The sequence below is a fragment of the Hevea brasiliensis genome, chromosome 17 (genome assembly GCF_030052815.1).
Source record: "Hevea brasiliensis isolate MT/VB/25A 57/8 chromosome 17, ASM3005281v1, whole genome shotgun sequence".
NCBI lineage: Eukaryota > Viridiplantae > Streptophyta > Magnoliopsida > Malpighiales > Euphorbiaceae > Hevea > Hevea brasiliensis.
The window spans coordinates 3,474,205-3,546,293 of record NC_079509.1 but is presented as its reverse complement, the minus strand read 5'-3'; the positions used below and the strand labels follow the sequence as shown (position 1 = coordinate 3,546,293).

The 72,089-nt window shown below is 37.2% G+C and overlaps 1 protein-coding gene and 1 long non-coding RNA gene across 2 annotated transcripts; one reads left to right on the top strand and one right to left on the bottom strand.

Annotated features, from left to right (window-relative positions):
- The first annotated feature begins 35,719 nt into the window (after positions 1–35,719).
- Positions 35,720–37,880, top strand: LOC131175548 (uncharacterized). Its single transcript, XR_009145735.1, has 3 exons — positions 35,720–36,273; positions 37,017–37,073; positions 37,651–37,880. It is a non-coding gene; the product is annotated as an uncharacterized LOC131175548 (long non-coding RNA).
- A 32,162-nt stretch (positions 37,881–70,042) lies between these two features.
- On the bottom strand, positions 70,043–71,116 carry LOC110644086 (hevamine-A-like). Its single transcript, XM_021796709.2, has one exon. It carries the CDS (start codon positions 71,063–71,065, stop codon positions 70,175–70,177), a length of 891 nt encoding a protein of 296 aa, XP_021652401.1. The 5' UTR covers positions 71,066–71,116; the 3' UTR covers positions 70,043–70,174.
- Between the last annotated feature and the right edge of the window lie 973 nt (positions 71,117–72,089).

The following is a 72,089-nucleotide window of genomic DNA, read 5'->3' as shown; positions in this document are numbered from 1 at the left end:
CCGATCATGTCCTTCAAATCTTGACCCTCCATCTCCTCAAAATAAATCCCGACCCTTCATGGGGAGCACCGATTCCTATAAATACCGCATGAAAACTGCTCAAGGGACGGCAAAAAGAGAGGTAGTTATTATAGCGGAAGAACTCTGAAACTCGATTCAGTTTGTTACTCTGCTACTTTGAAGTTTTGATTAGAAAGACTTTTGAAACTAGTTTTCTGAAGTGTTTTCTTGAAAAGGATTTTGAATACTGAAACTCTACATTTTCAGTTTGTTCATTATCCGGTCACACTCTCACTTTCAGCCTTTTATTATCTCTGTCTTCGTCCCCATTATCCAAGCTCAATTTCGTTTCACTCGGTTTTTATCTTAATCTGATTGCATTTTAGCTAAGCAACCTTGATTCTAGCGAATGTCACCCTCAAGCTAATCGATCATTGTCTTATTACTATTTGTCACCCCGTAGTCATTTCAATAGATTTAGCTCCTTACAGGTAAGAGCTCATATTGCCGTTTTGTTAAGTGTTTACGTTTACTTTTCGCATTTTCTTTGCCTTTTTATGCATGTGATTTTCTCCAAGTTCATTTAGTGCCAAAGAACCTTAAAGAATGTTACTCTCGAGTTTATTTCTTTAGTGATCAGTCTATCGTTTTATTAACCTTCGTCGTTTCTGAATGCAAATTTTCTAGTTCCTAGTAGCGTGTAAGTGGTTGGGTAAAATGTAGATAACTGCAACTTACGGGTCTCTTTTAAGAGAGAGAGCCTGAATAACACTTCAGGAAAATAGCCACAATATTAGGCTGACGTAAACGGCAATTCGGCAAGATGCCATAAAGTGGGATAAAACCAAAGTAAACGAAACAGAATAGATCGGACATTAATAGATACTGGTAAAGTGACCTTAGGGGAGGCCAGCAAAATTTAGTCCAGCTTTTTTATTTAGTCACAAAATATCAATTAGAAGCCTTACCCCCCCCCCCAACACCTTAGAACGTCAGAATCTTTAGCTTTAGGACCTTATGACATGTAGCTGAAATTAAAATTTGGGAGATCGGAAAGATCCCATTAAGGTTCCTGTTAATTTAAAAAGAGATCGGAAGAGGGTTCTTATCCGATTCTCAACTCAAAACTTTAATTAAATAGAGATCGGAGGAGAGTTCTTATCCGGTCTCAAATCAAAATTTTAAATAAATACTTAATAGAGATCGGAGGAGAGTTCTTATCCGGTCTCAAATCAAAATTTTAATAAATATTTAATAAAGATCGGAAGAGAGTCCTTATCCGGTCTCAACTCAAAATTTTAATAAGCATTAAATAGAGATCGGAGGAGAGTTCTTATCCGGTCTCAACTCAAAATTTTTAATGATTTAATAGAGATCGGAGGAGAGTTCTTATCCGATCTCAACTCAAAATTTTAATAAATATTAAAGAGTTCGGAGAAGAGTTCTTATACAACTCTTAAATTAAATTTTAATAAAATATTTCTTTTAGATAAGATTAACCTGCAACAGTAATTCACTAAGGTCGTCTCATTTACTTATGTATCTGGGTAATCCAAATTTAGTGAAAGATCAAATATTCCTTTTGTCAAAAGGATTAACATTTCCATTCAAGCCCTTCCTAACTAATTTATAAAGAGTGCGAAGTTAAATCTACTTACCCTAATTAAGGGACGAGGTGGGGTGCCTAACACCTTCCCCACTCGTTTACGGACCCCGAACCTAGAATCGCTGTCTTGAAGTGGTTTCATTTCAACCTATTTTCACAAATGGTTTTCTTTAGTTTCCCTCAAAACTAAGGTGGCGACTCCTCACTCTTTCCCACTTCGGTGAGGGTTCGTTCAGGCGACCGCAAAATCCCTTGCGACAGCATTCTCCGTCTATGAAGAAAAAATAAAAATCCCCCTATATTGGGAAGAGGTAAAGGTGTCCCTTCACACACTGAACACTCACGTAATGTCCTCACACACTTCAGCTGTCACACCTTACTCCTCCGTAAGGCATAGCATGCTCCCGTAGAATACTTAATGAACTACCGAACTTCACCTACCGATAACTCATTAAGTACCCTACAAGGGATTTTAAAACAATTTTCTTACATTTTGGAAGTGGTGAGCATTTTGGTAAGAATTAAAAACCATTTATTCAAAGTTTAAATACTAGTAAAAATTTTTGTCCATTCAAATTTTGTCACAAATTTTATAAAAATTTTGACAGAGTTCCCTCTGTATTTTGAGAAACCAGTTCTTCAAATACCTATAAAAAGCACTTCCAAAACTATTTTACAACTCCCAACCTCCAATAATTCACAATTCAACTCAAGTCAATCCATTTCAAAACAGTTTCACAATCCAAGTCAAATTTCTCAACTCAATAGGTTCAATAATTCCATTCACAAAACATAAGGCAGAAAATCCATATGTACAAATATCAAATTTACAGGAGAAAATCTAAAATAATATTATTATAGTTTATTTACAACTGCTCAATTTACATTGATACTTATGACATTACAGTATTTACATCAAAATAACCATAAGGGTATAAAACAATACCCGTACAAAAAGGGATCAAAAAGATCTTGTCAATCCCGCAGCTCACTCTGCTTTCTCCTTGCTTTTATCTCATGACAAGAAATTAAACTATCACGAGTATAAACATACTCAGTGGTGCACAATAAAGATTTAAAATGCGATACATAAATCATTTATTGATGAAACATAATTTGAATACTTCACAATCACATTTCGCAAATATCAAAGCTCATAACAACTCATTTTGTCAAATAATATATTAAACAACAGTTTAGTCAAACAATTGCATAAACACAGTGTTGCCAAAGTCGTACACAACTTAAGCCATGACACAAAATTTCTGATTAATGTCGTGTTGTACACCACGACAAAGCAATCTCAACCCCATTAATCGAAACCAATGAGGGAGGTGGCTAGCTAGCTAATGAGTACTCATCCAATCTACAACCTCAACTGGCAAGCCAGAGAGGGAGGAAAATAAACGATCTCAACCCCATAAATGGAGGAGGAATAATAAGTAACTGTCATGCTAAGTGTGAATAAAAAATTCATTTCAAAAATTTCATTCAAATATTGCATACAAAAATCAATCCATTTCCAAAGTTACAATTTGATCACAAGGTGGCAACACAAAAGTTCATAAATTCATAATGCGTAATAAATCAATTTTTCAAGGATAAAATGCTTAAATAGGGTTTATTGTGCACAAACCTCAAGCGAGTCGTCCCTTAGCCTCGACTCGTTTCCTCGGGTTCCTTCTCGATATTCTTTTCAACTGAAACACAAAATTTTACAATGTTTCAGTACTAGAACTTAACATAAATCCCAAAATAAATTTTAACTTCGCATTTACCTATTTCTAACGTGTTAAATTCGACGTTTTCGAAATTTTGTGTTTCGGGTTACTATTCACTGCACTATTTAAGTTAAATAATTGACTTTCTAAGGATTAATAGGTATGGGAACTCCAACTTCACCCACATACCACATTTTGTTCATTAAACTTGTTGGTTTTGGTCACTTTTTCAAAGCATAGGTCATTTTGGCAAAATTGCCAATTTTCGGTTTTGTGCTCCGAAGTTGCACTATTCTATTGGTCGATCTACTGTCGGAATTTGATAAAACTTCCTTCATAGAAAATGTTCCTTATTGTCTTAAGTGTATTCTCATTTTTGGATCACCTCAATCGGAGTTTTGTAGCTCAAGTTATGGCTAAAATAAGTTTACTGTTCACGTGTACTGTTCATATTGAGATTTTGGTGCTGGCAGATTTTTGGTCCAACTTTGGTTAATAATTTGATCAAGTTAAGTTCATAATTTGGTCTCACTTTCTTCATGTGAAATATTTTACTATGTCTTACGTTTCCATCGGTTCAAGAATCGCCTAAATCCGAGTTTTCTAGAGGGAGTTATAGCTATCCAAACATTGCTGCTCAACTGAAAATCTGCAGAGTTGCAGTACAGTAATTTAATTTTGCTCAATGATTTTGAAAGAGTTAATGGCCTAATTTGGGTTGGTGTTCTTCATGAAAGTTTTAGGTATATATCATATCTAATTGATGGTAAAATTTCAGGTCAATTTGACCTACCTAGCTCGAGTTATGACTAACTGTTCATTTGGTCAGTTTGGTGCAGGGCAGCCTACTATCAATTCACTTTGGTCAATTGTTTCACCAAGTTTTGGTCAGTTTTTGGTCATGGTTCCTTAATGAAAATTGTGCTCTTTTATGTCTATTTTCATCTCCAATTGGTGGCATATCAATTGGACTTGTAAAATTTGAGTTTTGGTCCTTCAAAGTGGGTTTGGTCATGCTGCCAGCAGCATGACCATTGACCTACGAATTTAGCTAAATTTTCCACCATTCCCACACAACTTATTTGGTCATAATTGACCATTATTTCATTTCACAATAGGTTAAACATGCCATTTATGTATTTCTCCAATTTTTGGTTCATAAACCCTAGCATTGAAAACCCTAACTCATCATTTTCATGCCTTTAACTAGTTCTAATGGTTTAAATGTTAATCATTTAACTATGTAAAGTTTCTAAACTCATTCAATTGCATCATATTCATGCAAACCATACTCCTCCCAACCAGGCCAAATTTCAGCAATGGTCATTCTCCCATGTTTGTTTCATTTAATCAAGTTCTAAGCTCACTTTCAACCATCACATGTGCATTTGAATGGATAAATGAAGAGTTTAGCATACTAACCTTTGTGTAGCAATTTTCTTCCTCCTTTCCTTCAAATTTTCCTTCTTTCTTTCTTGCTCAATCCTCTTCTCAAGTTGCCTAGATAAGCTTTAACTATGGTGGCTAATTTTTCTATGGTGGAATTAGGGATTTGATCAAGCTCAAAATGAGCTTTAATGGAGGTTTTGGGTGAGGGAGAGGGTGAGGGAGAGAGAATCACGTTTTTGATGAAGAAAATGACTTTATTATATTTTTTTTTCTTTTCTTTTCTTTTATGTCTTAGGAAGACCAAAATTCCCAAATTAATAAAATAAATCAATTAAGCCTTTATGACATCATGCATGATGTCATCACTTTGACTTTTCCAACCTCTTTCCTTTTCTTTTTTTTTTCTATTTATTTTTCTATTAGTTCTTTAATTCTATTGTCGATTCCGAAATTTTCTTTTCTCCGATTTTATTTGTGATTATGTCGAGTCACTCTCGGGTCAATTGACCAAATTGCCCTCGCTGTTCATCCCGTTTGCAAATAATCCAATATTTCTTCCGCTCCCGACCTAATTATTTGACCGACTTAACAGCTTCTTTTCGTGATTTTCTCTTTCCATTGTGTTCATAAGGGTCCTAAGGACCGCAGGCTCACTTTTTACGGTTCGAAATTTGAGTTTAAAACGACTTCGCAGCTGCTTCAGGAGGTCACTCATCGCCGTGACTCTACTGCTTAACCTCTTATGTTCTGTTTTTCTTATTTATAGTTAACTAATTAAACATTACTAATTATTTGTGTTTATGGCTTCTCAAATTGTCTTAGGTGTGGCTCTAATCCCAATAATTGTCCGGACTGACACCGGTCACCGGAACAGTGAAATATACCAGGCTATGCAAACGGGGGTGTTACATCAGCCCTATACCTGGGCTTTCTTACCCTTTTAGGAAAGTAGGAGGGGGTCATGTAGCGGTACCCGTGGGTTTTACCCCGTTAGTATCCGTGAAGGCTTCTGCTCAAATTGAAACTCGTTCTATTCACTATGATACCCGTGGAACTTTCCCGACAGTATCATGGGGGATAAAATGGGGCTCTACTGTTTACAGTAGGGGCAATTTGAGAACCTATGGCTTTTAGACGATTAGACCTTGAGCTAAACTGTCACGATAGCTGGAAGCCGTAGCAAGCTACCTTATAAGATAGAACTATCCAATTAGGTAGCACCCAGCCGGTACTAGGGCTCTCCTTATTTTAGGACAAAAGGGGCATACTTACTCTTACCCTATTCTGCTTGTGTTTTATTTTGTTCTTATTTTTTAGGGTAATCTTGAATCATACTGTAAAGAAAACCTACACACTTTCCTACTTTGATAAGTGTGTAGGTGTCATTCTGCCAACAGTATAATTCAAAACTACCTGGATTTATCCTGCTAACAAGTCTTTCCTGCAGGCATCACTAAAATAAGGTCTATAAAAGGATAAGCATCATTTTTAACATGGCATTCTCGAGTCAGTCGGCAGGAGAAGTTCTTAAATCAGAATAGACTGCTAAACCATGGCCCGAACCGCCTCATAGTTCAGTGCCCCCACAAAGTGATACTAGCTCATTACCTCCATTGAACTTGAGCAAAATTGAGGTCAGAATGAACAGTCTCGAGGGTCTGGCCAATGGTTGGAAGTCATTTCCCGATCAGGTCAAAGCACAATTTGAGAAGAGATATGGGAGGATTGCAACCTTGATACGAGTTAAAGTTCAAGTCCCGGCATTAAAGGCCATGCTGTCAGTTTGGAATCCTAAGTATGGGGTGTTCTCTTTTAATGATATCGATACTTCTCCCACTATGGAAGAATATCAGGCATTGCTAGAAATTCCTTATGCGGCGCAGAATTGGATTTACTTACACCTCGAGCATAGGCAGACCTGGAAATGATTCGCACATATGCTGGGGATTCCACCAAAAGAAGCAAAGGCGAGGGAAACTGTCAAAGGGAACATGCATGGATGGTATTGGACTTATCGCAAGAAGTGGTTGGATCAATACATCCAAGGTGAGTAGTGGGATCAAGCTTCATTGACGCTGGCTTTAGGGATCTACGGCTTGATCTTGTTCCTTGGACCTTCAAGAATTATAACCTGCAATGTTACAGAGATGTTTTGAGCAGTAGAAAAACAGAAGGTCAATCCAGTACCGGTAATTCTTGCCGAGACTTTCTTAACCCTTACCTACTGCAGACAACAAGGCAAGGGATCCATTAAATGCTGTTCTAAATTATTGCACCTCTGGATCATCAGTCATATATGTCCTGTGGAGACGAGGGGGTTAACTTGGTACCTTGACCAGCCTCTCATCAAGAAGATGACCAGATTAGTAATCAGCCCAAAGGATGAGCCGCAGTGGCAAAAACGGATTTTGAGCTTCAATAGCCATGACTATTGTTGGAGGAAATTGTGGACGTCGGGTCAATCCATTTTGGTCAGTACAGGGGGTAATCAATCAGTATCCCTAATCGGAGTGACTGGATACACAAGTTACACTCCGGCATTAGTAATGAGACAGTTTGGCTCAACACAGTTCAGAATCAACATTGAAGAATACCACCAAGGTCATTTCTACCATGAGCTCAAGGAGGAGGAAGGATTGAAAATAGCTCGCAGGTCCTGGGAAAACATCACTATGATGGAAAGGTCGCCTAAAGGTCCGAGTGCCACGGGCGATTATCTTAAATGGAGGGCTGGCAGGGATCAAGGACACTTAACTGCAGATCCAACCAAATTTGAAGGCAGCAACCCTCATCAAAACGTCCTTTCAGAAGAAGCTAGTGATCATCTGGCCGATTCCCTACAAAAGGCAAACACCGAAAACTCACAACTGCAAGAACAAATAAAACAGTCGGAGGACCAACAGTAGATCCTCAAAAGGAAAGTAAGAAGGCTCAAGGAAGAGGCAAGGACCGAAAAGATGGGGTTCGAAGAGCAAGAGACACGGTGGGAAAAGAAAAAAAGCTCTCTCCAAGCTGTAATAAAAGAAGTAGAAGTACAGAATAGCAAGCTTCAGGAGAAAATAAAATACCAGGAGATATTCATGGAAGAGTATAAACAAGAAAGCAAAAAGAAGAAGCTTGAGCTGAAGGAACAGACACTGCTTCTCAACGTTATTATGAAGGAATGTGCTAAAGAAAGAAAGGAAAAAGAAAGACAAGCCGCTCTCTATCAGGAGCTAAAAGAGAATATTAACCAGCTGGAGAGAATGATAGCACAGGGGAAACAAGAACTCTTACCTAAATCCGAGTATGCTCTGAAGGTGTTCAAACCTGCTAGACAAGAAGAAAGGCTATATGAGTATCTCAGAAAATGTCATTACATTATAAAGAACCTCCCTGAGCCTAGGCCGATGTAAAGAATGCTGTGTATGAATTATTCAGTTAGTGGAATAACTTTTGGGCTATTGTTTAGCAAGTTGTGAATGAATAATATAACTCCCGTAGGAACCCCCTCGCTAGGGTTATGCGAAAAATTGGATGTGCCATATGGACAGGTATCATAGATGCGCATTCAATCCAGTCATTCACAGTCAGACTATCGAACGATGCCATGATAAAATTGATGCAATCATTCTTCCACAGATTTTATTTTGGCTCCAAAATGCCACTGTATCCTTTGTCCGAACCAGGTCCTTTAATTTTTTCTACGAAATCCAAAATTCATTAAAACTTTTTTTGCTCCCTATAGAAAATCAACATTGCTTCAAACAAAGCAAGCTTGACCAGACACGCAGTTCAACCTAAACGAGTATACTTAACAAGATTACGAACAAAGAAGATAATGGAAGACCAGGAACAAGTCCAGAACCTACAAGGATAGGTTTCTAAATTGAAAGACTAAGTCTCGGAGCTCATGAGACTAATGAGGGAAATGTCCCATAATAAGCCTGCCTCAGACCCTAACTTACCACTACCTCCCCCACCTCCTACAACGGTTGATTCTCACCATGCTTCAACCTTTTTCACTTTCCAGCCATCAATCCTGGATCCGAAAATCACTGTTAATCCGGCCCCACTAAATAATGAACCACCTTTCTCCTATTATCTGGCTATCTCAAATGCCGAACCATCCCCTTCAGTCCTGATCCCTCCAGTTCATTCTGCCCCTCATTTCCCAACTGGGGGAGTACCTCTTGCAGTGGGAGGAGAAAATAAAATGAGAGAAAATGAGAAGCTAACCACTCTAGAAGAGAGATTGAGAGCTATAGAGGGGCTGAACATGTATGGTTCAGTCGATGTGGCGTCACTTAGATTGGTTCCTGATGTGGTGGTGCCGCCCAAGTTCAAAATCCCAGACTTCGATAAGTACACCGGGAACTCAGACCCCAGCATTCACTTGACTACCTACATTGCTAAAATGTCCGCCCTGATAAAAAACGACAAACGTCTAGTCCACTTCTTCCATGAGAGCCTCTCCGGGGCAGTCCTGAGATAGTGCATTCAGTTGGACAGGAGCAAACTGCGCTTCTGGAAAGATTTGGCAGATGCTTTCCTAAAGCAGTATAAATTTAACTGCGATGTGGCCCCCATAAGGAGAGACCTCCAAAACCTAGTACAGAGAGACAGGGAAAGCTTCAAGGAATATGCCCAAAGATGGAGGGAGAAGGCTGCAGAAGTTTATCCTCCAGTGACCGACAATGAACTATGTTCCTTATTCATTGAGACGTTGAAGGCTCCATACTTCAACCTGATGATTGGAAACACTTCCAATAGCTTCTCAGATATTATCCAAGCTGGTGAGAGGATAGAAGCTAATTTAAGGATGGGACGACTGCAGGAGTTGACTGAGAATCCTGCGAAGAAAACTGCCAGTTTTGGCAAGAAGAAAGAGGGTGATGTGCATTCCATCACCCGTCAGAACACCCAATCTTCATTACCTCCAAATAACTACCGGCCATATCCTCCCCCTCATGGCCAAACCATTGCAAACATTCCACCCCCTTTCCTAAATTATCCTCACCCACGGCCACAGTATCCACCACCTATAAATTACCAACCCAGACCGCCTCATCCACCTACTCAACCCAAACCACCTCAAAATAACCGGAGACCACCAAGAAACCCTGATCCACCTCTCCCCCTCCCACTCAGCGAAATATATCGATACCTTGTCGGTATAAACCAAATAGTCCCAATTCCCCTTGACCCAATCCAGCCGCTATACCCTAGGTGGTATGATGCCACTGCCCGGTGTGAGTATCACGGAGGGGCACAAAGGCATTCAACCGATAACTGTGGGGCACTCAGGGGAAGGGTGCACGCCCTAATCAGGAATGGGTGGTTGAAGATTGAAGGGAATGGTTCTCTCCCTAATGTTACCTCGAACCCATTGCCTAATCATGGTACGGGTAATAGTGCAAATATGATAGAATTGGAAGGAGAAGGGTCGACCTTGGAGGTGGATCAACTAATTCCTCACTTTGGGGAAATTTTCACAATGGCAGTAAGGGAAGGTTACCTCCACCCTCAAATAACAGAACCTAAAGATAGGACGGGATGCCCCTATCATGGTAAGGCAGCTAACCACGAGCTGCAAGATTGTGAAGAGTTTAAGCAAGAGGTTTAGAACTTACTGTCCCACAAAGTTCTGAGATGCCAGGCAAAGTCAAAGATGGAGGGCGGAGTAAATACAGCCCGACTCAGCCAAAACGCCTCTACCCCTAATCACAGAATCACTTTCTCACCCCCAGTATCATCCCCACCAGTAACAATCATCCGAACCCCGCCTCAGCTCCCTGTCACAAACACCCATGCCATACCTTGGAACTATAACTTTCAAGTTTTCACCCAAGGAGCGTCAAGCAGTACATCGGCTCCTAATCTTGCTTCACCTTCAGCTCCTCCAAAACCGTGCTTCACTCTTTATGAGCATTTCAAAATGACTTATGCCAGACCTACCAGTAGTACTACTCGCCAAGCTAATCCTCAGCCCGATGCTGCCACAAAATCTTCCCCGCTTGAGCCAGATGTTGAGTTTATAACCAGAAGTGGGAGATGTTACGGGAGCGAAGAGAAAGAAAAGAAGAAAGGGAAAGTAAAAATGGGAGAGTCACAGAAGAGCATGGAAGAGGAGGCTGAGAAAACGGACAAAGTAAAACCTACCGGACCAAGAGAGGAAGAGGAGCTGCTGCTTCAAATAATGAAGCAAAGTGAGTATGATGTGGTGGAACAGTTGAGAAAGACACCTGCTCGAATTTCACTGTTATCGCTAATTCTGAGCTCTGAGGTGCACCGTCAAGCCCTGCAGAAAATTCTGGATCAGGCCTTTGTGAACCCCGACATCACACCGGGGCAGTTTGAGAAGATAGTGGGACAAATCCAGGCATCCAGTTTTGTCACTTTCTCAGAAGAAGAGATAGACCCTGCAGGCTTAATGCACACTAAGGCCCTACATGTGACAATTAAGTGTAAAGGTTGCATAGTGGCCAAAGTGCTTAATGTACTGCCGAATGCCACTTTGGCTAGGCTACCGGTTGATCGTTCAAATATACGTCAGAGTGCTATGGTGGTAAGAGCCTTTGACGGTACAAGAAGAGAAGTGCTGGGAGACATTGACTTGCCCCTCCAAATTGGCGCATGCACCTTCAACGTCACATTCCAAGTGATGAACATTGAACCTGCCTACACTATGTTGCTGGGGAGGCCTTGGATCCATTCAGCGAATGCCATTCCTTCAACTTTGCACCAGAAGATAAAGTACATTATAGACGGCAAAATCATCACTGTGAGAGGGGAAGAAGTCATATTGGTCACCAAGCCATAATCACTTCCTTATGTGGAAGCTGCTGAGGAGTCATTGGAAAACTCCTTCCAGGCCCTCAAATTACAAGAAACCGTCTCAAGGAATGAAGGGGCTATGGCTATGGTAGCCAAGGTGATGTCGAGGAATGGGTATGAAGAGGGCAAAGGGTTAGGCGCCGCATTGCAAGGGATTATCGAACCTATACCGGCTATTCAGAAGGTAGGCCGTTGCGGTTTGGGTTATGAGGAGGACGCCCTCATGGATGGGCGATTCTGGATGAGGAATAGACTTCGGGATCAAAGATTTGATCAGAAAACTGGAAAAATGAAGGTAGTCCCGAAAATCACGGAGGTCTTCACCAAACCGGTCATTGAAAATCCGGCAGAGATTGAAGAGTCACCCAATGAACCATCCATCGATGTCATCCATCTTGATTCCTTATATGAGGCTCTAGCCTCGCCGATAGCTGAAGGGCAAGAACTGGACAACTGGACAGCAGAGGACATCCCTGTACTTAATTTCGAGTAAAGTACTTTTGGTTATCTACACTTGATCATTTTGTCCATGGTGGCAAGTGTAATATTGTAAATGGACCCTTTTCTTATGTCATAAATGTTAATGAATTAATAGCACATTTTATATCCAATTCTCTTTTTCTTTTCTTTTGAAATCCATCCTTATAATATATTCCATTTTCGTTTATCCAGGACCATTCATCAATTAACACCTAATAATTCAATAGACTCAGAAATTCCTCTGGTTAATTTTGAAATCCCCATAACTGCCATTACTTCAAGTGATTCTGAGGTGGAACTCACAGAAGAAAGAGATGAAAGAGATGAACCTTCCCTAGTGCCTTGTGGGGACGAAACGCACACCGTAAATTTGGGCACGGAAGAAGTAAAAAGGGAACTTAAGGTTGTGGAGAGTGAAGAATTAGAAGATATGGTTAGTTTGCTCAAAGAATTCCTGGACGTATTTTCTTGGAGCTATGATGTTATGATTGGTTTGGACCCTCAAATAGTGACGCATAAAATCCCCCTAATTCCGGGGACAATCCCGGTAAAGCAGAAATTAAGAAGAATGAATCCTGACACACTACTCAAAGTTAGGGATGAGGTCAAGAAACAGTATGATGCTGGGTTTCTGGAAGTGGTCAAATATCCCTAAAGGATAGCTAACGTTGTCCTAGTAATGAAGAAGGACGGGAGAGTCAGGGTGTGCGTCGATTACAGGGACCTTAATAAAGCGAGCTTGAAAGATGATTTCCCTCTCCCTCACATTGATGTGTTAGTAGACAATGCTGCGGGATTGGGCAGGTGTTCGTGTATCGATGGGGCATCGGGGTACAATCAAATCCCAATGGATGAGGAAGACAAGGAAAAAACTGCCTTTATCACTCAATGGGGAGTATTTTGCTATCGGGTCATGCCTTTCGGGTTAAAGAATGCTGGCGCCACTTACCAACGCGCTATGGTCACATTATTCCACAATATGATGCATAAAGAAGTGGAGGTGTACGTGGATGATATGATCATCAAATCCAGGGGAGAAGAGAGCCATGTGCAGGTGATGAGGAAAGTATTCAAGAGACTCAAGAAATATCAATGGCGAACCACCAAATGCATATTCGGAGCTAGATCTGGGAAATTGTTGGGATTCATAGTGAGTGAGAAGGGAATAGAAGTTGATCCAGACAAAGTCCGAGCCATTCAAGAGATGCCATCCCCAAAAACAGAAAGAGAGGTGCGCAGTTTCCTGGGGAAATTGAACTACATATCAAGGTTTATTTCCAATCTCACCGCTAAGGCTGAGCCTATTTTTAGACTACTCCGAAAGAATAACACCACCCAATGGGATTCAGTTTGTTAAGAGGCTTTTGAGAAAATCAAGCAGTACCTGTCAAACCCACCAGTATTGGTTCCGCCGGTTGCGGGAAGGCCTCTGATTTTGTATATGGCAGTCCAACAAAGCTCAATGGGATGTGTTTTGGGGCAACATGATGATACCGGCCGAAAGGAAAGGGCTATTTATTACCTGAGCAAAAAGTTCAATGATTGTGAGTCAAGGTACTCTTTCCTAGAGAAAACTTGCTGCGCATTAGTCTGGACAGCGAATCGCCTCAAACACTACATGTTGAATCATAAGACATGGCTCATTTCCAGGATGGATCCTATTAAGTATGTATTTGAAAGCCCATTCGTGCCAGGAAGGATAGCCAAATGGCAGGTCATACTCTCCCAATATGACATTGTCTATATGACCCGGAAAGCAGTCAAAGGTAGCGTGATCGCTGATCTCCTAGCAGAAAACCCTATCCAGGATTATGAAGCTCTGGATTTTGAGTTCCCTGATGAGCATATTAACGAAGTAGACTGCGGAGAAGAAGAGCCAGCTGATGTATGGGAAATGTATTTCGACGGAGCTGTCAATTTGTCCGGTAATGGAATCGGAGCTGTATTGGTATCCCCGGATGGGAAACACTTCCCGATAGCTATTAAGTTGAGATTTGACTGCACCAACAACGTCACAGAATACGAAGCTTGTGTGATGTGTTTACAGGCTGCCATTGAAATGAAAGTCAGGAAGTTTGAGGTATATGGAGACTCAGCCCTGATTATTTATCAAGTCAAGGGGGAATGGCAAACTAAGGATCCAAAGCTAATCCCATATCAGAAGTATTTACTGGAGCTGATTAAGAAATTCGAGGAAATCTCTTTCACTCACCTTAGTTGAGACAAGAATCAATTTGCAGATGCCTTAGCCACCCTGGCTGTTATGGTCAAATGGAAGAAGGGCAGACAACTCAGATATTAAAGATTAAAGCAAGGAGTGAGCCGGCTTACTGCTTCATGATCGAAGAAGAACCTGATGGTAAACCTTGGTATCATGACATCTTGCTTTACATCAGAACCAGAGAATTCCCTTCAGGGGTAAGCAAAAACGAAAAGAGGATGATTCAGAGATTAGCATTGGGATACTTCCCCAGTGGAGAAATTCTATACAAAAGGAGCTCCAACGGCGAATTGTTGAGATGTGTGGATGCAAAAGAGGCGAAGAGAATCCTTTTCGAGACTCATGAGGGAAACTGTGCAGCCCATGCCAATGGGCATATGATGGCTAAGCAAATCATGAGACGGGGATATTTTTGGACTACCATGGAAAATGATTGCGTCGAGTATTTTCGAAAGTGCCATAAGTGTCAAATCTACGCGGATCCGATAAATGTTCCGCCTCACCAATTGTTCAACCTCGTTTCACCATGGCCTTTCGCAATGTGGGGCATCGATGTGATGGGTCCCATCAACCCTAAGGCATCCAATGGGCATAGATTTATCCTGGTGGCTATCGATTATTTTTCTAAATGGGTCGAAGCGACATCATATGCTCACATTACACATAACACATTTCTCAAATTCCTCAAAAATAATATCATCTGCTGGCATGGCCTCTCCAATGAAATTGTCACTGACAACACTAAGAATTTGAATGGTCCAAAGATTCAGAAATTATGTGATCAATACAAAATCCGACATCTCAATTCCTCACCATACCGTCCCCAGATGAATGGAGCAGTGGAAACTGCAAACAAAAATCTCAAGAGAATAATCCAGAAAATGACAGTCACCTATAAGGATTGGCATGATATGCTTTCCTACGCCCTTCACGCATACCGAACTTCTGTAAGGACATCAACTGGGGCAACACCATACTCACTGGTTTACAGGATGGAAGCTGTACTACCTATTGAGGTAGAAATTCCTTCTCTAACAATTCTGAAAGAATCAGGGATTGATGAGTTGGAATGGATCCAGTCAAGGTTGGACCAATTAAATTTGCTAGATGAGAAGAGACTAGCGGCTGCATGTCACGGGTAGTTATAGCAAAGAAGAATGGCCAGGGCATTTAACAAAGGTGTTCGCCCACGTGAATTTCAACCAGGGGACCTAGTCCTGAAGAAAGTGCTTCCGAATCAAAATGATCCCCGGGGTAAATGGTCACCAACTTACGAGGGACCCTATGTGGTTAAAAAAGCATTTTCTGGGGGGGCATTGATCTTGACCCACATGGACGGTGAAGAATTTCCAAGACCTGTGAATGCTGACACCGTTAAGAGATACTATGCCTAAAAACAAAAAGGGGGGGGGGGGGGGTAGGGGTGAAAACCCGAAAGGGCGCTCCTAGCAAAATGTGCGAAAGAAGGCAAAAACCCGGGAAGGGCGCTTTCTGAAAAATGAGTGAGGGACGAAAACCCGAAAGGGCGTCCTGAAAGAGCAATCTAAAAAAAAAAATCTAGGGATGAAAACCCGAAAGGGCATCCCAAGAACCAAAAGGGAGAAATAAGGAATGAGGCATGAAACCGAGGATGGAAAGAAACCGTCATGGCATGAGGCTTTAGAGTACTTGAAATAATGGCAGTTAAGAGACTTCAAAGCTAACTACAAGGAATATGTGAGATCTATCCTTGTACCCCTTTTCTTTAAAACTGTACCTTTGTTTCTTAAAACCATAATAAAGTCATACTTTATTCACTTTGCTTTTATCTTTCCCGTATACTCACTCTTTGATATTGTCCTTCTTCAATCCCTTTATCTAATGCGCTATTAATCAGTTAAAATTTTGCCATAAGATTAGGATTTGGAAATTGATAACCTCACGTACTTTGCTATGAGATTTGCAGGAAATGCCCAAAAAAAAAAAAAACTAGAGGTGAAAACCTGGAAAGGCGCTTCTAGTCAAATGGCAAAAGGAAAGTGAAAACCCGCAAGGGCGCTTTTCGCAAAATAAGAAGAAAGTCAAGAACAGAAAAGGGGCATCCGAAGAAATGAGGTCGTAGGTCATGTCTTGTAAATCGTCCTCCATTAATCATTGGCCTTCGGGATCCTGTTAAGTACACTTCATCGAGAAAGAACTTCTCGTGTCGAGATTAGACTTGCTTTGTAAGTTGATTTTAATTTTCTTGCATTTTAAATTTCCTGTTAATCAACCTCTGGTTCCTTGATCCAAGTTGATTTTAATTTTCCTGCATTTTAAATTTCCTGTTAATCAACCTCTGGTTCCTTGATCCAAGTTGATTTTAATTTTCCTGCATTTTAAATTTCCTGTTAATCAACCTCTGGTTCCTTGATCCAAGTTGATTTTAATTTTCCTGCATTTTAAATTTCCTGTTAATCAACCTCTGGTTCCTTGATCCAAGTTGATTTTAATTTTTTAGCATTTTAAATTTCCTGTTAATCAACCTCTGGTTCCTTGATCCAAGTTGATTTTAATTTTCCTGCATTTTAAATTTCCTGTTAATCAACCTCTGGTTCCTTGATCCAAGTTGATTTTAATTTTTCTACATTTTAAATTTCCTGTTAATCAACCTCTGGTTCCTTGATCTAAGTTGATTTTAATTTTCCTGCATTTAAATTTCCTGTGAATCAACCTCTGGTTCCTTGATCTAAGTTGATTTTAATTTTTTCTGCATTTAAATTTCCTGTCAATCAACCCCTGGTTCCTTGATCTAAGTTGATTTTAATTTTCCTGCATTTAAATTTCCTGTCAATCAACCTCTGGTTCCTTGATCTAAGTTGATTTTAATTTTCCTGCATTTTAAATTTCTTGTTAATCAACCTCTGGTTCCTTGATCTAAGTTTATTTTAATTTTTCTGCATTTTAAATTTCCTGTCAATCAACCTCTATTTCCTTGATCTAAGTTGATTTTAATTTTCATGCATTTTAAATTACTTGTTAATCAACCTCTGGTTCCTTAACCCAAGTTGACTTTAATTTTTCAGCATTTAAATTCCTGTTACCGACCTCAACATTTCAATGCCCAATCGTCCAAAATATGGGTCTGAATCTTTACATAATCCCTACACGGAAAATTCCTTCTAGTAGGAATTATGTAAAGAGGGGCAGCTGTCGACACCATATTTTGGCCGATCCCCGAAATCAATAAACTTTGAAGCCGAGCCCCAACATAGTCTCCCTTTGCCAACTAACCACATTTCCGATCTCTCCTCAAAAGGAATCTAATCAATACTAAGTCCCCATATCATTTAAAGCCTCACCGATCTCTCAAACCAATTGTCAAGTCCACTGATCAGTCAATTATATTTCCGAACTTTCTTGTCAAATGAGATTGAACCAACATTAGGCCTTCGTGCCACCAGTCTTATTGCCGATCTCTCATTTAAAAGTTTGGGAATAATAAAGTTAAGGTTCCGATCCGGTTTAATGATGATTCCAATCTTAAGTGTTCAAGTCAAATTTCCAATTTTCATCAAGTCCCGTTTAGCGTTGGTTCCCAGCCGATCTCATGCTTATTGTGTTTTCCGACCTCTTACACTTAGATTAATAATCACTTTTAGTTGTTGTTCTAATATGCTCAGACAATCAAGTGCGTAGGCAATTCAGATACGTTCTGATCCCATCCATTCATTGAACAAAAGGGGAACTTTCATTTCATTTCAAGTTTATACAAGTCATTCGGCTGGAGGATCACCCCCAGCCTGATCTACATTTTGTTCGCTTCCTCTCTCACCCTTAGCCTCCTCCTCACTATCCTCACCTTCGTCCTGGGGAGCCAGATCTACCATCCAAGAGAAGTCCTCCTCGAGATATCGCTTCCTGAGCTCGGCTAAGAGATCCCTATGAGCGTTCATATAAGCGCCGGCCTCCCTTGTCACCGCCTCTTCTTCTTTTGCTTTGAGCTCCTCAGTGAGGTGAGCAACTTCACTGGCTCAGAGCGCCGGAACTTCTTCAAGAACATGAGCTTGCTCGGCCAGCTTATCCTCGTAGAACTTCATTCGCCCCTCAATTTCAGATATGTAGTTCTGAGCGGATGAAAGTTGGGATCGGAGGGAAGCCACTTCGTGACCCATCTTCTCGACCTCCTTACTCAGACGGTGAGCCTTCTCCCGGACAATGTGCTGGTTCACCAAACTCTCCATGCTCAGGCTCATTGTCCGGGTCAGGATGTCATCAAGATTGTTCGGGGATAATCTATCCCGATCCTCTTGAAGGCAGATCGAGGCCCCCAAGACCTTGGCCAAGCCCGGATTTTCCTGAACAGTCTGGTTCTTCTCCAGCGAGTGGATCAGAACTTGAGCGCCGCGAGAAAGGGTCCTCACAGGAGGTTGGGAAGGGCCCACTTCCGCACTCGAAGCAACTGGAGGAGGTGGAGGTGGCTCTTCTTGGCGAGGAGGAGACCGGACCACTTCTATGTCGGGGATCGGCTGCCCCGAGGGTTGAGACGAGCCCCCTTGTATTTCCCGATCATGCAGGCGTGCAGCGGCTGGGCGCTTCATCTCCCGCACTTTCCGGGAGACCTCCCTCTTCCGCTTTCGACTCTCCTTGGAAGCCTCACCGCTCGTCATACCTGCACAAAGAAAAGGTCAGTGAGATCGCTAAGGCCCAAAGATTAGAGATATAGAAAATACCAAGGCCGAGGTCAGAGAGCTGAAGCCCGCGATCTTCGCCAGTGATCAACTCCATTGTCGATGTCTGATTCGGTATCACTGCATCCAAACAAGAGAACTTCTCTCTGGCCGCCTGATCTTTCAGTTCCATCACCATCAGGCCTTCTTCCCTATTCAAGGTGATGCGCTTCGGAAGTAAGGGGCCCTGGTGCAGCCAGCTGCAAGGGAAACCCTCAAAGCCGTTCGGAATTTTGTTCCTCAAAATAAAGAAGCGATTCTTCCAATTCTTCAGGGAGGAGGGCAGATCGGTAAAAAGCCCACAATGTGGCTTCGCCTGAAAGAACCAATACTCATCGTCCTTTCGACGAGTTAGCCTATGTTGTTCGGCGAACACCTTAGCTGTAGGACGGAGTCCTTTGGCTCGGCAAAGGGCTTTGAAGGCTACTAGGATCCGCCATGAGTTCGGGTAAACTTGGACTATGCACACTTGGTGAAATTTTAGAACCTCTTTGAAGAAATCATCGAGGGGGAACCGCAGCCCGGCCTTTAATTACTCTTCGTATACCATGATCATGTCGTTCTCCTCGAAGAAGTGATCGGCACGAAGATCGCCGTGACACTTAATCAGCTCGTATGAATCAGGTCGGATGTTGTACTCCTGGCTGAACGACTGCAGGTCGATTTCTTGCAGGATTGATGGCAGCTCGTCCATGGGAAGATTTTCTCTCCCTGAAGAATGTACATGCCTTGATGGTGTTGCTTGCCCCCGAGCTGGAATAGAGACCCTAGGAGGTTCAGGTCGCACACTTGGTCCGACCACTTCCACTTCATCAGACGACCACCAGATCTGAACGGAAGGGGGGCTTGCCACTCTCTGACCCTCGGTGCCGCTCATTTTCAAAGGAAATAGAGAATTTAAACTAAAAGAAGGATCAAAACCCTTACCGGAGCTTGATCGGTGTCGGAAGAACTTGAAAAATCGAGAGAATTTTGGAATCACTCGCGGGATGCTGAAAATGACATAAGAGAGCAATTGGCTGACCCATCCCCTATTTATACCCGTCTAAGCATTTAATGCTCACAGTGTTCCAGGCGGTGCATCGGTTAGCGAGATTCGCCAGCTTTTTCTGACACGTCTCACGAATATTCCAGAAATTCCATAATAAAAGAGATCGGCTAGTTACAGATCGGTGAATTAAGGCGGATCGGTTAAGGGTTGTTCAGTTAGGAATCAGATCGGATAAATACATTAGAGATCGAAAAATAGTCAATGCAATAATAATAAAAATGATAGTTGTCAAAATAAAATTTTATTTCCGAAAAGGTCGGATTACATCATTTGGGCGATCTCTAGAGATCGGATTACATTAAAAGTCGAATTACATCATTTGGGCGATCTCTAGAGATCGGATTACATTGAAGGTCTGATTACATCATAGGGGCAATCTCTAGAGATCGGCAGTACATCCCATCTAAAAAAGACCTATGTCAAAGCCTAGTCTCGTGGCTAAATCAAAAGATGTGGACAGACGTACAGCTCAGATGGGGGGATTATGACTCTCATGAAGATGAGAGAGGTCGTCATCAATGTTATCACTCAGAACCGAGCCGCTGTCGGGACACCCAATGTGGTAAGAAGCCAAATGAACTTCAAGGGGCAGTCACCAATCTTAAGGGGAATATTAGCAGTCTTCTCGCCCGAAATCAGTTCGCCGATTATATCGGTCGAACGATTCGAGATCGACACGATCAAAGTCCTCGATCCAGGTCGGCATGTTAGTAGTATGCCCTATAGCATATCATTTAGTACGTATCTTGTACATATTTTTAATAATAAAAGGCATTTCCACTTTTCCGTTTACATAATATATTTATGTGTAATAGAAAAGGTCCATTGATATTTTGTTAGAAATATTATTCTTAAGTTGTTAAGAATATGAGTGACAATATTTCTAGCACAAAGTATCATAAATAGGTTCACAATCGAGGATACTTCATAATAAGGACATGACTTATCCAGAAAGATTGTATTCATGTTTGTTCCCAAGTTATTTTTATGAGATATAAATAAGATGGAATGGTGAGTCTCATGCCATATAACAAACATGATAGGCACTTATAAATGATAAGTAGGCCGAACCAGTGACACTTATGACAAGCACATGGAGTTTACTCTTGTCAATATTTTGTCATAAATCATATCAGTGCATATAATCTTTAGACCTGAGATAGCACAGTTATCTTTTATATAGGTAGTTTGAGTTTGATACTGCTTTTCATACTTATACTATGTATGGGTATATGGGTATCTGTTGGCTCCTACTAGTTATATATGGAGGTAGGTGTTGATCAAGATGGAATCTGTTCCTCTAAGTAAATAGAGATAAAATCCTATGTTCATTTAATTGTTCTTGATGTTTCAAGTTCCTGGTCAGGACAGATAGATTTATTCAGAAAAAAGAGTTTCTGATGAGAAAATCTTTTAATCAAGAATTGGAATTAAAAGAGAACATAATATTCATAGCAAATGGAGTTTGACATAAACCATGACTTCAGCTTGAGTTAGGATTTTGTAACAGAGAGATTCTAGTGCATGGTAACATATGATTATAGGTTTATTTAAGGTTAACCTTATTGCTAATTGGGTGGCCATGGCATGCTATGCTAGGTGTTAACCATGATCTATGAGGTGCATAAAATGATTTAGAGAAATCATTTATGATAAGAAAGAGTTCTGATGATATTAAGAGTTGATATCATGTCTCATTGTCAATTAGTGATGAGCCTAGTTGTGATAAGTAGAGATGCCACATTTCTTGAACAACAGTTTGTACAAGAAGGAGGCAAAGGAAGGCAAATAGAGTTAGAATTGGAGAATTCTGACCAACCAACAGATCAGATGGATATAGATCCATCTAGTCAACCTATACCCGTTAATGAAACATCTACAGCTGTTCCTCGTAGAACAACCAGGGTATCTCACCCACAGTGAGATATGGTTTTCTTCATGAAGAAGAACAAGAGTTGTCTACTCATAAAGAAGTAGATCATGGAGATGATCCACTTACTTATGAAGAAGCTATATCAGATATAGACTCTTCAAAATGGATTGATGCTATGAAATCTGAGATTCATTCCATGTATAAGAATCAAGTTTGGGATCTTGTTGACCCACCTGAAGGTATTGTACCTATAGGGAACAAATGGGTTTTCAAGAAGAAAATTGGTTTTGATGGAAAGGTAGAGACCTATAAGGCAAGGCTAGTAGCGAAAGGGTTTCGCCAAAGGCAAAGAATCGACTATGAGGAGACTTTCTCGCCTGTTGCCATGCTTAAATCAATTAGGATTTTATTAGCAATAGCTGCATACTATGATTATGAAATTTGGCAGATGGATGTCAAAACAGCTTTTCTCAATGGATACATTGAAGAAAACATTTTCATGGAACAACCTAGGGGTTTTGAATCCCAAGATGGTTCCAAGGTATGCAAGTTAAAGCGATCCATTTATGGGTTGAAACAAGCTTCGAGGAGTTGGAACATTCGTTTTGATGAAGCCATTAAATCCTTTGGTTTTATCAAAAATGAGGATGAGCCATGTGTATATAAGAAGGTTAGTGACAGTGCTATCACTTTCCTTGTCTTATATGTGGATGACATACTGTTGATGGGTAATGACACAGGTATGTTGACGACTATAAAGGTATGGTTGTCAAATACATTCTCCATGAAAGACTTAGGGGAGGCAACCTATATTCTTGGGATTCGCATCTATAGAGATAGAGCGAAAAGAATAATTGATTTATCCCAAAGTCTATACTTTGAAAAGGTGTTAAAGAGGTTTAACATGCTTGATTCCAAGAGAGGATTGTTACCAGTGAGACATGGTATCCACCTTTCTAAAGAGATGTCTCCAAAGACACCTGAAGCAAGAGATAAGATGGCCAGGATTCCATATGCTTCGGCTATTGGAAGTTTAATGTATACAATATTGTGTACTGGGCCGGATATCACATATGTTGTTAGTTTGACTAGCAGGTATCAATCCAATCCAGGTTTGGAACACTGGATAGCTGTCAAGAATATCCTTAAGTACTTGAGAAGAACTAAGGATTTATTCTTGATTTATGGAGGTGGAGACTTGCAATTGGATGGTTATACTGATTCTGATTTCCAATCAGATATCGATGATAGAAAGTCTACCTCTGGATATGTGTTCTTTTGTAATGGAGGTGCGATCGGTTGGAAGAGTTCCAAAGCGAGCACGATTGCAGATTCCACTACAAAGGTTGAGTATATTCTTTGCATCGAGATCTTTGCAAAGGAAGCTGTTTGGATAAAGAAGTTCGTGACAGAACTTACAGTAGTTCCTTCCATTGAGTCAGCAGTTCCACTACACTGTGACAACAATAGAGCAGTCATACAGGCTAAGGAACTAAGGTCTCACCCAAAATCCAAACACATAGAAAGGCACTACCACATTATCAGAGATATAGTTGGGCAAGGCGATATAGCTATGCAGAAAATAGCATCAGCTGAAAATCCAGCTGATCCATTCACTAAGCCTATGTCGCAGACTCAGTTAGACCGACATCTTGAGAAGATAGGTCTAAGATATTGTAATGAATGGCTCTAGTGCTAGTGGGAGATTGTTAGTAGTATGCCCTAGAGCATATCATTTAGTATGTATCTTGTACATATTTTTATTAATAAAAGGCATTTTCACTTTTTCGTTTACATAATATATTTATGTGTAATAGAAAAGGTCCATTGATATTTTGTTAGAAATATTATTCTTAAGTTGTTAAGAATATGAGTGACAACATTTCTAGCACAAAGTATCATAAATAGGTTCACAATCGAGGATACTTCATAATAAGGACATGACTTATCCAGAAAGATTGTATTCATGTTTGTTCTCAAGTTATTTATATGAGATATAAATAAGATGGAATGGTGAGTCTCATGCCATATAACAAACATGATAGGCACTTATAAATGATAAGTAGGCCGAACCAGTGACACTTATGATAAGCACATGGAGTTTACTCTTGTCAATGTTTTGTCATAAATCATATCAGTGCATATAATCTTTAGACCTGAGATAGCACAGTTATCTTGTATATAGGTAGTTTGAGTTTGATACTGCTTTCATACTTGTACTATGTATGGGTATATGGGCATCTGTTGGCTCCTACTAGTTATATATGGAGGTAGGTGTTGATCAAGATGGAATCTGTTCCTCTAAGTAAATAGAGATAAAATCCTATGTTCATTTAATTGTTCTTGATTTTTCAAGTTCCTGGCCAGGACAGATAGATTTATTCAAAAAAAAGAGTTTCTGATGAGAAAATCTTTTAATCAAGAACTGGAATTAAAAGAGAACATAATATTCATAGCAAATGGAGTTTGACATAAACCGTGACTTCAGCTTGAGTTAGGATTTTGTAACAGAGAGATTCTAGTGCATGGTAACATATGATTATAGGTTCATTTAAGGTAAACCTTATTGCTAATTTGGTGGCCATGGCATGCTATGCTAGGTGTTAACCATGGTCTATGAGGTGCATAAAATGATTTAGAGAAATCATTTATGGTAAGAAAGAGTTCTGATGATATTAAGAGTTGATATCATGTCTCATTGTCAATTAGTGATGAGCCTAGTAAGTCACACACATACACAAGTTATCACCTATTTAAATATGATTTAATTAATTAATTAAAGAGTTTAATTGATTAATTAAATAGGTTTGGTTTGTAATTAAATTGCAAAGTCCCTAGCATGACTTGAAACCAAATCTAGATTATTGGATGTGTAGTATAAATTAAATTTATATTTAAAGTGTTTAAATATGAATTTAATTAATGAGAAATTAATTAATAGAGATTAATTAATTAATTTATATTTGATATAAATTAATTAGAAGAAGAAAAATAATTATTTTAGGTTAAGAACTCAAAATTAAGACACATGGGAATTTTGGTCATTTCACAGTGTGACACGTGGCACCATGAGATGGTGAAATATGGGATTACACATAAGCTTGCCAAATATTTTTTAATCATGTAAGATGATTAAAATCAAGATTAAGTATAGGTTTGACACTTGGCACAATGTGATTGGGTCACTTAAACCTAAAGCTAATCAAAGGGTGACATGTGGCAAGGGTTTAATGTGTTAACCTAGCTATTTAAGTGTGGTTATGAAAAGAAAAATAACCAGCAGCCACTCCTCTCCTTTGTCACGCCACCTTGAGGCTTTTCATCTATTCTTCTTCATCTCTCATCAATTCAAAGAGATTAGCCATCAATCTCTTGAATTAAGAACACTAGAAATTGTTTCTAGTGTCCTGTTTACATCTCTAATCTCTTAAAAGGTAGAACTTGAATTTCTAATTAATAAAAAAAGCTTTAGAAGTTGTTTAAGGGCGGCCATAGGTATTTTTGGTGTGGACAAGCTAGAGGGACAACATCTGGTGTCCTGAAGACGAATCTCAAAGACGCAGACACGCTGCAGTGCATCAAGAGGTTAGTGTAATCGTTCTTGATTTAATCTAGGGTTCTAAAATTAATCTGATTAATTTTAAAATCTTAAATGGCAAATACAGATCCAAAAACATATTAAAAGAGTTTTAATATGTTGTTTATCATTGAAATCAAATAGATAAAAATAAATCTTGCATGGTGCATGTAACCCTAGGTGAAAATTTTTAAATTCAATGGTATAAACTTGTATTTTTCATGCTTCAATTCCTTCATGGCAAATTAGTCCGGTTCTCCCACTATCATCAAATGAGGTTATCATAATTTCTCGATCACCGAGATCGTAAATTTTCAGTCGGGGAATAAAAAGAACAATCAGAAAAAGATCAAAAGCCACTATCATGGCCGGGACTATTACCGGAGCAGTTAGAACAGGAAATGTGAGAAGGAAGGGGAGAAAATCAAATGCGGAGGGCTTTCCCATTGAAGGTATATATATAAGGAAACTCTGAGCATTTATTGCGAGTAGAAAACGAAGCAGATGCCTCGGAAATCGAAGAAATAAATGCTTTGACTGAACCGGACCGGATGAAGGAGAAGATCGGAGTTTGAGAGGTCGGAAGAGGGGAGCCCAGCATGAGAGATCGAAAAAGGATCGTGTTAGAAAGATTGGAAGGGAGAGGAGGTCGGAAAACAAAGGGAATAAGACAACTTTCGCTAACTGTCGTCATAATCAGAGCCGAGGTAGTTAAAGCGTTGCAGACGAAATCTCCACCGCACGCCCCAGAATCGCCCGCATTACTGACATGTGCCAGAGTATGTCATGGCAGTGTTGTACATCCCAATCTCCACCGTTGATCTTACTTGTAAGGACGAGCCTGGAGCCCTTGGATCAAAGAAGAAGACGACAAGACCAGCGCCTTTCACTCCCAGCCCTCGGATCGCCCTTGACAAGAAAATTTTGGGCCGTCAGATTAGAAGAGAGAAAGGACAAATATTCTGAAAGGGATCTCAGCCGTTCGTTCTGATTCTCTTTAATTCCCGAGCCTCAGATCATGTCCTTTAAAATTCTAACCTTCCATCTCCCTCAAAATAAATCCTGACCCTTCATGGGGAGCACCCGGTTCCTATAAATACCTGCATGAAAACTGTTCAAGAGAGGACGAAGAAAAAGGTAGTGACTATAGCGGAAGGACTCTGAAACTTAATTCAGTTCATTACTCTGCTATTTTTAAGCTTTCATAAGAAAAACTTTAGAAACCAGTTTTCTGAAGTATTTTCTTGCAAAGGGATTTTTGAATACTGAAACTCTCCATTTTCAGTTCGTTCATTATCCTGTGACACTTTCAGTTCTTTGTTATCTTTATTTCCACTCCCATTGTCCAAGCTCAACTTCATTCAAACTCGGTTATTATTTTGACCTGACTGCATTTTAGAGAAGCATCCTTCATTTCAAGGTGAACCTTGGCCCTCAGGCTATCAGCCCGCAGTCCTATTACGTTTTGTGATTCCGTAGTTAGTTCAATAGATTCGACTCCCTACAGGTGAGTGCTCATATCGCTGCTTTATCAAGTGCTCGTTCTTATTTTACGTATTTCCTTTGTTCTTTTTATGTTTGTAATTTCCACCAAGTTTATATTGCGCGAAAGTTATTCTCGAGTTTACTTCTTTGTTAATCAGTCCATTCTTTTTGTTAATCTTTGTTACTTCTAAATGCAAGTGTTCTAGTCCCGAGTAGCGTATAAGTAGTTGAATAAAATGTAGGTAACTGTATCTTAAGAGTCTCTTTAAAATAATAAAAGGTCTGAATAATAAGTCAGGAAAATAGTAAAGTCGAATCACTAGAATAACACAAAAGACAATTGGGTAAGACATCACAAGACAAGTAAAACCAAACCACAGATAAGCAAATGGGACAGATCGGGTATCGCTTGCCAAAAGGTACTGTTAAGGCGACTACATAGGAGGTCAGTAAAATTTGGTCTGTACCCCCTGTCAAATCATGGGGTACCAATGAGTTAAAAGAAGCCTTATTCAGATCCCCGGCATCTTTGAATGCCAGAACCCTTAGCCTTAGGCTTTCACGATATGTAAGATTTCAAGAGGTCGGAAAAGTCCTTACCCGACTCCCATTCAAGTAAAAGAGATCGGAGGAGAGTTCTTATCCGATTCTCAATCTAAAATTTTAGCAAACATTTAAAAAAGATCGGAGGAGAGTCCTTATCCGATTCTCAACCAAAATTTTAACAGTTATTTAAAAGAGATCGGAGGAGAGTTCTTATCTGATTCTCAATCCATAATTTTAATAAATATTTAAAAGAGATCGGAGGAGAGTTCTTATCCAATTTTCAATCAAAAAAAATTCTAATTTTAACCTAAAAGAGATCGGAGGAGAGTTCTTATCTGATCTCCAATCGAAATTTTAATCTAAAAGAGATCGGAGGAGAGTTCTTATCCGATTCTCAAATTGAATTCTAACAAATATGCAAAATAACCCCTTAAACTAAACTGATACGCAACAGTAACTCACTAAGGGTCGTCTCATTTATTTATGTATCTGGGTAACCCAAATTGGTGAAAAATCAAATATTCCCTTTTACCAAGAGGATTAACATCTCCGTTCAAACCTCCTAACTATCAATTCTAGTTTATAAAGAGCTTGACGTTAAATCTGCTTACCCTCATTGAGGGATAAGGTGGGGTGCCTAACACCTTCCCCACCCGTTTACAGACCCTGAACCTAGAATCTCTGTTTTTGAAGTGGTTTCATTTTAATTTATTTTCGCAAATGGTTTTCTTTAATTTCCCTCAAAATTAAAGTGGCGACTCCTCACTCTTTCCCACTTCAGTGAGGGTTCGTCCAGGTGACCGCAAAACACCTTGCGACAATACTTATACTATGTATGGGTATATGGGCATGTGTTGGCTCCTACTAGTTATATATGGAGATAGGTGTTGATCAAGATGGAATCCGTTACCCTAAGTAAATAGGGATAAAATCCTATGTTCATTTACTTGTTCTTAATATTTTAAGTTCCTGGCCAGGACTGACAGATTTAGTCAGAAAAGAGTTTTTAATAAAAAAATCTAATTAATCAAGAACTGGAATTAAAAGAGAACATAATGTTCATAGCAAATGGGGTTTAACATTAACCATGACTTCAGCTCGAATTGGAATTTTGTAACGAAGAGATTCTAGTGCATGGTAACATATGATTAAAGGTTCATTTAAGGTATTCCTTATTACTGATTGGGTGGCCATGGCATATTATGCTAGGTGTCTGTAGGAGTGGGGGGTGTGAGGCGAAATATCATCCATTGAAATTATATAAAATACCAGGTAATGCCCAGGAAAGATGGTGGAGTCACAATGGTCTCACTTAAGTACCACCTCCTTATATAGCATTTCCTAGACATGCACTTCATGCAATCCTAATAGAATCAAACCACTGGTAAGTACTGTCTTCCCATAACACTACCACGGTACTAAGAATTTATGCCATGAAGGCATAGATAGACAGGAGTCGCCACCCAGGTAATAACCGGGACATATTCAGTGTTTCTTCTTAGGGTCATTGATGGCAACTTACTCCTTGCAGAATTTCCATAACCGTCATTACCATAGCCCAATGTCTGGGTTCGAGATAGTGGGTACGTAAGAGGAAGGTGTTAGGCACCCCTTATGCCTAGTCTAACCTCGTTAATTCGAGTGCCAGTCCTCTACTAATGTTTCTAGAAGTCTTGTTTATTATTCCTTTATTAAACTTTATCCTAAAAAATGCAATTCTAATCCTACACACGCAAGTAATTCACAAAAGGATTGTTGTTTACACACAATTTTCATGCACAAGTAATTCCTATCTATGGGGTTGCTAATATTTAAATGATATTTATCAGATGACTAAAATTAATTTATTATTGAGAATTTAATTTACAAACAAATTCAATTTCAAATAACCCTACGTTTCTATTTAACCTAATTAATTAATTTTCATCAAGTTACCCTAAGGATAATTGAACTAAGTTAATTATGTACATGTGTAATTTATTCTAATATCATATAAGGCCCAAACAATTACAACCTAATAAAAATTTCTAACATGCAAATTTATTTTACAATTACTAAGTATTAAATTAAATTTCTTTTACATGCCAATGTTAGTTTAATTTACAAACAAGATTAATTTTAATTTATAAAGTATTTATTTAAATTAATTACATGCAAAAGTCAGTTACATTAAAAACAAAGTTAATTTTAATTTACCAAATAAAATTCTATTATTACTACAATTTCATGCCAATGGTTATTCGATGAGTTTAGAGCTACTTACCTGTTAGTAAATGCGGTTGCCATTGGGGTAAGCTACCCTTAGAAAAAGGGTCTTCTCTTCTAGTATGGCAATGATATCCCTGGCTTACTCCCGTTTAGCTCCACATAAGCTCCACACAAATGCCCTCTTTGGTACTTACCTTAGGGCTACTTACCAATTTTTTTTGTAATAAAAAATAAAAAAACTAAAGAAAATAAAAGAAATAAAGAAAATATTAATAACAATTTACATTGGATTCTAACTCTAGTCTCCTGAAGGGTTAAGATTCCTAATTAGTTACAACTACTTAATGGTCTAAGTCATCTAACATGATCCAAACACTTCATAACACTTCTTGAATTTAAAGAATACAGAAAAATAGATCAAATATCAATTAAAAACTCAAGAAAATACAAGAACATGCATAAATATACAATTTTCAAATTCTGGCAAATTAACGGTAGCAAGAAATCTGATTTTTTAAAAATAGTTAGACATGCCTAAAAATCATAAAAAAATTACAGAAGACAGCTTGCATATCATACAAGATTATAAAATTTATAAATCAAACAAAACCCTAGCTGAATGGTCTACATAAATCATAACTTTTCTAAGTGACAGAATCATACTACTTTTTTGTAAAATTCATAACTCATTAACCACAATAGATACGAATGCAAAACCAATTGAAAAAGATTCATAAGATTCTGAAATTAATTTTAGACACTAGATTTACACAAAAATATTAAGAAACAAGGGAGATATGGGCTCCACAAGTCGGGTATCCTGTAAATTGGATTTTATAGGAACCCTAACTTCAAACAGCCATAACTTATAAAATATTAAAGCTTGTTTAGTGATTCTTGAGCCTAAAATTAATAGAATTTTGTGTAGAATATGAATATAATTTTTACAAATTTTTTATAGATTCAGAAAATAATGAAAAATAATAAAAATATGAGAGACAGAAAACTAAACATGTGTAGAGTTATGTATCCCCTCAAATTAAACATGATTACATGATCTATATGAACATATAAAATAAATTAAAAACAAAGAACATAGAATTAAATATTACATGGCATAGATCTTGAAAAGAAAATAAAAGAACTAACCTTTAAGAAATATCGCTAGAAAAAAAAAAAGAAGAACTGAAAGAATTATGGCTATTTCTCTCTTTAATTTTTTTTCTTTTTTTTTTCTTCTCCTCCACCTTTTTTTTTTTTCTCTTTTTCCCCTTTTTTTTTATCAGTGGGGTATTTATAGGGTTTTGGGAGAGAGGTGTGATAGGGTTTGGAGTCCTAGCATGATAAAGTTCAGATAACTTAAACAACTAGGATTTCAGAATTTGGGTGAGACTGAAATGTGGATGAGGTGTTTCAACCAATGAGAAGAGAAGGAAAGGGGAAGGCACCAATAGGGAGTGAGGAAGAGGTGTGGTAGGATTTGAAGTCCTAATGTGATAAGGTTCAGATAACTTAAACAACTGGGATCGAGGATTTTGTGTGAGACTAGGATATGGGTGAAGTGTTCCAACCAATAGGAAGATAGGGATAGAGAAAAAGATATTTTCTTATCTTAATTTTCAAAAAATAAATTAAATAGGTCTTATTTAAAATTCCTAACTAGGCTTTCTTAGGCCCATGACGCTCAATTAAACTCCATTAGGTCCATTTAAGAATAAAACAAAATTTTATTATTAAATTAATTTTCCAAAAAGCATATTATTATTATTATTATTATTATTATTATTATTATTATTATTATTATTATTATTATTATTATTATTATTATTATGCCACGGAATTAATAATTCAATTCCATGCCTTCAATTATATCTTACAGTCATACAATTTTTCATCATCGGGTTTCCCACGGTCTCAATGCACATACTCATAACAAAATAAGGGTCTACAGTTTACCCCCCACTTTGGCGAAAGTTGAAATCAATGTGAAAGCATTGCTCAAGTTTCGTCAAAGTGAAACTCAAATTTCTAATAACTATGAAACATTGGCTATGGAGATGAAGTATATCTTGCTCGGTCGACATACCCTATGTTATGAGACTAGCTATGGTCTCATAACAGTAATAACTGTGTCATGTGAAAAATGAGTGTATCTTGCTCTGTCGATACACTCTGCGTCATGAGACTAGCTACGGTCTCATAACAGTGATAACTGTGTCATGTGAAAATTGAGTGCATCTTGCTCTGTCGGTACACTCTGTGTCATGAGACTAGTTACGGTCTCATGATAATAGCAACTGTGTGATTTGAAATGTTGTGGATTCATATTTAGGACTGCAGTCCTAAACTACCTACATATCCCCCTCGCTATCCTGAGGAAGAATCAGACCCACTCGTAGTTTGACACTTGAAACTGTGGTGATGCATGTTCTTTTACGCCTTACACATCTACAAGTGACATGTTGATGTGTGTTCTTCTACGCCTTACACAACTATGCTATGTGCCCTAAACAACGTCTAAGGACTTACCAAAAAACATATATCATAAAATATTGTGGGTTCGTATTTAGGACCATGATCCTAAACTACCTACGTATCCCCCTACCTATCCTGAGGAAGAATCAGACCCCCTCGTAGTTCGATACTTGAAACTGTGGTGATGCATGTTCTTCTATGCCTTACACACCTACAGTTGACATGTTGATGCATGTTCTTCTATGCCTTACACAACTATGTCGTGTGCCCTAAACAACGTCTAAGGACTTACCAAAAAATATTTATTTCATGATTTGAAAAAAAATTGAGATGACTGGGTCTCAAAACTCTTTTTGTGATTTTTGTGCTTCTTGTATGCTGCTTCCTATCATGGGCATGCTGATTTTGCTAGAGATTCTAAAAAAAACTTAGTCCTCTGAGGGACCTCTTTTTGCAAAAACTTTCTTTTAGCCTCAAAATTTTTGAGGAAAATTATTCACCAAAAAGACTTCCTTAAAGTCACAATACAATTGCCCTTTGATTTTTCTTTTTCTTCTCTCCCCCCACGGTTTCTACCTTGACTCATTTCTCTTCCATGAACTCTATTCTCTGTGCCCTAACTTTTGCCTAAAATGTCCTTTTGGATTTTCATCTCAGCGGGCTTGCTCTAACTTTTGCCTAAGTGGCCCTTTCGGGTTTTCCACCTAGCGAGCTCCTTTTTTTTTTTCGAAATTAGACAATTACTAAGGTATTCATGTCAAGCACCTATCTTGTCATGCTCAGAAGACATAGATTAAATCAAAACAATGCAGTTCAATTACTTAATCATTTGATGTATCCCTCAAGACACAAACATTTGCGATCATAATTAAATAAAATCCTTTCCTAGTCAATGCAATAAAAACTTCTTTATTTATTTAGGTACACTATTACTCCCTCTTACATTTAGTTTTGCTAAATTTCTAACCTTCCAAAGTTAGAAAAAAGCTTTATAACCTACCGAATGGCCTTTTCACGTTTTCCATCCAAATCTTCTCTCATCTCTCCTTTTGCCTAGACTGCTTTTTGCAAGTTTTCAATCTAGTATTTTTTCTTTTCTTTCCTTTTTTTCTTTGACCCTTACTTTTACCTAGACCGCCTTTTGTAGGTTTTCAGCCTAGCGGGCCTGTCTCATACAAAGTACCATTTAAGCCTGTCTAAATTGATTGGTTCTTGAAATTCATTCCCATCCAGGTTTGATATTCTTACAGTAGCAAGATCTTTTTGACTATGTATGGACCATCCTAGCTTAGGTTAAACTTTCCTCTTAAATCAAAAGGGACGGGCCGAGCTTGTTTCAAAACCATGTCTCCCTCTTTAATCTTTCTTGGCTTCACCTTCTTATTCAAAGCTCTAGCTATCTTCCTCTGATAAGCCTGCATATGATACAAGGATCACATCCTCTTTTCATCAATCAAAGCTAGTTCTTCATATCTCTTCTAGGCCCACTCATTTTTTAGGATCTTAGCTTCTAGCATCACTCTTAAGGATCTGACCTCTTACTTAATGGATAGCATTACTTTAGTCCCATACACTAAAGAGAATGGGGTTGCCCTAGTGGATGTCCTTGTAGTACTACGATAACCTTACAGAACATAAAAGAGTTTTTAAGGCAATTCCTTATATGTTTTGAACATTTTTTTTTTCCAACTAGAACATTTCCATTCATATGGGGACCACACATTCCTGCATGTACTTCTTTCATTATTTGCTCAGTCTATTTTTCTATCACACATAAGAGTTTGTAGAATTGCTCCCTAGCTAAAGTAAATTGAGTGGCTAATCTATGAATTATTGCTCTATCTCTTTTGTAGACTTATTGCCAGTATTCTCTCACTTCCAAAGATCTCCTTATGTCTTTATATCATTTTCCTTCTCCCTGTAGGTCCACATGTGCTACTATTAATCCTTCATAACATGAAATTTTACTCCTCATTAGGATAACTAGCTAAGTCAACTTTTGATCATTCTTTTCCTATGGGAACACTAGCTTGGCTTGGGAATCGGCCATCTAATTTTAAGCTTGAGGCATGCGCTTCTTGGTACTTTGTTAACAAGGCTATAAATTTATCTCTTTCTTCTTGGGTTAAATCTTCAGCTAACTTAATATCTTTAGGATTATTTGGTGTACCCAAATTAATAGAGATTGATGTACCCAAATTAATAGAGATTGATTTTGATGCATTAATAGAAACTGATTCTAAATGATTATGAATGCCATGCATATGCCTATTAGAATAAACATCAAATAAGTAAGCAAAAGGATTAGTTATATTAGTAATTTTTACCTCGAAATCTTCATCAAGTACATCAGAAATGGAAACATCTGTATCACTACTGTGAGTATTACAAAAGATAAACTCAAACTTAGGAGTGTAACTTTAGGTGCTTAGCTTTCCATGCAGTCCTTAGATCAATGGTCCTGATTTTCTGCTTTAACTCTTTCACATGTGATAACCTCTAATCATATGTCAAGGCAATTTCCCCCTCTTTCAAGAACTTAGGAGGCTTTGGCTCTTCTTCCTCTTCTGTTAGCTCACAGCCCAAACCATGACTCGTGATCTGCCCCTTCATCTCAAGAAAAGTCACCAGACCATCTATACTTTCTCCTAGGCCTGTGCTAAGAAAAAACTTCATCCCTTTCTTTATAGTAGCCACTTTTAGATCCATCTAGTTTTTATAGATCCCAATAATTTGAAAATCAGACACTAGTGGAACTGAACCATCTAGTTGTAATGCAACTATCTCCTCATCAAAATTGGTCCAAAAATCTAAAGAACCCTCATCATAGCTAGAATTATGACAAATCTCAACAACCATTATAGACTGAGGTTCATTGGGCTTTTAGATGGGTTGGATAGGTTCATTGGGCTTTTGGATGGGTTGGATAAAGTCAATAATTCTGTTAGGGTTATTTGGGGTGATGGAGATCATGTAGAGACCTAGTGTAGGTGGAAATTTTAGCTAGGCATGGGGCTTTTGGGTTGATTTTCTGGGTCAATTATCCTTTTGGCATCAATTAAGTCTTAGATATCATGCTTAAGTTGAAAGCATCAGTCGGTGTCATGACTATGGGCTTGGTAGAACTGGCAACATTGGTTGATATCATAGCTAGGTGGGAGTGGATTTGGTAGTGGTTTGGGTACTAAGAGTTATAGGAGGTCTTGAGCTTTGAGACGCTCCAAAACTTCGGATAAGGGTTGTCTGAATTGGAAAAATCTCCTTGGGGTGTGAGACACAATTTGAACCTCAATAACTTTAATGCCACTTAATTGGCCTACCTTGGGGCCTCTTTCTAAAGTTGACTACAATTGTATCTTCTAGCTCAAACATCTTGGCGTTTAATATTTCATCAAGCACGGCCATAGTTTCTGTAACAACCCTTAAAAAAAAAAAAAAAAAAAAAAAGGTGAAAGTGACGTTGGCGTGTGACAGTGGGTTTCCACTGTCACTGCCAACATTTTTGAAAAAAAAAAAAAAAAAGGTTTCAAAAATCGGGAGGAGGAAACCCCCCCCCCCCCATTTCTCTTCTTTCCCTCTCCTTTCCTCTCTTCTTCTTCTTCCTTTCTCCGGTGACCGGCCGGCGACGTCCCAAGCAGTTCCCCACCCGGCCGGCGACCCTCCGGCGACGGGCAGACCACCAAAAAACGGCGGCAAGAGAGGGAGAAGAGAGAGAAAACGCGCGCACAGTGGGCAGCGGCTTTCCGGCGCGATTCCGGCTTCGTCCGACGTCCGATCGAGGCAATTCCGGTGGCGTTGGAAAGCTTGTTCCGAGAGCTTTCTTTTGACACCAATTTTGAAGCAAATGGAGGTCGGATGAGTGAGATATGGAGGAGAGAAGTTTCGGATTTTTCAAGCTTTTTCGTCAGATCTACGACGATCCGACCGTTGGATCGACGATCCGAGACCACATATGGACTGAGGAAGAGGAGAGGAACATGGTGGTATGATCAGATCCGGCAAATGTCGCCGGTGACCGGCGGCCGGCCACCGTGCGCGGTGGTTCCGGCGGTGGCTTCGGTGGGCTATGGAGATGATTCAACTTCCAGAGGCTTCCTCATAAATTTTTGGAATTTTTGAGACACAGATAAACTTCGGGTAAGACAATTTTTATTATTTCTGTGTCTGTGGAGCATAAATACAGTGTTTCTTAAACAGGAAAAATTGGAGAAAAATTCTAAGAAAAATATATGATGAAAGTAAAATTATTTGGAGATGTTCTATGGTGTTTGTTGAATTTTTGAGTGATTGTAGAATATTTTTGAAAAATATAGATGGATTTTAGTTAGATTTTTAGCATATGGGCATATAAGATTATTTGAAATTAAGATAATTAAATTTTATATAATTGGTTGAAGCTTGAGGATGGAGGTTTAAATATGTAAATATTTAATTAGGTTGAATTAAGAATATGTTAGATGTTGGAATCTTATGGAATCGAGTAAAATTCTTGAATAAAATATTCATGGGTGATTAAAAAATTACAATTCATTTTGCAATAGCCTTATAATATTATTAAGGACCGCGGAGCAAAATTTTAGAATTTTTTGAGCTTGTTTAAGTGGATTTTTGAAAAATGTCAATTATAGGGACTAAAACGTAATTTTTGAGATTTTGAGTATTGTCTGATTTGGAGGGCCCAGGAGGGGCCATGTGATATTGATGAGATGTGGTTGTGGAAATTGAGAATTTAGAAGTGCTATTTGAGCCTTTTTGCAGGTTGGGTAGGTCCCAGGTATAGGGGAAACTCTGTCGGATTTCCGGCATGAATTAGGCTGTCTATTGCCTCTTTAGAGTTTTATCTTAACTTAGTACTAATAAATTTATAATTTAATTATTAGGTGATCGAGGTCAGCTATTTTCCTGCATCCAGCAGCCACAATAGTCATCGGTGTACTGTGAGTAAAATATTAATTTTAATTGTAATTTCGATATTATTATATGTTCAAGCATGCCCATGCATCACTTATATGCATATATTTATGTAGTTAAACTCTAGGCACGATTTATGTTGCATTCATAACTGTTAAAGTGCCATGGATGTTGTTGTGGTAATTTGGAGCAGTGTGCGTGCGTTGGCGTGCGTGTGATGTGGTGTGGACTATGGATAGGACGGGTAGTCACGGCTTGAGTTCTTCGCTGGGACCCGATCCTTCGGGGGGTAGTCACGGCTTGAGTTCTTCGCTGGGACCCCCGATTTGGTTTATTAAGCGAAAGTCCGGCTTGAGTTCTTCGCTGGCACCAGGTTGGATTTAAGAGAGCTGTATAGGGGATCAGCTCCCATATATTATGATTGATATTACAGGGTGTGTGAGTGCTCCAAATTACCTTTTTGATGTTATGATGTGCAATTGTTGTTGATGTTGCATTTCACTCTACAGGGTGCATTAGCTTTAGATAGTTATAGAGATTATGGTTAAAATTGATATTTTACTCTCTGAGTCGAACGCTCACTCCTGTTCAATATTTTTCCAGGCCACAGGAGGAGTTATTTTACAGAGCAACCTGTTTTCTTCCTCGCAGGTTTAACGTCGATCATTTAATTGTATTATTATTCTCTAAATTTGTAATTTAGGACTCCGCATGTGCTAGTAGTAGCATTAAGCCTGTCAGGGACTGTATAAATTCAAGTTTTCGTATTAATAAATGAAAAGAAAAAAAAAATTTATGAGTTTTAAATGGTTATAAATGAGGTAACAGGGTTGAGCTGGGCTCCCCTAATTTTTGTTTCTGATAATTTCTGGGCTAAGTTGACCCGAAATATAATTATAACAGTTTAATTTAAATTATTTTATGTGCATATTGGGCCTAAATTGTAGGCCTGGTTATGGATTTGAGGAATAGTTAGGCTTACTACGGGCCTCGGGGGCTTTAAGCTGGCCCAGGTCCTAGTGCCGGTCCGGCCCATAGGTTGGGTCGTGACAGTTTCTTCCATCTTAAGTAGTGCAGGTGAAATCCTTATTAATTTCTTCCCTTTCCTAACCCAAGCGACCTGATTGGAAGTCTCTTTAGTGTGTTTTGAGGCTATGTTTGCTCAAAAAATAGGATTTAAGGGTTAACCTAAACATATTATGTACATAAATGCAATGCATGAATGGACCATTTTTTTTCTTTTTTTTTCTTTTTTTTTCCTTTACTTTTACAAAACCAAAACTAAACCATACCAATAGAACCAAAACTAAACCAAAACCAGACCATATAAACTGAACTAAAATTGGACCAAAGACTGAATTAAAACCAAAAAAAAAAAAATCTCATGAACTGAATCTTCACCTCCTTATACCTTCAACTCTCACGTGCAGGGGAAAGAAAAAATTCTATCCTAGGCTACGGTACACGGGACACACCAACAGGGGGTGGTCCAGGACGATCTTTCCCTCACAAACAAATGATTTATATCCTTAAAGTTTAACCATAAGTAAGCATCCTCTTGCTTAACTTGGGTTTTAAAATGGACTTGGGCCTATACACACATTGGGTTTTTGTATAGGCCTAGGTTCATCTCAACGACCATTAAAACTTATGGTTTGAACAGTAAGGATATGAATCCAGCACAACAAAAATCTACGGGGTACCTAGGGCTGAAATCTATGGCTCATGGGCTTCATCGTGTAGGAAAAGGTTCACCCATGCGAGAGCTTATCCATTAAGCACAACGGCTGGAGCTGTGGCTCTTTTATATACTCGAAGGTACAGGCATGGGGTGCTAGCATTCACCAATTCGTCATAGCTCGAGTAGAACTATGGTCTCCTTGGCTAGTACTAACGGGGCTAAAAAGAGTAAGGGTGATCCGTGTGATAGTGTAGTACAATGCAAAAAGTTTAACAGATAAATAATATTAGACTAATAGAAACATGTTTGAGTAACTATCCATTTAGTCCCCAGTGGAGTCACCAAACTGTAGGAGTGGGGGACGTGAGGCGAAATATCATCCATTAGAATTATATAAAATGCACCAGGTAATGCCCAGGAAAGGTAGTGGAGTCACAATGGTTTCACTTAAGTATCACCTCCTTAGACAACATTTCTTAGATATGCACTTCGTACAATCCTAATAGAATCAAACCACTAGTAAGTACCATCTTCCCATAACACTACCACAGTACTAAGAATTTATGCCACGAAAGCATAGATAGACAGGAGTCGCCACCCGGGTAATAACCGGGACATATTCAATGTTTCTTCTGAGGGTCATTGATGGCAACTTACTCCTTGCAAAGTTTCCACAACCATCATTACCATAGCCCAATGTCTAGGTTTGGGATAGTGGGTATGTAAGGAGAAGGTGTTAGGCACCCTTACGCCTGGTCTAACCTCGTTAATTCGAGTGCCAGTCCTCTACTAATGTTTCTAGAAGTTTTGTTTATTATTCCTTTATTAAACTTTATCCTAAAAAATGCAATTCTAATCATACACACGCAAGTAATTCACAAAAGGATTGTTGTTTATACACAATTTTCATGTACTAGTAATTCCTATCTATGGGGTTGCTAATATTTACCAGATGACTAAAATTAATTTATTATTGAGAATTTAATTTACAAACAAATTAAATTTCAAATAACCATACGTTTCTATGTAACCTAATTAATTAATTTTCACCAAGTTACCCTAAGGATAATTGAACTAACTTAATTATGTACATGTGTAATTTATTCTAATATCACATAAGGCCCAAACAATTACAACCTAATAAAGATTTCTAACATGCAAATTTATTTTACAATTATCAAGTATTAAATTAAATTTATTTTACATGCCAATGTTAATTTAATTTACAAATAAGATTAATTTTAATTTATGAAGTATTTATTTAAATTAATTACATGCAAAAGTCAGTTAAATTAAAAACAAAGTAAATTTTAATTTACCAAATAAAATTCTATTATTACTATAATTTTATGCCAATAGTTATTCGAGGAGTTTAGAGCCACTTACCTGTTAGTAAATGCATTTGCCATTGGGACAAGCTACCCTTAAAAAAAGAGTCTTCTCTTCTAGTATGGCAATGATATCCCTGGCTTACTCCCGTTTAGCTCCACATAAGCTCTACACAAATGCTCTCTTTGTACTTACCTTAGGGCTACTTATCAATTTTTTTTGTAATAAAAAATAAAGAAACTAAAGAAAATAAAAGAAATAAAGAAAATATTAATAACAATTTACATTAGATTCTAACTCTAGTATCCTGAAGGGTTAAGATCTCTAATTAGTTACAACTACTTAATGGTCTAAGTCTTCTAACATGATCCAAACACTTCATAACACTTCTTGAATTAAAAGAAGACAGAAAAATAGATCAAATATCAATTAAAAACTCAAGAAAATATAAGAACATGCATAAATATACAATTTCCAAATTCTGGCAGATTAACTGTAGCAAGAAATCCTATTTTTTTAAAATAGTTAGACATGCCTAAAAATTATAAAACAAATTACAGAAGACAGCCTACATATCATGCAAGATTATAAAATTTATAAATCAAACAAAACCCTAGTCGAATGGTCTACATAAATTATAACTTTTCTAAGTGACAGAATCGTACTACTTTTTTGTAAAATTCATAACTCATTAACCACAATAGATATGAATGCAAAAGCAATTGGAAAAGATTCATAAGATTCTGAAATTAATTTTAGACACTAGATTTACAAAAAAATATTAAGAAATAAGGGAGATATGAGCTCCACAATCGGGTATCCTGCAAATCGGATTTTACAGGAACCATAACTTCAAACAGCCATAACTTATAAAATATTAAAGCTTTTTTAGTGATTCTTGAGCCTAAAATTAATAGAATTTTGTATATAATATGAATATAATTTTACAAAGTTTTCACAGATTCAGAAAATAACAAAAAATAATAAAAATATGAGAGACAGAAAACTGAACATGTGCAGAGTTGTGTATCCCCTCAAATTAAATATGATTACATGATCTATATGAATATATAAAATAAATTAAAAACAAGAAACATAGAATTAAATATTACATGGCATAGATTTTGAAAAGAAAATAAAAGAACTAACCTTTAAGAAATATCGCTAGAAAAAAAAAAAGAACTGAAAGAATTTTGGCTATTTCTCTCTTTAATTTTTTTTTCTTTTTTTTTTGTCTTCTCCTCCACCTTCTTTTTTTTTTTTTTCTCTTTTTCCCTTTTTTTTTATCAATGGGTATTTATAGGGTTTTGGGAGAGAGGTGTGATAGGGTTTGGAGTCCTAGCGTGATAAAGTTCAGATAACTTAAACAACTAGGATTGCAGAATTTGAGTGAGACTGAAATATGGATGAGGTGTTTCAACCAATGGGAAGAGAAGGAAAGGGGAAGGCACTAATAGGGAGTGAGGAAGAGGTGTGGTAGGGTTTGAAGTCATAATGTGATAAAGTTCAGATAACTTAAACAACTGGGATCGAGCAATTTGGGTGAGGCTGGGATATGGATGAGGTGTTCCAACCAATAAGAAGATAGGGATAGAGAAAATTATATTTTCTTATCTTAATTTTCAAAAAATAAATTAAATAATTCTTATTTAAAATTCCTAACTATGCTTTCTTAGGCCCATGGTACCCAATTAAACTCAATTAGGTCCATTTAAGAACTACCCATATTAAATTTAAACAAAATAAAATTTTATTTAAATTAAATTAATTTCCCAAAAAGCATATTATTATTATTATTATTATTATTATTATTATTATTATTATTATTATTATTATTATTATTATTATTATTATCATGCCAAGGAATTAATAATTCAGTTCCACTTCAATTATATCTTACAGTCATACAATTTTTCATCATCGGGTTTCCCACAGCCTCAATGCACATACTCATCACAAAATAAGGGTCTACAGTGTCAACCATGGTGTATGAGATTCCTGAAATGATTTAGAGAAATCATTTACAGTAAGAAAGAGTTCTAATAATATTAAGAGTTAATATCATTTCTCATTGCCAATAAGTGATGAGCCTAGTAAGTCACACATCTACACAAGCTAATCACTATTTAAAATATAATTTAATTGATTAATTAAAGAGTTTAATTAATTAATTAAAGAGTTTAATAAATTAATTAATTAAAGAGGTTTGATTTGCAATAAGATTGCAAAGTTCCTAGCATAACTTGAAACTAAATCTAGGTTATTAGATGTATTAAATTAAATTTATATTTAATTTGATTAAATATGAATTTAATTATGAGAAATTAATTAATAGAGATTAATTAATTAATTAATTTGTATTTGATATAAATTAATTTAAAGAGGAGAATTTTGGGTTGAGAACTCAAATTAAAGAGTAAGGGCAAATTGGTCTTTTAACTTGGTGACACGTGGCACCATAAGATGGTGACACATGGCACCATATAATCTTGCCACTTGTCTTCTTATGATGGAAGACCACATGTCATGATTTAAATGGAGCTTGACACTTGGCTTCATAGGATTAAATCAAATAATAACAAGATCGGATCTTGTGATGACATGTGGCAAGGGAGTTAGGGTTTGACCTAAGTATATAAAAAAATGTTATAAAGAAAAATCAGCCACTCTCTCTTTTCTCTCTAATGTTGGATGACAACATGGTATGTTCTTCTTCTCTTCAATTTCTAAATTGATTCAAGGGAAAAACTTTGATTTTCTCTTGAATTAAAATTATTAGAAAGTGTTTCTAACATCCAATATATTCATACAACCTTCACAAAACATAAACCCCATCTCAAAATTGGTTAACGAGGCTTGAGAAGCCAATCTAGGGACTGCCATTGCATCTTTGGTGTGTGTTTGTGGTGGACAAACTAGAGGGACAACATTTGGGGTCCTAAGAACATCCTAAGAGGCTTTAATTGTGCATTAAGAGGTTAGTACCTAAAAATCCCTCTTTTAGTTAGGGTTTAATTGAATTAAATGTTAATTCATAATCTTTAATGGCAAATGAAATTTTAATGTATACTAAAATATGTTTTGGTATGCAATTGGGCATTGGAAATTGATTAGGATCATAAGATACTTGGTATGGTGCATGTAACCTTAGAAATAATTTTTGAAATTCAAGGTTCTAATGCCATTTATTCACGCTTCCACTCCTTCATTGTCACACCTTACCCCTCTATAAGGCATAAAATGATCCCGTAGTATACCTAATGAACTACCAAACTTCACCTACCGATAATCCATTAAGTACACTACAAAGGATTTTAAAACCATTTTCTTCATCTACCGATAACCCATTAAGTACACTACAAGGGATTTTAAAACCATTTTCTTACTTTTTGAAAGTGGTGAGCATTTTTTGTAGGAACTAAAAATATTTAATTGAAGTTGAAAAGCTATGTAAAATTTTTTTTACCAATTTTATTTTTTCGCAAATTCTGGAAAAATTTCGGCAGAGTGTCGGCAGTAATTGAGAAAAACCAAAAATTTACCTATAAAAAAAAAACACTTCCAATAATAGCACTTCATCAAATCTCAACCACCAAATCACTCAATCAATACAAATCAATACAATTCACATCCATCTCCACAATTCAAAATAAGATTGTCATCCCAAATTTTCCAAAATAAGTTATAAACCATGCATTTAAAATATTTGATTACATTCACAATTTAGTTCACAGACATAAAAATCCAAAAGTCAATATGATTACATATTAACTGTACAACTGCTTAGTTACAAAAGTACGTATGACTACAAAGTTATTTACATCAAGAAATTACAAGCGCATAATCAAATACCTGTATAAAAGTCTCTGGTAGTCCCCACAATCAGCAGCTCACTCTGCTGCTTTTTCTTTACCTTTATCTGCGACAGCAAAAGAAACTATCGCTGAGTATAAAAATACTCAGTGGTGCACAATAAAATGTAAAATGCATAATACAAAACATTTATGAATAATTCAAAATTCAAAAATCTCACAATCGCATTTCACAATTTTTTTAAATCACATTTGTAACAAATAACAATTTTCAAAGCTTAATATAACACAAATTTGATCAAATAATTTAATAAACACAGTGTTGCCAATCAGTAACACAACTTAGGCTATGACATAAAATTTCCAAACATGCCGTGTTGTACACCACGACAATGCAAACTCACCCCACTAATTGAAATCAATGAGGGAGGTGGCTAGCTAGCTAATGAGTACTCATCCAAACTCACCTCAGACTGGCAAGCTAGAGAGGGAGGAAAATGATCAAATATCAAACTCAACCCCACAAGTGGAGGAGGTGAAGGAGCGGAAGCATGAAAAATATAAGTTTAGATCTTTGAATTCAAAATTTTTCATCTAGGGTGACATGCATAATGCAAGATTCATTTTTCTCTATTTGATTTCAATGATAAACAGCATATTAAAACTCTTTTAATATATTTTTGGATCTACATTTACTATTTAAATTTTAGAATTAATAGATTAATTCATTAGAACCCTAGATCATATCAAGAACAAGTGCACTAACCTTTTTGATGCACTGCAGTGTGTTTGGCACCTTTGGGATGTCCCTCTAGCTTGTCCACACCAAGATCACCAATGACAGCCCCTTGAACAGCTTCTAAAGCTTTTCCAATCAATTAGAAAATCAGGTTTTGCCTTTTGAGAGATTACAGATGTAAACAGGACACTAGAAATGATTTCTAGTATTTTTAACTCAAGAGATTGTTGGCAAATCTCTTTGAAATATTGAGAGATGATTTTCACCATGGCATTGCATTCATTTAGATCACTATACTCTGGGCAGTTTCTTTTCCAGTGCCCATCCTTCTGGTAGTGGAAACACTTTCCTTTGCCTCCATCAGCTTTAGTCTTCCCTTTCTGTTTAGCTATTTTCTTGGAAGGAACGGGAATCTAAGGTTTCTTTTTCTTATTGCCCTTCTTCTTGTTGGATTTTCCAGCAGAAGAAGATGTAATCAAAGCTACCTCTTTTCCTTTATTGGCTGACATATTCTTTTGGGCAATAACCAGCATGTTGAGTAAACTAGCCAAGGTGCATTCCTGCTTAGTCATATGGAAATTTGTCACAAAATTCCCCAATGACTCAGGAAGGGACTGAAGGATCAAATCCATTTGTAGTTGGAAATCCATGTTAAAGTCAAGATGTTCCAGCTGCTCAATCAGCCGAATCATCTTGTATACATGATCTCCAACATTCTGTCCCTCAGACATCCTCATGTGGAATAGCTGTCTAGATATCTCATACTTAGTATTCCTATTGTGCTCACCATGCAACTCTTATAGGTGAAGGAGGATCTCACTCGCACTCTGCATGTTCTCATACTGCTTCTGTAACTTATTACTCATGGAAGCAAGCATGTAACACTTAGCTCTCATATCATGCTCCTTCCACTTGTCCAAAGTTTCATGTTCCTCTTGAGTGGCCTCTGGAGGTAAGGGACCAAGAACATTTGAGTCTAGAACATATCCTATACGTTCAAGGTTCAGGACAAGTTTCAAATTTCTTAGCCAATCAGATAGATTAGGTCCTGTCAACCTATTGCGATCAAGTATGCTTGCAAGAATATTAGATGGTGGTGGTTGTTCTGTGCTCATTATTATCAGAAAATTAACTACAGAAAATAACTAGATTAATTAGTAAATGTATCATGTAATTAACCAAAATGATTATGGTCTTTTAATCAAATCGGTCCTCCCACTAACTTAGCGAATCCTACACTTCCAAAGTAGAAAATGGAAATCCTAGTTGGATGGATTTCTAATGGGTGATTGAATTCTTATAATCCTGTTGATCATCCTCAGGTACATCCATTATTGGAATTACAATAAACTATAAGTGAGCAACTCCTTGCCCATCACATCTCATGTGAGGTTCAATCTTTTACCTAGCCCCTAATGCTTAAAATCTCAGGTACATCTATTATTGACTTATCTTGCATTAGTTAAGTTGATCCCATTGAGCCAGTAAACATGCAAATAATTTTAATGTCCTCAGGTACATCCAATATTGGCCACCAAACCATTTATATATTTACAACATCTTATACTTAACAATTATTCTTAAGAAAATCTCTTAAATTAATTGCATCATATGCAAGTATTTAAAATTTCTTAAAATAATTATCTCAATGGAGGGCCCATGTTATAATTACTTTAATTATACCATTTCTAACTTAAAAATTTGTTTGGAAGATTTTGTGGTCGTCCTAATTACTATTGAGGTCTCACTTTGCACATTATCCAATTAGCATGCATATATCATATACTTGCATATATTCTCATACATCTCATGCATTCATGGATAAAAATAAATATGGTATGATCATGGACTTTCCAAGGGATTTAATTCTGAGCTACTAAGAATTAAATCAGGACATTTCTATGTTCATTTCATTCATTCATATTATAAGAGTTGCTGAAGCAGTACATAATCACCACTTGATCTTGAATTCCTCCCACTGGTCCCACCAATGCTCTTAACCTCCTTAATCTTCTTGCATTCCAATTACATAGTAATTTTTGGCATACTAAGGCGAATTTACAAGAACTAAATAAATGAAATTACAATCCAAAAATATTATAACATTTATAATACATGCCCAAAATAAATTAAAATAAAATAAAATAAATTAATTAATTTATAACTCAAAGAAACATAAAAGAAATAAATCCAATCACATTGGTCTTTTATTGTCCCTGATCATCCATGTAACACCCCTATTGGTATAGCCTGGTATATTTCACTGTTCCGGTGACCGGTGTCGGTCCGGACAATTATTGGGATTAGGGCCACACTTAAGACAATTAGAGAAGCCATAAACACAAATAATTAATAATGTTCAATTAGTTAAGTATAAACAAGAAAAACAGAACATAAGAAGTTAAACGAGCCGAGAGTCACAGCGATGGGTGACCTCCTCGGGAACGACTGCGAAGTCGTTTTAAACTCAAATTTCGAACCGTAAAAAGTGACGCTGCGGTCCTTAAGACCCTTATGGACACAGTGGAAAAGAGAAAATCACGAAAAAGAACTGTTAAGCCAGTCAAATAATTAGGTCAGGGAGCCGGAAGAAAAATTGGATTATTTACAAACCGGGATGAACCGGTGAGGGGCAATTTGGTCAATTGACCCGAGTGACTCGACCTAATCACAAATAAAATCGGAGAAAAGAAAATTTCGGAATCGAGAATTAAATTAAAGAACTAATAGAAAAAAATAAATAGAAAAAAAAAGAAAGAAGTTAGAAAAGTCAAAGTTGATGACATCACAAATGATGTCAAAATAAAAATTAATTTTGCCCAATAATTGACCAAGTCAAATGGCTAATTTAAGAGATAAATAACATAAAAAAACAAAAAGAAATTCATTTTGCTTCTTTCTTTCTCCTTATTGCCGATTCCTCTCTTTCTCTCATTTTCTTCCTCCACCATGAAAGCTTGTGTTAAGCTCTCACAACCCTAAAAACCTCCATTAATTTCACAACTCCCTTAAGAAAAAAATTTCCCTTGAGCTTTGATTTGAAGATTGAAAAAAAAAAGATAAGGAAAATTGAAGGATTGAAGAAGTGGAAATTCACAAATTTAGGTAAGTCCATTTTCTCTTTTAAATTAAGTATTATGAATGGATATGAGGTTGAATAAGTGTGAATTGCATGGAAAATATGAAAAGAAAAACAATTGTTGAGGAACTATGTATGAAATTGGACAGCTAGGGTTATGTTTGAAATGGATGTTTTGATGCAAACAATAAAGTTGTTAAGTGTAAATGAATGGATGAGTATCACATATACAATTAGAATTCAAGTAAATGCAAAAATTAGTAAGATTAGGGTTTGGAGGCCTAGGGTTTTGAGGCAAATTTTGGAGAAATGATTAAATGATGACTTTAGTCTATTATGAGATGAAAAATGGTCAATAATGACCAAAAGAGATGTGTGGAAATTGTGAAAATGAAAACCAAATTCGTAGGTCCAATGGTCATGCTGCTGGCAGCATGACCAAACCCACTTTGAAGGACCAAAACTCAAATTTTACAAGGCCAATTGATATGCCACCAATTGGAGATGAAAATAGACATAAAATAGCACAATTTTCATTAAGGAACCATGGCCAAAAACTGACTAAAACTTGGTGAACAAATTGACCAAAGTGAAATGAGAGCAGGCTGCCACTGCACCAAACTGACCAATTGTTCATTTGGTCATAACTCGAGTTAGGAAGGTCAAAATGACCTGAAATTTTACCAGCAATTAGATATGATATAGACCTAAAACTTTCATGAAGAACACCAAACCAAATTATTCCATTAACCCATTCAAATTATTGAGCAAAGTTGAGTTTCCAAACCTGCGATTCTGCAGAATTCTATTTGAGCAGTAATGTTTGAAGGGCTATAACTCTCTCTAGGAAACTCGGATTTAGGTGATTCTTGAATCGATGGAAACCTAAGACATAGTAGAACATTTCGTATGAAGAAAGTTAGACCAAATTATGAACTTAACTTGATCAAATTACTGAACAAAATTGGACCAAAAATCTGCCAGACCCAAAATACCAGTATGAACAGTGCACGTGAACAGTAATCTTATTTTGGCTATAACTTGAGCTACAAAACTCCAATTGGGGTGATCCAAAAATGAGAATACACTTAAGACAATAAGGAACATTTTCTATGAAGGAAGTTTTACCAAATTCCAACAGTAAAAGGGCCAATGAAACAGTGCAACTTAGGACTCCAAAATCGAAAATTTGCAATTTTGCCTAAAAGACCTAAGTTTTGAGAAAATGACCAAAACCAACAAGTTTAGTGACCAAAATGTGGTATGTGGGTGAATTTGGAATTCCCATACCTATTAAGCCTTAGAAAGTCAACAATTTGACTTGAATAGTACAGTGAATAGTAACCCGAAACACAAAAATTTCGAGAACGTCGAATTTAACACGTTAGAGCTAGGTATAAGTGAAGCTAAATTTATTTTGGATTTATGTTAAGTTCTAGTACTGAAACATTGTAAAATTGTGTGTTTCAGTTGAAAAGAATATCGGGAAGGAACCCGAGGAACCGAGTCGAGGCTAAAGGAGACTCATTTGAGGTTTGTGCACAACATCTCCATGCTTTAAAAATTCATTGATAAAGTGAACGAAATATGTATTCTACTTGTGCTTTGAAATTGTTGAAAGTTTATTTGTGACATTATTTATGATGTTTTGATTAAACTGTGAAAGTTATTGTATATATTTGAAATAGCAATGTTTAGCAAATTGTTAAGATAAGTTTTGAAACCACAGTGTCATGACCATATATTTGAACACCTCACTAGCACGACTAGTGGGGGTAATTAGTTTCGAATTTTGATTCCTTCTCTGGAGAAGTGTTGAGGTGTGCCAGTAGAAGAGGATGTGAATGGATATCCATATATTTGAGCTAGCTAGCCTTGTGATATGATTTCTCTTTAGCCTCTGGCTATTGAGATTCTATTTGTTTCGAATGGCATGATCTAACTGTGGGTTTTATGAAATGTGTTTCGATACTTTGAAATGAACCCGATTTGCATTAAAATCTCATAGTTTATGTTTTTGTGTTTAATGCTCATGTTTAGTCAAATTTTTGAATAAATATGATTTAAGTTTTGCATAAAGATTATTTTAGTATGTTGTGCACCACTGAGTCCTAGTACTCAGCGATAGCTTTTATTTCTATTGCTGTCGCAGATACAGATACTAGAGGAGCAGTAGACTGAGCTGCTGAGGATTAAGGATCGTTCTGCTTTGAAGCTATTGGATATAATTTATACCCTGATCGTAAATATTTATTTTGATGTATGTAATGCACAGAAATGTATGGACATGTGAAGATGGGTTTTGAGCAGCTTGTACAAAATCTGTATAAAATTTGTAATAAACTTTAGTTTGGATTTTCTTAATGTAAATTTTTGTATGATGTATACATAAATTGTTTATCTTTAAAGAAATATGAATGTATGAAATTGATTGACTGTACCTTGAGGACTATTGAATTTTGAACTTGAGAAATTTAAGGAAATGATTGTGAAATTGATTGAGTTGATTGTGAAACCGAAGTAGTGGTTGAGAAAAATTTTTAGAAGTACTTTTTACAGGTATTTGAAGAACGGTTTTCTCAAAATACAGAGGAAACTCTGTCAAAATTTTTATAGAATTTGCGGCAAAATTTAAATGGAAAAAAAATTTTTCACTAGTATTTAAACTTTGAATAAATGGTTTTAATTCCTACCAAAAATGCTCACCACTTCCAAAATGTAAGAAAATCGTTTTAAAATCCCTTGTAGGGTACTTAATGAGTTATCGGTAGGCGAAGTTCGGTAGTTCATTAAGTATTCTACGGGATCATGTTATGCCTTACAGAGAGGTAAGGTGTGACAATCCATCATGCATATCACTATTTAACAATTAAATAAAACATATATACTTAAATAAAATTGAATATCTCATATTCAACTTAAAAATCCAGATTTGAAAATGATTCAAACAAATTTAAAAATTCAGATTTGAATCACATTCAAATAAATTTAAAAATTCAGATTTTAATCACATTCAAACAAACTTAAAAATTCATATTTGAATCACATTCAACCAAATTTAAAAAAATTCATATTTGAATCTCATTCAACCAAATTTAAAAATTCAGATTTGAATCTCATTTAAACAATTTTAAAAATTCACATTTGAATCTCATTCAAACAATTTTAAAAATTCAAATTTGAATCTCATTCAAACAAATTTAATTGTGTGATTATAATTCTAATTAAACAATTTAATTAGACATAAAATGGACCTTAGATCATACAACAATTGCATATTCAATATCCATCATACCTTGCGCACCATAGTGGTGCCACAACCATGCGCACAACTAAGCATGCCGCCACCTTTGCTTTGCAACTAGCAATGAATCAACTATCTCATGATCAAATAACACAATTAAATCATATAATCAATAATCTAAATAGCAAATATAGTGGCTCTGATACCAATTGAAGGAGCTGAAGCATGAAAAATATAAGTTTAAATCATTGAATTCAAAAATTTTTCATCTAGGGTGACATGCATCATGCAAGATTCATTTTTATCTATTTGATTTCAATGATAAACAGCATATTTAAACTCTTTCAATATATTTTTAGATCTACATTTTTCATTTAAGATTTTAGAATTAACAGATTAATTCATTAGAACCCTAAATCAGATCAAGAACAAATGCACTAACCTTTTTGATGCACTGCAGTGTGTTGGGCACCTTTGGGATGTGCCTAGGACACCATATGTTGTCTCTCTAGCTTGTCCACACCAAGATCACCAATGGCAGCCCCTTGAACAGCTTCTAAAGCTTTTCCAATCAATTAGAAAATCAGGTTTTGCCTTTTGAGAGATTACAAATGTAAATAAGACACTAGAAACGATTTCTAGTATTTTTAATTCAAGAGATTGTTGGCAAATCTCTTTGAAATGTTGAGAGATGAAGAAGAAGAGAGGAAATGCACTCCAAGGGTGGCGGCACCAAAGAGAATACAGCAGCTTGTTATTTTTCTTTTCATAACAACACATTATATAGCTAGGTCACCACTTAAAACCCTTGCCACATGTTACCTTCTGATTGACTCTAGGTTTAATTGACCCAATCACATTGTGCCAAGTGTTAAACTTATATTTAATCTTGAATTTGATTATCTTACATGATTAAAAGACATATGGCAAGCTTATGTGTAGTTCCATGTGTCACCATCTCATAGTGTCATATGTCACCATATGAAATGACCAAAATACCCATATGTCTAAATTTTGAGTTCTCAACCCAAAATAATTATTTCTCTTCTTCTAATCAATTTATATCAAATATAAATTAATTAATTAATCTCTATTAATTAATTTTTTATAAATTAAATTCATATTTAAACACTTTAAATATAAATTTAACTTATACTATACATCCAATAACCTAGATTTGGTTTCAAGCCATGCTAGGGACTTTGCAATCTAATTGCAAACCAAACTTATTTAATTAATCAATTAAACTCTTTAATTAATTAATTAATTAAATCATATTTAATTTGGTGATTACTTGTGTATGTGTGTGACTTACTAGGCTCATCACTAATTGGCAATGAGACATGATATCAACTCTTAATGTCATCAGAATTCTTTCTTACCATAAATGATTTCTCTAAATCATTTTATGCAGCTCATAGACTATGGTTAACACCTAGCATCGCATGCCATAGCCACCTAATTAGTAATAAGGTTTACCTTAAATAACCTATAATCATATGTTACCATGTACTAGAATCTCTCTGTTACAAAATCCCAATTCGAGTTGGAGTCATGGTTTATGTCAAACCCCATTTGCTATGAATATTATGTTCTCTTTTAATTCCAGTTCTTGACTAAAAGATTTTCTCATCAGAAACTCTTTTCTGATTAAATCTATTTGTCCTGGCTAGGAACTTGAAATATCAAGAACAATTAAATGAATATAGGATTTTATCCCTATTTACTTAGGGTAACAGATTCCATCTTGACCAACACCTACCTCCATATATAACTAGTAGGAGCCAACACATGCCTATATACCCATACACAGTACAAGTATGAAAGCAGTATCAAACTCAAACCACCTATATACAAGATAACTGTGCTATCTCAGGTCTAAAGATTATATGCATTGATATGATTTATGATAATGCATTGATAAGAGTAAACTCCATGTGCTTGTCATAAATGTCACTGGTTCGACCTACTTATCATGTATAAGTGCGTATCATGTTTGTTATATGGCATGAGACTCACCATTCTATCTGATTTCCATCTCATATAAATAACTTGAGAACAAACATGATTACAATCTTACTGGATAAGTCATGTACTTATTGTGAAGTATCCTCGATTGTGTACCTATTTATGATACTTTGTGCTAGAAATACTGTCACTCATATTCTTAACAACTTAAGAATAGAATTTCTAACAAAATATTAATGGAACTTTTCTATTACACATAAATATATTACGTAAATGAAAAAGTGAAAATGCCTTTTATTAATAAAACATGTACAAGATACACACTAAATGATATGCTCTAGGGCATACTACTAACAGGAGGAACATAGTAAGGGATTGCCATGCCAAGTGTGAATCAAAAACAATTTTAAAATCATATTATTCAACATTTCATGCAAAATATTAATCAATTTTTATTTCAAATTTCCATTTACAAAGTAGGCAACATAACATTTCTCAAAGCATTGTTTAGCATAAATTGCTCCAAAATGCATTCAAATAAATTTTCTAATAGCAAATCGAAAGTGAAAAGTTATTGTGCACAAACCTGATGTGAGTCGCCTCTAGGCCTTTACTCAGTTTGTCCTATCCTTTTCCAGGTCTTTTTCAGCTGAAACACGCAATTTAAAGTGTTTCAGTATCTTATCTCATAACAAATCCAATAATTTATTTATATATACTCAATTCTAGCCCCAATATGTTAAACTAACGGTCTTAGAAATTTTCATTTTGGGGTTATTATTCATGTCAATATGTTGACTTTCTTATACTTAATAGGTATGAGAAATCCAATTATACCTACATACCACATTTTGGGTGCCAAATTTGTTGGTTTTGATTGTTTCTTCAAATTTTAGGTCTCTTAGGTACAATTTCAAAATTTCTAGATTTGATATCCTATTTTGTACTGTTCCATTGGTCATGTTGTTGTGAGAATTTGGCAAAGTATTCTTCATAAAACTTGTTCCTTTTTGTCTTAAATTTACTTCTCTTTTTGAATCACTCCATTTGGAGTTTTGTAACCCAAGATATGGCTATTTGAACATGGCTGGCCAGATTAGTTTAACCCGGATTTTTAGGCACCTAATTTGGTTCTGGCAGTTTTAGACCACTAATTTTGGGTGGCAAAATGAATGGGTTATGGACAGAATTTGGGTTGGTGTTCTTCATGAAAGTTGTAGTGCTATGTCATACCTTTCCAATACCACAAAAATCAGGTCATTTGAACCGGTATAGCCAAAGTTATGGCCAAATGAACAAATACTATTCATTTGGTCATTTTGGTACAGTGGCAGTGCACTACACTCGGGTTTGACCTAATTATTCACTATGTTATGGTCATTTTCTGGGCATGATTCCTGAATGAAAAATGTGCCATTATGTGTCTATTTTCATTCCCAATTAGCCTCACACTAATTAGGTTGGTAAATTTTCAGTTTTGGTCCCTGAAATGGACCTAGGTCAAGCTGCCAGAATCTATACACTAACCAATCCGAATTACAATTTGGTTTTACCAATTCACACACACCACAAATGGTCACAATTCACCATTTCTCAACTCAACTAAGGTCAATTGCCTTAATTGACTAATTCCCCAAATTTTTCCTAATTTTCAAAATGTTCAAGAACCGTAATTACATAAGTTTAAAATCTAATGAAATCAAAGTATATCTCCATAGTCTACATACATAATTCAACCTAAACAACCATTCAATTGCACCAAGTTCATTCAATTCCAACCCCACTTATGGCTAGCCGAAAATCCCTAATCATCCTTGTCACAAGGTATTTTGTGATCGCCTGGATGAGCTCTCACCAAAGTGGGAAAAGTGAGGAGTCGCTACTTTAATTTTAAGAGAAATTAAAGAAAACCATTTGTAGAGGTAAATTAAGAAGAAACCACTTCGAAAATAGAGATTCTAGGTTTGGGGTCCATATACGGGTGGGGAAGGTGTTAGGCACCCCACCTCATCCCTCAATGAGGGTAAGCAGATTTAACATTATGCTCTTTATAAATTAAAATTGGTAAGTGGGGGATTGGAGTGGCGATGTTAATCCTTCATAAGGATAAAAGGAATATTTGATATTTCACTATTCAGGGCTGCCCAAGAACACGAGTACATGAAATGACCCTTAGTGAGTAGGTGTCGGGTAACGAATCTTTGTTTGGGGGTTATTTTGTATATTGAAATTGTGATATTTTAATTCGGGTTTTAGTTAAGAGAATTCGGGTAAGGACTCTCTCCCGATCTCTTGATGTTTTAATTTAAGTGGGAAATTTCGGATAAGAACTCTCCTCCGATCTCTACATATTTTAAGATTTTGACTGAGAATCGGGTAAGAACTCTCCCCTGATCTCTTAAAGTATTCTATTTAAAGTTTTAAGTAAAGGATGTCAGATAAGAACTCTCCTCCGATCCCCACACATTTTTTGAGATTTTGGCTGAGTATCAGGTAAGAACTCTCCTCTGATCTCTTAAAGTATTCTGTTTAAAGTTTTAAGTGCAGGATCTCGAATAAGAACTCTCCTCCGATCTCCACATATTTTTAAGATTTTCACTGAGAATCAGGTAAGAACTCTCTCCCAATCTCTTAAAGTATTCTGTTTAAAGTTTTAAGTGAAGGATCTCGAATAAGAACTCTCCTCCAATCTCCACATATTTTTAAGATTTTGGCTGAGAATCAGGTAAGAACTCTCCCGATCTCTTAAAGTATTCTGTTTAAAGTTTTAAGTGAAGGATCTCGGATAAGAACTCTCCTCCGATCTCCACATATTTTTAAGATTTTAGCTGAGAATCAAGTAAAAACTCTCCCCCGATCTCTTAAAGTATTCGTTAGGTTCGCATGTCGTGAGGACTTTGAAATAAGGATTCTGGCGCCTGAGGGCGCCAGAAATCCATGCAAAGCTTCTCTTAACCCACTGAGCCATACAACTAGAGGGTGGATACAAGACCGAACTTCTCACTGATCTCCTATGTGATCGCCTTATTAGAACTCTTTGGCTGGCAATATTCGATCTCTTTTAGTTATTAGTCCGGGACCCGATCTTATTTTGATTCTCGCTCTATTATGTTATCTCTTGGGCTCGTTTCGTAGCCTGACCTCATAACTTATTTATCTGACCTACTGTTCGACCTTTGGTTACAACTATCCTTTTGTCATTTTTATTTGTTCGAAAACTCTCCTACGGTAATACCCCTGCCTACATTCTTTTGAGTATTTATAAGTTGCTTATGTATTGAACGTGTACTCTTGAAGAAAATGAAAACTAAATGATGATAGATGGAGTTTGTAAATGAAATAAAAGAAGACACAGGAAATTACTACTGGCCTCGACAATCTGTTTTGAAATTTCAAAAAAAAGAAAGCTAGAGAAAATAAACAAGGGCGTTCGACAAAATGACAGTTAAGACACTTACCTATGGGAAGTTGAGGAGACAAATGAAATGACTTCGAAATCCACAACTATTACAGAGTTGAAAGCTGACGACCGAAGGACTAGTGCTTACTTTGAAGTAGCGAGAACCAGGTTAGAATGTAGTTGAGTCAAAGTGATGGGAACCAGGTCGGAATGAAGTTAAGCTAAGAGAATAATATACTGATGTTAGGGTGGTAAAGACGAAACTGAATAAAAAAAATGGTTTTGCAGAGTAATGAATAGACACTGAAAATGAAGAATTTTAGGGTCCAGAACTCCTTTAATGAAGATACTCAAGAAAACTAGTTTCTAAAGTTTCTTGATTCTACGAAGGTTCAGAATGGCAAAGTAGCAAGACTGAATCAAATTTTAGAGTCTTTCCACTATAATCACCACTACCTTTTTTATCCCTCCCTTCTATAGTATTGCATGCAGGCATTTATAGGGAACGGGTGCTCTTAATGAAGGGTCAGGATCTCTCCTGGGGAGACAGAGGTTTTGGATTCAAAAGGACATAATCCGATGTCCGAGAATTAAAGAGAATCAAAATGGAGGGTTGAGATTTCATTCAGAATATCCGTCCTTTCTTCTCTTAATCTAATGACTCAGGGTCTTGCCTTACAAAATGGATCCGAGGGCTGGGAATAAAAAGTGCCAAAACTGTTATCTGCTTTTTGATCCAAGGGCTCCGGGTCCATCCTTACAAGTATGATCAACGGTGGAGATCGAGGTGTACAGGACTGCCATAACTGTTTTGACATCTGTCAGCTAGGTGGGCGATTCTGTAAATGAGGCGTGCAATGAAGATTTGATCATGCCTGCAACGCTTTAACTACCTCGGCTCTTATTATGAAGAGAGTTGATTGAAAGTTATTTTAATCCCTCCGTGCTTTCCGATCTCTATTCCTTCCAATCTCTCTATTATGACCTTCTTCTTTTTCGATCTCTCTCATATCAGGTCCCCATCGCTTCTCGCCCTCTCCTATTCTAGATTTTTCCTCTATATCTGACCCGCCTTGGTCAAAGCAATTAATTCTTTGGTTACCGATGCATTCGCTTCGATTTCTGCATGCAATAAATGCTCAGGCCCTATATATATGCACCAATGAGAAATCTCCTTCACATTTCACTTCTCCTCCTTCAGTTTCTCCATTTCTCCAATTTTAGGTTCTCTGGTAACAACTCTGGCTATGGTGACTACTTTCGATCTTTTTCCGACTGTTTTCTTTGCCCTTCGCCTAAAAATTTATGATCCCGGCGATTGGAGAACCATGAGGACAATATCTGATGACAGTGAGAGAACCAGACTAATTTACTGATCAAGATCAAAAGTGATGATTGTGCCGATCTCGAATCAATCTACCGGTATAATCAGTGGACCTATCTCGGGCAAGAGGACTGCTAATTTCAATCTTAATGTCGGTGACCGCCTCTTGAAGTTCATTTGGCCCCTCACCATATCGAGCGTCCCGACTGTAGCTCGATTCTGGTCGATGACATCAGTAATGACTCCGCTCAATATCATGAGAGTCATAGTCACCCCATCTAAGCTGCACATCTACCCAACACTTGTGGCTGGCTTTCTGACCAAACACATCTTTTGATTCAGCCACAAAACTAGGCTTTGACATAGGCCACTACTAGGTAAGATATAGTGTTGATCTTTAGAGATCGCCCAAATGATGTAATCCGATCTTTTGAGATCGCCCCAATAATGTAATCCGATCTTTTGAGATCACCCAACTGATGTAATCCGATCTTTTGAAAATGAAATGAAATTTTATTTAAATGTTTTTGTTTTATTATCGCATTATTTATTTTCCGTTCTCTGACAAGTGCATCCGATCTAGTCACTATTTACCGATCCCTGAGTCTGAAAATTTATTCCATTTAATGACTTTGGTTAGCCGATCTCACTTATTTGATTTTTTAATTATGTTTCTAGATCCTTCTTGCGACGTGTCAAGGAAGCAACCCGATTCTGCTAATTGATGCATTGCTTGGGACTTCGTGAGCATTTAATGCCTAGACGGGTATAAATAGGAGTGAAGTGAGTCAGTTATTTCTTTATGTCATTTTCAGAACCTCTCTTAGCAATCCCAGTGTTTTCTCTCGTTTCTTCAAATTTTTCTGGCACCGATCACATTCCAGTAAGGATTTTAATTATCTTCTTGGTTAACTTCTTTTGTTTTCTTGAAAATGAGCGGTGCTGAAGATCAGAGAGCTACAAGCTCACCTTCCGCCTATGTTTCGTGGACCTCGGAAGAGGGCAATGTAATTAGATCAGGCGGTCGAACCAGCATGGCCATCATTCCCATTACTGGTCTGGCTGCCAGACCGAGGCAAGGAGCATTTTCCAGAAGAGAAAACCTGCTAGTGGATGAGTTGCCTTCGGTCCTGAGAGAAACCGATCTTCAATCTATAAGCCAATAGTACAACCTGCGGATCAACTCCTTCGAACTGATCAGGTGCCATGGCGACCATCGAGTAGATCACTTCTTTGATTAAGTCTACGTCTCGGTAGCTCAAGTGCATCCGAACTTTTGGTGAACTCTAATAGCTTTCCGGGGCCTCTGCCGAGCTAAGGGACTGGAACCCACAGCTAAAGTCATTGTTGAGCTACAAGGCTTGCCTGAAGGAAGGATGACGAGTTCTGGTTCTTTCAGGCTAAGCCGAACTGCTCCCTCTTTACCGATCTCCCTTCTTCATTGAAGAATTGGAAGGACTGCTTTTTCATATTGAGGAGCAAGATTCCATACAGCTTTGAGGGTATCCCACGGAGTTGGCAACACTTGGTTGCTCCGATCTCGAAGAAGATCGCCTTAAATTAGGATGAAGACGCCATGGTGAAAGAGTTAAAGTCTCAGGCGTCTTCCCAAAAATTCTCAGGCTTAGATGCGGTTATGGCCGAACTAAAGTATTGGATGATGCGGCTAATCACTGACGAAGAATACGAGCTTCAGCTCTCTGACCTCAGCCCTGGTACTACCCATATCTCTGGTCTCTGAATCTTAGTGAACTCACTGACTTCTTTTTTGTGCAGGTATGGTGGGCAGCGATGCTTCCAAGGAGAGCCACAAGCGAAAGAGGTGCCGAGCTCAGACCCCTCGTCGTGAATTAGTAGAGGTGTTGAGCTCTCCTCCCCAATCTCAGGAGTAACCAATCCCTGATGTAGAGGTCATCACTCCTGCTTCTCTCAAATCGAGCTTCCACCTCCCCTGCCTCCTTCGATCTCTTTCAATGTGGAAGGGGAATCCTCGGGTCCTACGGTCAGGACACTTTCCCGGGGTGCTCAACTCCTGATCCAATCGCTGGAAAGGAATCGCTCTACAAGAGAGAATCCCAGCCTAGCCAAAGTCATGGGAGCTTCCATCTGCTTCCAAAAAGATTAGAAGAGGTTGGCAGAGGAGAGCATCGATGATATCTTAGCTTAGACAATGAGCTTAGGCTTAGAGGCCATCGCAAACTAGCACGTACTCAGAGAGAAAGCCCACGCCTTAAGGAAGGAGATCCTTAAGGCGGTCCATGACGCCTCAGCTGCACAAGCTCAGCTCTCCTGTGCTAATGACTACATCGCCGGAATGGAAGATTGGATGAAGCATTATGAGGAGAGGATAGCGGTGGTGGAGCGGGAACTTGAAGACTCCCAAGTTGGTTGGTCTGTCGATCTCGCTCATTATGTTGAAGACCTTCGGGCGAAGGAGGAAGAGCTCCGAGCCAAGGATGAGGAGCTCCAAGCTAAGGAAGAGGAGAGCACCATAAAGGAGGCCGGGCTTATGTGAATGCCCATAATGACCTTCTGGCCAAGCTGAGGAAGCGATATCCTGAAGAGGATTTCTCCTAGATGAATGAGCTTGCCCCAAAGGCCGAAGATGAGAGCGACGAGGAGCCAGAGAGAGAGAGAGAATGAGAGGAATGATGATGTACCTAGAGAGCAGGCTAGGGGAGACCCTCCTGCCCGAATGACTTGTAAATTTTTACTTTGAAATGAATTGAAGTCCTTTTTTGTTCAATTTCTTGATGAGATCGGTAAACGTTCAAATTGTATGAGTACTTAATTGTTTGAAAGTACTGGAACACTAAACTTAAAAGCAACCATTAACCTAAGTATAAGAGGTCAGAAAAACATTACATGTAAGCATGAGATCAGACTCAGCCATGACCAAACACCGGGTAAAACTTTAGAACATTAGAATTGGAAAGACTTTATTTGAATTCTTAAGATCGAGATCATCAGTAGACTGGACAGAAACCTTAACTTTATTTTAAAAAATATCTGGGACATTCAAGTGAGAAGCCTGATTCTAACATTAGCTAAATGAAGTTCCACAATATTTTGTAAAGAGAGATCAGAGGCAAGACTGGATGGTACAGAGACCTGTCATCGATTCGAACCCATCTAATAAGAGATCAGAAAACAATTAACTAAGTGTGGGATCGATTTATTCCATGGTCGAGCAATTGATGAGTTCGGAAAAGTCATTTGTGATCGAAGGACATTGGTTGTGAGCGGCTTATAAAGTCGATTTAAAAGTCCCTTGGCTTCGGAGGTCGGCCAAAATATGGTGTCGACAATCCTACCATGTTTGATTTTGTTAAATTTTCTCACAATTTCTAAACTAAATCATGCATATAACCATAATCTTAAAGAGAATTTAAGTGTTTATTTGCTAACCTTGAAGGAAGCTTCTTCAATCTTCAATTTCTTCAATTTTTTTCCCACTTTCTCTTCTCCATATCTTCTTTTCAAGTCTCAATTATAAGGTTTAACTCAAAGAGCTAGGTTAGTTATGGAGGAATTTAAGGTTTTTAAAGCACAAAATGAGCTTTAATGGAGGAAGACAAAGAAAAAAAATGAGAGAGTATAGAGATAGAAGGTGGCGGCATCAAGAGGAAGAAGAAGACCAAATGGCTTTTTTTTTTAATTATTATTTGTGTATATTTATCGCAAAATTTGAATTGGTCAAATTAGTAAATAAAAAGAAAATTAATTATGAGGTTATGCTTACCTCACTAGGATGATATCATAATTCTTAATTTCTTTTCTTTTCTTTTCCTTTCTTTTTTTTTCATTAGTTCTTTAATTTAATTCTTGATCACAAAATTTTTATTTCTCCGATTTTATTGAACAGTTAGGTTAGGAATCACCTCTAGGGGTGAATTGACCAAAATGGCCCTCGCCGATCTGATTCGATTTGCAAGTTATTCGATATTTCTTCCGGATCTCTGACCTAATTATTTGACCTGCTTAAAAATTCTTTTCTATGATTTTCTCTTTTCTACTGTGTTCGCAATAGTCCTTAGGACCGTGGCGCCACATTTTCCTATTCAAAATTTGGGTTAGGACTGACTTCACAGTCACTTCCCGGTAAGGTCACCCATCGCTGTGACCCTCGGCTCATTTAACTTTTTATACTTTGTTTTTCTTATTTTTATTTTTTCATCTGGTAATTACTATTTATTTTCGATCAAGGCTTTTCTATATGTCTTAAACATAGTTTTAGTCTTCTTAGTTGTCTGAACCGACACTGGTTACCAGAACAGTATAATTTACCAGGCTATGCAAATAGGGGTGTTATATTCATTCTTCAGGGTAGCGCTTCACCAGCTCGGCTAAGAGATCGCCATAGGCATTCACATAAGCACCGACCTCTTTCACTAGAGCCTCTTCCTCCTTGGCCCTGATCTCTTTAGAGAATCGGGCCAGATCGGCAGCCTGGCAGGCTCGAGCGTCTTTAAGCTCCCTCTCTAGTTGAACCGTTCTTTCTTCATAAGACCTCAACTGGGCCTCTAAGTTAGCGACCCAATCATTAGCAACTGAGAGTTGGGACTTTGCAGCTGCCGCATCTTGGACAGCCTTGATGATCTCCCTCCTTAAGAGATGGGCCTTCTCTCTGATCATTTGCTAGTTCGCAACTGCCTCCAGGCCCAAACTCATTGTCTGAATCAGAAGATCTTCGATGCTCTCCTTGGCCATCCGAGTCCAATCTTCTTGAAAGCAGATTGAAGCACCCAATACTTTAGCCAGATCAGGATTTCTCTGAACTGAGCGGTTCCTCTCCAAAGATTGAAGTAGAACCTGAGCACCTCAAGAAAGCAGTCAAGCAGCTGGGATGGCTGGTCAAGAAGAGCCGCCCTCTGCATCCGAAGAGATTGAAGGTGGAGGAGGTTCAGCTGGTTAAGGTGGGGGCTCTGAAACGATGACCTCTACTTCCGAGGCTGGCTGCTCTTGAGGTCGGAATGGAGATCTCAGCACCTCTGCCAAAGCCCATCTCTGAGCTTGGACAGCGGCAGCTACTTCTTTCATCTCTAAAACTCTTCAAGTGAGCTCTCTTTTCCACTTGCGACTCTCCTTTGCGGTTTCGCCCCCGGCAATATCTTGACATAAAGCAAGTTAGTGAGTTCGCTAAGACTAGAAGACCTAAGATTCAGGTTTTATCTGTCCTGGGATCAAAGTCAGAGAGCTGCAGTTCATAGTTTTTGAGAGCGATCACTCTCATCATCCACCATTTTAGTTCAGCCATAATCACGTTCGAACATGAATATTTGTGAGTGATTGCCTAGTTCTTCAATTCCTTCACCATGGCATCCTTGACATTGTTCAGAGTGATCTTCTTTGGTGCTTTGGGGACCAGATAGTTCTAGCTACATGGAATGCCTGCGAAACCATTGGGATCTTTACTTCTAAGTATGAAAAACTGATCTTTCCAGTTCTTTAGTGAGGAAGGGAGATCGGTGAAGAGTCCGCAGTTCGGCTTTGCTTAGAAAAACTAATATTCATCATCTTTTCGCTGAGCAAGCCTGTGTAGTTTGGCAAAAACCTTCACCATGGGCTCAAGTCCCTTAGCTCAGCAAAGACCTCTAAAAGCCACCATAGTCCACTAAGAATTTGGATGCACTTGTGCTACACTAACTCGGTGGAAATTCATAATGTCTTTATAAAATTCATCCAAGGGAAACCAAAGCTCAGCTTTTAATTGTCCCTCGTACACCATGATCAGGTCGGTTTCGTCAAAGAAATGATCGACTCGAAAATCCCCATAACACCTGATAAGCTCAAAAGAGTTGATCGGGAGATTGTATTCTTGGCTAATGGATTAGAGTTCGATGTTCCCAAGGACAAATGGCAATTCATCCACAAGTAGATTTTCTTTCCTCGTGGTTAAAGCTTGTACTTATTTTGACCCGGCTAGCTGACTAGAGATCGAAATGATGTCTATAACAAGTTCATATCGCCCACTTGACCCGGTCGCATCGCTTTCTTCTGAGGTCCATGAAAAGTGAACGGAAGAGGAGCTCGCAACTCTCTGACCTTTGGTACAGCTCATTTTCGAAAAGTAAAAATGAACTTGACCGAGAAAAGATTAAAACCCTTACCAGAGTATAAGTCGGCCTCGAAAAATGCAGAAACTGAGAGAGAGCATTGAGTTGCTTGGAGAAATTGAAAATGGTATAAGTGTGTGAATGACTACCCCTCCCCTATTTATACTTGTTCGAGCATTAAATGCTCACGAGGCCTTAGGTGACGCATCGGTTAATGAAAACCTAGTCATTTCAGTTTTGCATCAAGGGAAAATTTCAGAAGCATAGGGAGGAGATCGGATAAGTAAGGTCGGTTGCGGAGAGTGACCATAGAGCGGATAGTAATGGGATTCGGAAGGAAGAGATCGATAGAATTTGGGTTTGATTAGGGATCAGATCGGACACAGTTATTAGAGATCGAAAAAATGATTAATGCAATGCGAATAATAAAGATAAAATAAAATAAAAATAAAATAAGTAAATAAAAGTCTATTTCATTTTTAAAAGGTTAGATTACATCGTTTGGACGATATCTTCAGATTAACAATTATAAATATCCCTTACCCTACACTCTACCTGTAACACCCCCACTGTAGCAATTTTGTACATTCTACTGTTCAGGTGACCAGTGTCGATCCGGACAGCTAGAACATCAGAAAAAATATTTAGACTAAAGTGAGGAGCCATAATTAACTCAAATATTAATAAGAAAAATACAAGAAAAATTTTAGAAATAAAATACAACCAAGTTAAATGAGTCGGGGCCCTAGTGATGGGTAAACCCAGGGAAAACTAGAAGCCCTAAACCCAGGGAAAACTTCATGAAATAATTTTTGGGACCTCAGGGAAGGATTATTGGGGTTTTAATGACAATAAAATGTTAAGAAAACACAAAAAAAAAAAAAATTAATTAATCGGTACACACAATTTTAGCTCGTTAAGCCAAACGGAGGGCATTTTAGTCATTTCTTCTTTAAAGGTGATTTTTGACCAACTTGTCCAATTAAGTATATAAATTATATGATATTAAATATGAACAAACATTGCTAAAAATGAAATTAAAAATGAGTAGTAAAAAGAAGAGAAGAAATAAAGATAATATTTATTTATTGTGTAAGCATGAGGTCATTTAAAAACTTTGGCCAATCAAAAATCAAGAAATACAATTATAAAACATTAAAAATAAAGAAAAGAAGTCAAAATACTGGAACAACCCATCTACCTTCATCCTCCTCTCCAAGCCGCACCACTTCCCTCTTCCCTCTCCTCCATTGCCAAGCTTACCAAAGCTTGAGTTCTTTGGTTTTTCTTCAACTAAAGCCTAAGTTCCCAACATAAAACCTTAATATTTTATCTTAGAGAAGATTTTGGGAGCAAAAAGAAGTAGAAAAGAAGAGTTGTTGTAAGCTTGGAAGTGACTCCATTCAAGATTAGTGACTAATCTCCTCCCTTTCTTGCTTAATTCATGTTTAATGCCATGAGATAAGTGGAAATTGTAAGAAAAACAAAATAAAATTTATGTGTATTCATCCCTACAATTTTGGCAGCTTAGGGATGGTTAGGGTTGATGAATTTTCTTGAAGCAAAGTAGTTTATGAGCTGCCCTTGGCATGAGATGAGTGATTAAACATTTAAGTGTGAGTGTAATGCAAGTGTAATGCATGAATGGAACTTGAAAACTTGGACACTTGAACAAAATTAGAGTTTGCTCATGTAATAGTATATGAACATTGTAATGGTCAATTAGTGACCATTTTACTGTGTGTGAGGAGGAATTGAAATGAGTTAGGACAATGGAATTGAGCATAGGCATGCTGCCCTTGGTGACCTGCAGGACTGGGTGTGAGTCTAGTAGGTTTTGGTAGCTATAACTGGAGTTATGTAGGTTTAATTGGTGCAAGACCAATTGGACATGAAATTAGACACATAATGGCACAAGTTTGGTGAAGAAACCCTGCTCAGAAAACTAAACCAAGTTGACCTAATAACTACCCTAATCCCGGTGACCAACATGCTGTCCTTGGAAAATGACTAAATGAACAGTGTTTGTTCAAATGGTCATAACTCAGTGTATAAAAGTTCAATTGACCTGAAATTTTATCAGTAGAAAGCAGAGACATAGACCTACAAGTTTCATGAAGAAAACAAATCCAAATTTTGATCATAATATATCCAAAAATTGACCTGTAGTCAGTGTACAAAAACTGTAGAATTGATTCTGCCCAGAAATTCTGGAAAAATTGTAATCCGGCCAGTTATGGTGTTTAGGCCATAACTTGAGCTACAAAACTCCAAATGGAGTGATTCAAAAAACAAAATGCAACTAGACACAATAAGGAACAATTTTGATGAAGAACAATTGGCTAAATTCTCACTGTAGAATGGCCTAATGGAACAGTGAACTTCAATAATCAAAACTAAAATTTCTGAAATTATTCTCCAGTAAATTTCTCCAGATATGAGGTAACTTTGGACTCTGTGCAGATCTGACAATTTACCCGGTCTGAGATCTGTTGGACTCCCCAGCTATATCTCCAGTACCTGCACGTGGTAAATTTACCGGAGAAGGAAAGGGTGGAATGTGAAAATGACAAGGTTACTTCTCTCGTGTATATAGGCCTGGGCATTTAATGCTTGCAGAACTCGAAGTAGCTCATCGGTAAGTGGAGAATTAAATGCTTCACCATTATTCGAGGTTCACAGATATAGATCGAATATGGAGAAGAGATAAGATGGAAGTCAAGAAGTAAGAAGAGATCAGACGTGAAAGGAGTTGGGTTAAGAGATCGAATAGAAAGTCCCAAATCCACTAATCATAGTAAGAGATCGGGTAGACCAAGAAATAGCCAATAGAGATCGGCGGGTTTAGGGAATCGAATCACTTTCAATCATGACCCTTAATTTGTAAGATTAACTCCTCACCATCGAATCTCAAATGGTTAAAGCCTCCCAGTACGTCTCAATTTACACCGTTGATCGCACTTGTAAGGATGGATTTGAGACCTTCAGATTAAAAGTTAATAACTAATTCAGCACTTTTCATTCCCAGCCCTTGGATCTACTCTATAAGGCAAGACCCCTGACCGTTGGATTAGAGAATGAAGGACAGAAATTCTGAACCAAATCCAAACCTTCAATTTTGATTCTTTTTAATTCCAAAACGTTGGATTGTGTCCTTTTAAATCCAGACTCTTCATTCCTTCCTGTTGAAATCTTGACCCTCCATTTAGAGCACCCGTTTCTTATAAATATCTGCATGCAATACTATAGAAGGAGGAGGAAAAATCGTTGTGCTGGGAGAAAACTCTGAATTTTAATATTGCGGTAGCCTTGTTGCTTTCATCTTGAAGCTCTTAAGGTTTCTAGAGACTTTAGAAATAAGTTTTCTAAAGGATCTTATCACTAGAGCTACTAATACAATAACTCATATCCTCAGTTTTTGCGCACTATCTCGAAGGTCCAATCTCAGTTCGTTATCAAGATCTTGTTTTCATCATCTCTGGTAGTTTGAATCGCTTTGTCACCCCAGCTTTAGCAGCTCTAGCTTCGCAGACATCAGTATTGGCTCTTCCATCACTTCAGCTCTCCACAGGTAAGCTTTTTAACCTATCATTCTCCAAATATAACTAACCTGTGTTCATGATGCAAAAACTTTTAAGATACTCTATCATGCCGAACTTTCAGGATAGGATAGTATCAGGTTAACTTGTCTCACAAATATCACCTTTGGCTTTCTATTGCGACGTCCGTGTCACCTCAAAGAATTTTATTTTTATTTTATTTTTGTTTAGTACGAGAATAAAAGTTAGGTGATATAAGAGTTACTTGAATTTCATATGGAAGTGATGACATAGAGAGTTCCGCTCTGATGAAAGGGAAAAATAATTGGGATAAATAGACGTAGTTTAGGTAGGTCTAGAAAGGTTCGGGAAATTAACAGGAAATTGAAAATCTAGATAAGCTCAAACCATAAGTTACAAGATCGAAAACCGAGACATGCTCAGATAATAAGTTATGAGATAGGAAATCAAGCCGAGCTCAAACAAGTTATGAGATTGCAAACCGAAACGAACTTAGACCATAAGTCATGAGATTGGAAACCAAGAAAGTTTAGATAATAAAGAGATCGAGAAATTACACGCATGATTCACTATTTCGGTTTTCTAAAAGGCGATTGAGAAGGAGTTTAGCTCAAAAATCGTGATTTTTAAAATTCACTTTTCAAAATAGAGGAATCAGGAGAGAGTCCTTTCCTAAAATTCCCATAGCATCTTATAAAATTGTTCGGTGTAAAATAGAGGGATCAAAAGAGAATCCTTTCCTGAAATTCCTGGAGTTTTAAAAATTCTTTAGTATCAAATTAGGGGGATCGGGAGAGAGTCCTTTCTTGGATTCCCATAGTTATACATCTTATAAAATTGTTCGGTGTAAAATAGAGGGACCGGGAGAGAGTCCTTTCTTGGAATTCCTGTAGTTTTATATTTTATAAAACTGTTAGGCATTAAATTGGGAGATCGAGAAAGGGTCCTTTCTTTGAATTCCCGTAGTCTGGAATTTTATAAACCTATTCTGTATAAAATAGGGAGATCGGGAGAGATTCCTTTCCTTGACAATCTCAGCATTTTTTTACAGAACATTACAGACAAAATTTATCACACATTTCAATGTTTGGTTCACGGGAGAGTCCTTCCAAGAACCCCGAATTTTATATTAAGACTCGATGGAGAGTCTTTCTCGAAGTCCTCATACTTATATTATTAAGGGAGAGTTCTTCCTTCAGTTCGGCTTAATCAAACAAATACCATAGTTCCAAAACATTAAATCATTTAAGATGAAACGATATGGGTCAAGGTTTTACCACTAATTATGCCGATGATGAAACTTTCCTTTATTAACTTAGAGTCCTCATTAATGAAGGAAATTCTCTAGGTTTTAATTAACACATCCCTTTTGAATTGGAGTCCTAATTAAAAGAAATAAAAATCTATACTCATATCGGTTCATGTATATCCATTACACACACTGCACCCTCAATTAATTGAATGCCAATGATGAGATGCATAATGTGTGAGCCGAGAGTCCTCCTCACTCATTATAAATCTTTAAGGATCGAATAACACATTTTCGAAATTAGAGTCCTAATTTGAGGAGGGAGGAACTTAACAAACACATAACAAATTAAACAAACACAACATCAATTCACTGTAGAGTCATCCCATATACTCCTGTTCTTGGGTAACCTAAAATGATAAAATATCAAACGTTCCTTTCATCCATATAAGGGACCAACATCATAATTCTAACCCCAAAATTATCGATATTAAATTATAAAGAGTACATCGTTAAATCTGCTTACCCTCATTGAGGGACAAGGTGGGCTGCCTAACACCTTCCTAACCCGTGCATGGACCCCGAACTTATAATCTCTGTTTTAGAAGTGGTTTATATAAACTTTACTTTTTTTTCTACAAATGGTTTTTTTTTAATTTTTCTCAAAATTAAAGTAGTGACTCATCACTTTTTCCGTTTCGGTGAGAATCATCCGGCGACCGCAAAAACCCTTGCAACAGTTGCTAAGGTTCATCCACAAATCTTAAGGAATTCAGTGCATATTTAATTAAAAAAAGAAAATCAAACCAAGTCCCTGAAATTCAACAAATTTAATAAAATTTCTATGTAAATTTCACAGCATTTGCTTGCAGCATTTTATTTTTCCTTGCTTTTAGTTTTAGATATATTGTTGAAAGAAAAGGGTAAATGCTCTTTCCCTCTTTTTAGTTTTGAGCATGACATATATTTTCTCTTTTGAATGTATTATTCATAGCCACCTTGCCAAACATGGAACCTATTCAGCAACATGCTTCAAAGAACTTGCAGCCTTTTATTGAAATCTTATAACAAAGCTCTTTAATGTACAAAAAAGGTTTAATGTTTTCAGAAAATATATGATAATCAGATTGCTTTGATAGGTTAGAGATGAGATGGCATTCACTTAAATGCTTGATCTCACAGCCTTCCTGCAATTATTCACTGCATAAAGAGTTATTCCTTCTCTTGTAGTAATTATTTTCCGTTCTTTTTCAGTTTGCATTTGTGGAAGGTTTATTTTGCCTTTTCCTTTTCATTGATTCTTCACGCAAGTTTTATATTATGCATTAGAAGCAACTGAATGAAATTTTTTTCCCAAGAGCCTTGGCATACAATCATTACTGCTGCAATTGAGGAAGTTTTATTTTACAAAAATGATATTAAATTGGCACTTCCAAAGAAAATGAGCTCTTGGAATCCCAAGAAACTTCATATGAATGGGTAACTGGCTGAAGTGTGCTTTAATAAATATCATTAATTGAAAAAAAAAAAGAGTCGAATAAAATCGCCATCAAATTAAAAAAAAGATATGAGTACCCATTTTATTGAATTTGTCAACCAAATTAAAGGCTGATTATTATATTATTTCATATGATTTGCTTTAAAGTGGTAACTCACATCAATTTAAGCCAAGCAAAAGCACTACTGTCATACACTTTTCAGAATGGAAGAACTGTAGCCGTTCTTATCATCGAAGAACTTTGACCAAAGCATAATACCTCCATACTTAGGTGACTTCTTTATTTCAGGTAGAATTCGAGAAGTCAGCACATTCGGTGGAATATATCCACTTCCGGCTGCCTCAGGAGCTGCCGGCAACCCAAGAAATATTTTCCCTGCATTTATCGATGTGGTCCATCGATTCCACGAGTTAATGATGTTGTTAATGTTACCTGAGCTATACTGGCATGGAGGATTGTTATAGAATTGAACCCAGACATAGTCAAAAAGACCAGTATTAAGAGCAGTCCCTAAATTTCTGTCAGGGAATGGACATTGAGGAGCTGCAGTTAAGTATACCTTCTTGCCTTGCTTGCTATATGCAGATAAGTAACGTGCAAGATCATCCCAGTACAGGATCGAACCCTGCTCTATGTCAAAATCAATACCATCCAACACAGCATCACCTAAGGGACGGGAAGAAGATTTTCCACCCAAGAAATTATTCCACAAATAGTCTGCTACGTTTTTTGCATCAGATTTAGAGGCCAGGGTGTAGCTTCCAACTCCCCCGCCAAGAGAAAGCATTACCTTAATTCCTTGGCTTTGGCAACTCCTGATGCCATTGCTAACAGTAGTGCAACCTCCAGCTGCTGGGTTGCAATGGCCGGCCAGGTTGATTTCTGGGGTTTGACCATTGCCAAATTTATTGAGAAAGGCTATGTTCACATAAGAATATTTGCCGGTGGAGCATGTTTGTGTTAGAGTTCCTTCGTTGCCGTTTTGACCCCAGTAAACAGCGATTCCAGCAGCATGGGAGCTGGGTATAATCAATAAGATTACTTGGAGAAGGAGGATGGCTTGGATTCTTGTGGCCATTATTGCCGAGTGAATGAACACTAGTTATTGCTTCTGTCTCTCTATAACGCTGAGGGATGGTCACTTATATAGACTAATTTAATTTCCCATGTAAAAGCAAAATGTGGGACCATGGACTCCCTTATTCATTACTGCATAGGTTGGGGAAGCCGAGTTAGCTGACTTGATGATGTGCTTTCAGAATGACAGTTTCAACTTTCCAATAGAGAACGCACCCACGTCAACTATATCTAAATAGTGAGTCAATGTGCGATTAGGTTGTGGATATGTTTGGAATCACAAATAGAGGGTTTGATTTGCTAAGCGTTACCATTATCAGTAATGCACTAGTGACCTTCTTAAATATCTCAATTAACACCTCCATGCGCATTGAATTCTGACTTTTCTTATAAAGATGCAGGATAATGGGCGACTTGTTCTTATCTTATTATTTATTTAAAAGAATAAAAATGGTTGGTGAAATTGATTTAACCAAATTCATCACCATGAATCCTGTTGCTTGTCATCGTTTCACACAGAATACAGGTTTTTTTTTTTTTAAAAAAATAATTAATTTTGTTTATTGTATAAAGCAGCTCTTATCGCATGGTAATGGAATTTAGAAAATATTTGGCTTAAATTATAAAAATTAGCTTATAAGTTATTTTAAGTTTATAAGTATTAAATTTTAAGTAATTATATATTTAATTAAAATATTTATAAGTGGTCGATAAATAATTGATATGTTTGCTAAAAAAATAATTTATAAACATATTTATTATTAAAATAATAAAAAAAGTATTAAATGAGATTTATGATGAAATTTTAAAAATTAATTGTGGATAATATAATAAAATATTTGGTTAAACTTATTTATAGGTACAAAGTTTATAAGCATCAAAATGAAAAATTAAATCCCTCAATTTATTTTTTTTAATTTATAAGTTCAAAAATATTATAAATGAACAAATCAACTTATGTTTAGAAATTATGAGCTGGTTTGTAAGCTAATACAAATATCATCTTGTTAAGCTCGAATTCAATT

Coding starts and splice junctions, on each gene's coding strand:
- LOC110644086 (XM_021796709.2), bottom strand. CDS start 71,065: ATGGCCACAAGAATCCAAGCCATCCTCCTTCTCCAAGTAATCTTATTG.